At 46.6% G+C, this 70,851-nt stretch overlaps 2 protein-coding genes and 1 pseudogene across 4 annotated transcripts; 1 reads left to right on the top strand and 2 right to left on the bottom strand.

Annotated features, from left to right (window-relative positions):
• Positions 1 to 16,100: 16,100 nt before the first annotated feature.
• Positions 16,101 to 48,929, bottom strand: RBM28 (RNA binding motif protein 28). 2 transcript variants are annotated; one of them, XM_060020833.1, is made up of 20 exons: positions 48,732 to 48,929; positions 45,059 to 45,217; positions 44,664 to 44,758; positions 44,155 to 44,230; positions 43,632 to 43,724; positions 42,482 to 42,553; positions 41,665 to 41,848; positions 41,350 to 41,492; positions 37,733 to 37,802; positions 35,324 to 35,433; positions 32,619 to 32,692; positions 31,705 to 31,840; positions 30,658 to 30,722; positions 28,298 to 28,456; positions 26,273 to 26,422; positions 25,886 to 25,960; positions 22,456 to 22,715; positions 21,783 to 21,882; positions 19,112 to 19,263; positions 16,101 to 18,438 (listed from the first exon to the last, which is right to left on the bottom strand). In XM_060020833.1, exons 1-19 carry the CDS (start codon positions 48,847 to 48,849, stop codon positions 19,129 to 19,131), a joined length of 2,274 nt encoding a protein of 757 aa, XP_059876816.1. In that variant the 5' UTR covers positions 48,850 to 48,929; the 3' UTR covers positions 16,101 to 18,438; positions 19,112 to 19,128. The 2 variants fall into 2 exon arrangements, with proteins under 2 accessions (XP_059876816.1, XP_059876817.1); XM_060020834.1 differs by having other exon boundaries at positions 48,772 to 48,862.
• Positions 48,930 to 49,800: 871 nt separating this feature from the next.
• LOC132430749 (chromobox protein homolog 1 pseudogene) lies at positions 49,801 to 50,355 on the top strand (annotated as a pseudogene).
• A 5,842-nt stretch (positions 50,356 to 56,197) lies between these two features.
• On the bottom strand, positions 56,198 to 66,428 carry PRRT4 (proline rich transmembrane protein 4). Of its 2 annotated transcripts, XM_060019988.1 has the most exons (6): positions 66,150 to 66,428; positions 64,194 to 64,917; positions 64,004 to 64,108; positions 63,559 to 63,678; positions 58,334 to 58,560; positions 56,776 to 57,299 (listed from the first exon to the last, which is right to left on the bottom strand). In XM_060019988.1, the coding sequence occupies exons 2-6, from the start codon at positions 64,843 to 64,845 to the stop codon at positions 56,901 to 56,903; spliced, it is 1,503 nt and encodes a 500-aa protein (XP_059875971.1). In that variant the 5' UTR covers positions 64,846 to 64,917; positions 66,150 to 66,428; the 3' UTR covers positions 56,776 to 56,900. The 2 variants fall into 2 exon arrangements, with proteins under 2 accessions (XP_059875970.1, XP_059875971.1); XM_060019987.1 differs by having other exon boundaries at positions 56,198 to 58,560.
• Positions 66,429 to 70,851: the final 4,423 nt, after the last annotated feature.

Below are 70,851 nucleotides of genomic sequence, written 5' to 3' on the forward strand. Positions count from 1 at the left end.
GAAAGAATCCTTTACTACGCAACATTTTATTTTATTCCCACTTTCAACAGATTGGATGAGGTCCACCCACACTGGGGAGGGCAATCTGCTTTACTCAGTCTACTTGGATTCAAACGTTAATCTCATGCAGAAACACCACACTCACAGACACACCCAGAATAATAGATAAATAAATATCTGGGCACCCCGCGAGTGAGTCAAGCTGACACGTAAAATGAAGCATCAGTCATCCAGCGCCTCCTTCCAGATGAAGGCATTTGTTTCCCTGCTGACAGTGTTGGCTGCTCACAGCTGGGTGTCTCCGCAGAAACAGTCCTCTCCCAAATTCCACCCCCTTCAAAGCACAGCTCCCTCCCAAAGCACAGCTGGCCATGTGAGGGATTCCAGAGCCCAGCCCCTTACCTCTACTTGGGACAACTCTGAAGGGCCATCCCAGCTTTAGATCTCCTCATGGGATCAGCTGGTGACTCTGTTGTGACTACATCACAGTTCAACTCTCCTGCTGCCCAATCCTCTTCCCTCACTCCCTGACAGATGCTGCTCTCAAGTCCTCCCTAATAACCAGACACAGATCTCTGCCTCAGAGTGTTTCCCACCAACCTGACCTAGTCAGAGAAAGAGGAGGCCGAGCTCTGACTGGGGCAAGTAGCCATGCAGGCAGACTCTGAAATAAAATCAGAGCCTTCTGCAGGCAGTGGGATTTGTGACGCTGCAATCTGAGGGAGAAGTCGAGGCCCGGGGTGGAGTGGGTAGAATGAGAGGATCAGGAAACAGGTGAAAACAGAGTAAACATTGACCTAACCAATCCGCTAATGTTAATCACTTAGGCTGTCTCCAATGTTCACTGTTATAATTAAAAAGCATTGCAATACATGCCTTGATTCCTAAGTTCTTTTGTTCACAGTTCTGATCACTTTCTTAGGACAGATTTTGAACAATTATGAATGAAAGACTGTAAGTTTTTTGGAGGCTACCAGAACTTTCCAAGACCCCTATTCACACTGCATTTACACAGCATTCTCCTTCAGCCAAACCCCTAAGAGACCTGATTTAGGGAAGGTCATTGACTCAGCTGGAGAATTAATTATTCATCTGAATTGGTCTGTGCAAAAGGCTCCAGAGAGCCTACAAGAATAAATTGAAATGCTATTAGAACTCACAGGCGAATTTAATAAAGTGTCTGCATGCAAAATTCAATAGCTTCCTCATCAACTACCAATAGTCATGAAACAAATAGTCATAAAACAAATAGTCATAAAACATAGTCAAAAAACAATTAACAGTAACAAAAATACCCAGGATTGATTTTACCAACAAGTGTGGGAAACAGGAAAACTAGATCTTAAAAATGTACAAACTTTTCTAACACACATGAAATAATTAATTAGACGGAAAGGCATGGCATATTCCTAAGAAAAATGAATGTACTGTAGGGTTAAACTATAAAAAAAGTGAATGTACTGTAGGGTTAAACTATAGATTAAACACAGTTCAGTCAAAAGTCCAAAGGGGTTTGTCATTTTCTTGTTAAACATGCCACAGTTGTACTAAAGTTTACTCCGAAGAAATACATATGCAAGAGTAGCTAAGAAAAAACTTGAAGAGGAATGAAAAGGAATTTTGCTCCAAAATAATCAAATGCTATGCAGCCATGAAAAAGAATGGAATATTTCCAAGAGATGTCATAGGCCCTGTTTGTTAGCAAACATGTGGAGAATGGCGTCCCTGAGCTCGTCTTCTGCCAGCATCCTCATGAGCTCCTCTCGGGCCTCATTCACACGGTCTCTGTCATTGCTGTCAACCACGAAGATGAGAGCTTGTGTGTTCTGGAAGTAGCGGCGCCCCAGAGGCCGGATCTTGTCCTGGCCACCCACACAGTGAAGCTGATGTTCGTGTATCCCACAGTCTCCACGTGGAAGCCTGTAGTGGGAATGGTGGCCACGATTTCACCCAGCTTCAGTTCGTACAGGATGGTGGTCTTTCCCGCAGCATCTAGGCCCACCATGAGAATGCTCGTTTCTTTTTTGCTAAAAAGGCCCTTGAAGAGGTTTGCAAAGATATGCCCCACGCCGTAGACCCGTGGGAGCAACTCTGGCCAGAGAAACCCTGGTCGGCCGCAGCGCAGCTGCTGCTGCGAGGCAGGTGCTGGTTTCGCTCTGCGAGAAGTTTTAAAATGTTTCACTGCCATGCAAAGACCACGTGAGGATGAAAATGCGCTTCCTTTTCTTACGTAATGTGAAAAAGAGAAACCTTTCTTTACCCTAAAAACACTTGGTGTACCTGGCAAAAAGCGGGTTCAAATAAAAGTTCCATAAAAGGCCCCAGAGATAGAGCCCTGGGCCAGGTCGGAGCCCTGTCCTGGTCCTAGCTCAGCGGCCAAGGGATCCTAGGAGTATCATCCTGTTTCCATCAGCTGTGAGACTAGGGTGGGAACAATTGCCCCTCAATGATCTAAGCCAGGATTGTTATGAAGATCACCTGAGATGACAGGAAAGCCCTGCCCAGCCAGTCTTCATAAGAAAGGAGCAATGTCCAAACCCAGAGGCCCCCAAGGAGGCACCACGATCACAAGGCTGCAAAACTGGATTGAAAACCTGTCACAGCCAGACCACCTTCCCTCAGGTAAGCTTCATCCACTTCTCAAATGACCAGGCTGTCGCCACCCTGCCTGGGAAACGTCAGGAAGGGAAATGAGAAGGGGAGAGATGTTTTCCTTCATTCTGTCTCTCCCATCCTGAGAAAAGCTTCAAGCCAGGAGGGGATGGAGGAGCCCACCATCCCTCCCCCTACTCACCCCTATGGGTCTTGGCTCCCGTTTCCCATGGGGTGGACGGCCCCGGGAATCCCAGGCTGAAGTTGATTGGCAGCCCCTCAGCCCTGCCTTTGCCCACACGCCGCTATTTTGATCCAGAGGCCATGGCTGTGGCTCTGACTCTCTAGGCCACAACATCGCGGAGCTGGTGACAGGCAGGGCAAAGGAAGCCCACACTCCTTCAGGGAACTGTCTTTTTTTGTTTGTTTTTTTTTGCGGTACGCGGGCCTCTCACTGCTGTGGCCTCTCCCGCCGCGGAGCAACAGGCTCCGGACGCGCAGGCCCAGCGGCCATGGCTCACGGGCACAGCCGCTCCGCAGCATGTGGGATCCTCCCGGACTGGGGCACGAACCCGCGTCCCCTGCATCGGCAGGCGGACTCTCAACCACTGCGCCACCAGGGAAGCCCAGGGAACAGTCTTTTGTGCAAAGGGGGAAACAGGCCCTGAGGGGGGCAGGCCAGGTGGCAGCGGAGATCAGATGAGGACAGAGCACTGGCCCAGGTGTCAAAAGACCTGGGCTTGTATCCCAGCCTCATCCCATGCCATTTTCCTTGTCTGGACCTCAATTTGCCATGTCTCTGAAAGAGATCGTGGTCTCTGACCCGCGTAACACATAAGTGTAATGTCGCATCTTAAGAAACGGCACCGCGAAACAGAGGAAAGCTTCAAGTGAGCTTTATTAGGGAGCGCTCCCGGGCGAGGTTCACTGATCCGAGAGAAAGGGGCCAGAGAAGTCGCACCTGGGCGAGGATTGGGCAAGATTTTATAGGGGAAGAAGGGAAAGGGGTGTGGTGAATCTGGGAGGGCGCAGGGTATTCCTTATTTGGTGGTCTTTTCGGGTATCCTGGGGGACCGTTGGTCCCGCCCCTCGAAAGGCGGGAAGGCTGGGCCGGGTTCAAAGTCCCCAGGTCAGTTCCTGGAACTGGGTGGTCCGGAGAGTTTCGGTCTGATGCAACCTGTGAATCTGATTGTGTTCCCCTGCCTCGGGCCAGTTGGCCTTACATCCCGACATCTTTGGTGTAATGGGGTGGCGTTCTGATCTCTGGCTACTTCTTGCTGAATGGGGGCGTCGAAAGGGGAGTCGGGCGACCAGAGGTCCGAGGCTTAGGGGAGGCCAGTGGGGGGGTTCTGTCGGAAGCAAGGTGTAAGGGCCGAGGAGCATTTGGGTTGTGGCCACCCGAGAGACTTCCTCCATGCGCCTGCGAAGGAACCTAAGAAAACAGGGAGCAAGCATGAGCAAGATACAGATGATTGGTGTTAAGATGATTGGCCTAAGATTGGTGTTAGCCAGGTATAGAGGGTGGATCGCCACCAGTCGGGAATTGGGGAGGCAGACTGTTGGTGTTTGCGTTGGAGTTCTTCTCTTAAGCGATGGAGGGTTTTACGTTGTCTTCAACGAGTCCTGTTTCATTGATGTAATAGCCGCATTCCTCCTGTAGGAAGAGGCAGGTACCTCCTTTGTCGGCCGTCAGGAGATCCAGGGCTCGTCGATTTTGGACGGCAACTCGGGCTACTGAGGTGATCTGGCGCTGGAGAGAGGAGATGGAGCCCGCGGAGGCTTCAATGGCTAGCTGGAGTTTATGTTCTAAGTCGCGGGATGTTGAAACACTATGTGTTAGAGCTCCCCCGCGCCCCGCCGAGGCCTGCAGCGACCAGGGAGGAGGCGAGAGAGATGCCTGCGACCAGAGGAAGAAAGATGGCTCTTTTTCGTCGGGTAAAGGGCGGCATGATTAGCAAAGAAAATTCGGCTTGGCTATACAGTGTGAGTTGTGGGACGAGAGTAACAGGGATACATGGGAAGGGGGAGGAAGAATTGATCTCTTTTGTGAGGGAACCATTGCACCACAAAAACATGCCTGGTGGTGCTTCAACTGATGTGTTTACCGTGAGGGATGAGTTGCAAAGAAACCCAGTATCAGCTAGATTTGGGCGGCTGCCGTAACAGATGGTGAGAGTTTTTCAATCAAGGAGGCAGAAGGGAAGCCGGGTTCAGGCGAGGGGAGAGATCAAGAGAAATAGCTGGGTTTTCAATGAACAGCAGGTGGAACTCCTGGATGTGGGAGGGGCCCAGGAGGGAGAGAGACTTGTGGCCTAGGAGGTCGGCCAGCCGGTGGGAGGAAAACACGGTTAGTGGGTGGGCCAGAGTCAGTTTGAGTGTTTGTGTGGTCCGAAGGCACGGTTGCCATCCCCGAATGGTTGGCTCTAGCTGTTTGGAGAGGTAAGCCACGGGGCGGTAGGAAGGCCCTACAGGCCGGGCAAGGAGTCCAGTGGCTATTCCGGCTCGTTCATCCACAAAAAGGTGAAAAGGTCGGTTTGGGTTGGGCAGAGAAAGGGGAGAAGATATCAGAGCGTTAAGGAGGGTGGGAAAGGCCTGTCGGAACGGCGGAAGGAGAGGTGAGGGGTCCTTGAGGGGTTTCTTTAGCGGCTAGATATAAGGGTTTAGCGAGGAGAGCAAAGTTAGGGACCCAGTGCCGGAAAAATCCTATAAGGCCCAAAAAGGAGAGAATTTGTTCCGCTATTTCCGGAGGCTGGAGTTCACGGGTAATCCGGGTGCGGTCGGCTGTTAGACCTTTTGTGTTAGGGGTAAGGTGGAACCCCGGGTAGGTTACAGAAGATACAGATAACTGAGCCTTGGCTGGGGAGACCCGATAACCGCGAGAGCCAAGGTAATTGAGGAGATCTGCAGTATGTTGTCTTGAGAGGCTGAGAGATGGGCTACAAAGGAGGAGGTCATCTACATATTGAAGGAATGTGCTGGGGGTAAGGGAGCAGGAAGTGAGGTCCCGTGCCAGCGCCTGACCGAAGAGGCGAGGACTGTCGTGGAAGCCCTGGGGAAGAACTGTCCAGGTGAGCTGACTGGAAGTATGAGTATCCGGATCCGTCCAGGTAAAGGCAAAGAGGAAATAGGAGTCGGGATGTAGGGGGATAGTGAAAAAGGCATCTTTGAGATACAGAACCGTAAAGTGGGCTGTGGATGGGGGGATATGGGAGAGCAAGGTGTATGGGTTTGGTACTACTGGGTGGAGAGGAATTATGGCCTCATTGATTAGTCGGAGGTCCTGGACCAGGCGATAATCCCTAGAGGCCTTGCAGACAGGCAGGATGGGGGTGCTGCAGGGAGAGTCCGTGGGGATAAGGAGTCCCTGGTTTAGGAGTCTGGTGATGATCGGTTGTAGGCCCCTAAGGTGAGTCTCAGAGATAGGAAATTGGGGCCTTGATGGAAATCTGGAGGGGTCCTTTAGGCGGATGAGGACAGGGGAATGGTGTATTGCTATTATGGGCTTAGAAGTATCCCAGACTTGGGGATTGATTGGGTTCAGTGTGATTGGAAGAGGGGGATAGGAGGGGGAGGGTTCTAGAGACAGGCTGAGAAGAGGAAGCAGGAGTTGGGAGGAGGGGACCTTAGGGTCAAGTCTAACCAGCTGGAGGGAGGCCCCTAAGTGGAAAAGGACATCTCGGCCTAGCAAGGGAACTGGGCAGGGTGGTATGACTAAGAAGGAATGAGTAAAAGGGAGTCCTTCGATATGACATGGGAGTGGACCGGTCTGGAGTGGGAAGGATGATTTGCCATCAATACCCATGACCGAGATCTGGGAAGGAGAAACTGGCCCGGAATAGGTAGGCAGGACCGAATAGGTAGCCCCCGTGTCCACCAGAAATGAGATGGACTTACCTGCTACCCGTAGCGTTACCCTGGGCTCGGCGAGGGTGATGGGGGTCTTCGAGTCCAGGCGCCGTCAGTCATCAGCCAATCCCAGCAGCTCGAGTGGTAATGCCGTTGGGTCAGCCTGCCCCCCGCGTGGAGACGCTGAGGGAGGGCCAGCGTCTTCTCGTCTTATTGTGTTATCCCCGCCTCTTCACGGGGAGGTCAATTTCACTGATTAAAAGTAAGAGACAGTAAAACCCTCGTGTGGCCATTCATACAAGTCCTTATTTAGAGAACAAGTGATTATGCTACCTTTGCACGGTCAGGATACCGCGGCCGTTTAACGATTGTCACTGGGCAGATGGTGCCTCTAATACTGGTTATGCTAGAGGTGATGTTTTTGGTAAACAGGCGGGGTTTGTGTTTGCCGAGTTCCTTTTACTTTTTTTAAGCTTTCCTTGGTGCACACCTGTGTTGGGTTAACAGTATGTTTAATAAATAGTTTAGTGTTGGGTTATATTTATTGGCTGTTAACTATCAGTATATTATCAGTCACTGATATAAGCTTGTGCGAGGAGAAAATTTTTCTTGTTACTCATGTTAACAGTATTTCTTCTATAATTAAATAGATTAGTCCAATAGTCAGGCTAGGAGTTATTTTATTTATTGTTGAAATTAAAACTTATTTTTGTTGTTGAGCTTGAACGCTTTCTTAATTGGTGGCTGCTTTTAGGCCAACTATGGTTTAAGTTTTATATTACTCTCTAGTAAAGGTTGTATCCATTTCTAAAAAGCTGTACCTTTTTAGACTAACAATTAAACATACGTTGAAACTTGATATGGTTTTTAGTATTGTTTAATGTTGAACTGAAATTCCTTTCTTGGACAACCAGCTATCACCAGGCTCGTTAGGCTTTTCACCTCTACTTACAAGTCTTCTCACTATTTTGCCACATAGATGAGTTTGTTCTAGTTACTGCTTATAAGTATCTCGTCTGGTTTCGGGTAATTTAACTTAAGGTCTCTTTGCTAAATTATTACTAGTTAAGTCATTATGCAAAAGGTACAAGGGGTAAGCTTTGCTTTTTTCTACTTTTAATAATTCTTTCATCTTTCCCTTACGGTACTTTCTCTATAGCGCCATTGATATTTAAATTTCTATCTCCTATACTTTAAATGTATGGTAAATGTTTTATTTGATTAACTTATAGTAGTAGTGATGGGGAGGGGTATGGGCTAGATATAGTTCAAGATGTGCACAAGTTGTGAAATCTTCTAGGTGTAAACTAGATGCTTTATTTAAGCTACATCTTGTTTATCCAAGCACACCTTCCGGTATGCTTACCTTGTTACGACTTGTCTCCTCTTGTACGCTTGCTTAGCATGGGTTAGTGATCTGGGGCTTTTCTATGGTACTTGAGGAGGGTGACGGGCGGTGTGTGCATGCTTCATGGCCTTATTCAATTAAGCATTCTATTCTTAATTTACTGCTAAATCCTCCTTTAGTTTTTAGGTTTCATAAAAACTTTCGTGTGGGTTTAAGGGGTGTTCTTATTATAGAAAATGTAGCCCATTTCTTCCCAATCCATAGGTTACACCTTGACCTAACGTTTTTATGTGCAATAGTTGTGCTTACTTTCGTTCCTTTTTCAGGGTTTGCTGAAGATGGCGGTATATAGACTGAAGTAGCAAGGATTGGTGAGGTTGATCGTGGTTTATCGTTTACAGAACAGGCTCCTCTAGAGGGATATGAAGCACCGCCAAGTCCTTTGAGTTTTGGGCTGTTGCCGATAGTACTCTGGCGAATAGTCTTGTTTTAGGACTATTTAAGTTTACGACTAAGCATAGTGGGGTATCTAATCCCAGTTTGGGTCTTAGTTGTCGTGTACTCAGTTTATGGTAAAGTTACTTTCGTAGTTTAACTTAATTTTAATTATGGCTTTTTACAGCTTAATTAAGGTTTGGCTTTATTTTTGTATTGCTCCTTGACACTCTTTACGCCGGGTGTCTATTAATTTGGGTCAATCGTATGACCGCGGTGGCTGGCACGAAATTTACCAACCCTAGTTAGCATGGCTAGGTCAAACTTTCGTTCATAGCCTAATTCTTGTCACTGCTGTATCCCGTGGGGGTGTGGCTAAGCAAGGCGTTATGAGCTACTAGCGTAGTGTGCTTGATACCCGCTCCTTTTAGTCTTTAATGATTTGGAGGGCATTCTCACTGGGATGCGGATGCTTGCATGTGTAAGTCTGCTAAGAACTAATAGAAAGGCTAGGACCAAACCTTTGTGTTGATGGGGCAGTAATGCCCATCTAGACATTTTCAGTGTCTTGCTTTATAAAAATTTAAGCTACATTAACCCGTGGAGTAGAAAATTATTTGTATAATTTCATTATGGGGCTTGTGTCAGATTTAGTATTGATTTATTTAAAAAAGTGCGCGTAGATCTAGGGACGAAGCAGTGTAGGGGGGTGGTGAATATTAAAGCACACGATCAGTTTTGTGAGGGGTAAGGGGGGGTTAAACCCCTATGAGATAGAGTTTTTTGAGCCCGGGGGGAATAATAGAGTACTATGTCCTGTAACCATTAATTAAATAACACCTGTTGGTTGTGCTAGTCCAATCAAAAATACACACAGGTCCAGCTACAATTTATCTGACTGTGACAGGGCCTTTCTAAGGCCATAGCTGAGTCGATGCAGGCCCCCCCCCAAAAAATAAAAGATACCAAATGTATGAAACCTCAGTTATGTGTGAGCATGGGCTGATTAGTCATTAGTCCATCGAGATGTCTTATTTAAGGGGAACGAGTGGGCGATTTTAAGTTAAGATGGTCCTGAAGTAAGAACCAGATGTCTTATAAAGATCACCGTTAGCTACCCCCACGAAGTATGGGCCCGGTGCGAGAAGAGGGATCGCTGCTGAGCGGGTTGCTGGTTTCACGCGGCATGGTGATTAAGCTCGTGATCTAATGGAGCGGCCATAGGATATAATGGAAATAAAATTGTTAGGGCACATATAATATGTACGAGTATGCATATTATGTAATATGTAAAATTAATGAAATTTAATACGAGCTTTAACTTACCGTATGGAAAATAAATGAATGCACAATAATACATAGCATGTACATATGAATATTTACAAGGAGAGACTAAAATATTAATATGCATGTGTATATGTGTATGTGATATGTACAATAAAATGTTTTTAAAACAAATTACTTTTAATACTGACATAGTACTATAATGTTATGGTAACTCTACAATAAGCTTTTTCAAGGAATAGTTTATGTAGAATTCCAGCTTTGGGTGTTGGTGGTGAGGTTTAATGTCTCTTCCTTGAGTCTTAGGGAGGAATGGGGTTCTCCTTTTCCGGTTTACAAGACCGGGGTATTTTGTTATACTACAAAGACTCTTCATTTTAAGAGTTTATTTTCAATAAGGCTGATTGTTGGTATTAGCACTAAGATTAGGAGAAAGTATAGGATAGATGCTAATTGGCCTACGATGATGTATGGGTGTTCTACAGGTTGGCCTCCGATTCATGTTAAGGTTAGGAGGTCTGCGATTAGAGTTCAAAATAAGAGTTGGCTAAAGGGTCGGAATATTATGCTTCGTTGTTTGGATGTTTGAAGTATTGGAATAAAGATTAGGATGAGGATGGAAAGTAGTAGTGCTAGTCCTCCTCCTAGTTTATTGGGAATTGATCGTAAGATTGCATATGCGAATAGGAAATATCATTCTGGTTTGATGTGTGCAGGGGTGCTTAGTGGATTTGCTGGAGTATAGTTATCGGGGTCTCCTAGTAGGTCAGGTGTGAATAGAGTTAGTGCTAGCAGGGTTAGGATCAATAGTAAAGCGCCTAGGATATCTTTGATTGTGTAGTAGGGGTGGAATGGGATTATATCTATGTTGGATGGGATTCCTGTGGGGTTATTGGATCCTGTTTCGTGTAGGAATAGCAGGTGAACAGCTACTAATGCTGTGATGATGAATGGGAGGATAAAGTGGAAAGCGAAGAAACGTGTTAGTGTTGCTTTATCTACGGAAAACCCACCTCAGATTCATTCTACCAAGGTAGTGCCAATATAAGGGATTGCTGATAGGAGATTAGTGATAACGGTTGCGCCTCAGAATGATATTTGTCCTCAGGGTAGGACATAGCCTACGAATGCAGTGGCTATAACTATTAATAGTAGGAGTACGCCAATGTTTCATGTTTCTTGGAATATATGAGAGCCATAGTATAGGCCGCGTCCGATGTGGGCGTAAAGGCAGATGAAGAATATAGAGGCTCCATTTGCATGTAAATAGCGAATGAGTCAACCGTAGTTAACGTCTCGACAGATGTGTGCGACTGATGAAAAGGCAGTTGAGGTGTCTGGCGTGTAGTGTATTGCTAGGAATAAACCTGTTAGGATTTGTATGATTAGGCAGAGGCCTAGTAGGGGAGCCAAAGTTTCATCATGAGGAGATATTAGATGGAGTGGGAAGATCAATGAATGCGTCATTGAGAATTTTTATTAGTGGGTGTGTTTTTCGGATGTTGGTCATTAAGGTTCTTGTAGTTGAATTACAACAATGATTTTTCATGTCATTGGTCGTGGTTGGAGTCCATGTGAGAATAATGGCAATATATATTGTTTTTATTATGAGCACTATTTTTGTAATTAGTCTTGTGGGGGTTTCTTCAAAGCCTTCACCAATTTATGGTGGTTTAGGGTTGATTGTGGGTGGCGCTATGGGATGTGGAATTGTTTTTAGTTTTGGGGGTTCGTTTTTAGGTCTAATAGTATTTTTGATTTATTTAGGAGGAATGTTAGTTGTGTTTGGTTATACAACGGCTATAGCTACTGAGCAGTATCCTGAGGTTTGGGTTTCTAATAAAGTCGTACTAGGGGGATTTCTTTTAGGTTTGGTGGTAGAACTTTTAGTGGTGGTGTATGTTTTAGAGGGTGGAAAAGTGAATGTTGTGTTTGAGTTTAATGGGCTAGGGGATTGAGTCATTTATGATACAGGGGATTCTGGATTTTTTAGTGAGGAAGCTATAGGGATTGCTGCGTTGTATAGTTACGGCACTTGGTTGGTTGTTGTTACTGGATGGTCTTTGTTTATTGGTGTAGTGGTTATTACGGAGATTACTCGGGGTAATTAAATAGTAGCATACAAAGGGTTATAGTGATGAGGAAAGATAGGAAGTAGAGTTTGATAAGCCCTTTTTGGTTTGAAGTTAGTGTGGAGGCCTTTAGTTGAATGAGAGCTATAGTTTTTGGTAGAATGGTTTCTGTTCAGGCCAGGTCTAGCAAGGAGGTTGCGAATTTCTGGCTTATTGTTAGGACTAGGTGAGGGGGTAAGCGGTGTATAATTGTAGGGAAGTAACCTAGCAGGGTAGAGAATTTAGTAGAGTCTGATGGATAGGGATATTTTAGGTTTTTTGAGTAGGTGTTAATTTCGAATGCGAGAATAAAGCCTAGAGTTGTTACTATAAGGGCTGTTAGTTTTAGGTATAAAGGTATAGTTATTAGAGGGGTAGTTATTGGGGGTATGCTGTTGGAGAGGATGAATCCGGCGAAGATGCTTCCGATTAATAGGCGTGTCACGCTTCCAGTGGCCCGTTAGCCCGCAGCTGGGCCAGGGCTTAGAAGGAGGTCGGGGATTGGGACATTGGCGAGCCCAGTGGCCTTCTTTTCCGCATTTGAAGCAGGCCCCCGGCGGGGTTGCCTTTTGCGGACCCCGTGGATGCTGTGATCCATGGGAGATGGCCGGCCTTAGGGCAGCTACAAGAGCTTGGGTTTGGAGGGCCACCGTCTGGTGCATCCGAGCCTGTCGGCTGGATTCTGCCAAATCCTCACGACCATTATAGACTTTAAAGGCCATTTTTACCAGATCTCGAATAGGGGTTTGAGGGCCGTCTTCTGCCCGTTTTAATTTCTTTCGGATGTCCGGGGCTGATTGGGTGATAAAATGGGTGGCTAGGACCGCTGCCCCTGCCGGGGTGTCGGGATCCAGCCGGGTGTAGAGAGTTAAGGCCTCTGTAAGGCGATTGAGAAAGATAGCTGGATTTTCGTTAGGCTCTTGGGTTATCTCTTTTAGTTTTTCAAAATTGACCACCTTATGAGCGGCAGCCTGCATGCCAGCCAGGAGGCATTGGATCATGAGGTCGCGTTTACGACGGCCATCTTGGCCATCCTGAGAAGTCCAGCCTGGATCGGTGCCAGGTACGGCAGTCGCTCCGACAGGCATGGAGTTGTCGGTAAGGTGAACCTGATCTGCATGGTTTCGGGCAGCAGTTTGAATTCTTTCCCTTTCGTCAGGGGTTAAGGTAGAGGACAGAACCACAAAGATATCGTGTCTGGTTAGATCGTAAGCTTGAGATAGGTAGCGAAATTCTTTGATGTAGTGGGAGGAGTCGGCAGAAAAGGAGCCTAATCGCTTTTCTATTTGAGAGAGATCTTGGAGAGAAAAGGGAACATGAACTCTAACTAATCCTTCCGCTCCTGCTACCTCCCTCAGAGGGCACAGGAGATTTGAATCTTGGGAGTCGTGAGAGCGTGTATGTGCACTAATTGGCGAAGCAAGGGGCGTGGGAGGAGAAACCGTTGAGGGAGGCGGGGGAGCGGTTGGATGGGCCAGAGCGGGTTCGGGAGGAGGAGGGACCGCTTCAGGGTAGGGTGGAGGTTAGAGAGGAGTTCTGGAGGGGGGAGAGGCGAGAGATTCGGGAGGGTCGGTTAGTGGGGAGGAATCCAAGGGGATTGAGGTTTTGGATGGAGGAGATGTTTGGCAAGGAGGATTTGAGAGGTAGAACAATTGACGTAAAGGGAGGGGCGGGAGCGCAAATACCAAAAAACCTGCACCTAGGGGACCTCAGACCATTTGCCTGTCCTGCGGCAGTAATTATCTAGATCACGGAGGATGTTAAAATCGAAAACCCCTTCAGGAAAATAGCGAGGGCTGTAAAATTGGCTAGGAGACACCCCAGGGGCGTCTTAGGATCTGGTTTCGATTGTGAGGTTCCCATGACCCCCAGTCTGTCCCTGAGTGAATGGAGAGGGAGAGAGGCATCCCTGGTCTCAGTCTCCAATTCACGACAGGTCGGAGGGCGGTCAGGCGATTGGGACGTCTCCACAGTTGCCCGAGGCCCGGAGAGAGGACGGAGGAGTCCCTGACTGGGCCGCGATTAGGGACAGGGAGTCCGGTGGGCAGGGACTCTGGGGGTCGGAGGGAACAAGGGAGGGGGACTTACCCCGTTTTCTGCCGGATCGGGTGGATGAGTAGAGGTTCCCTGGTTGTCTCCTGGGGGAGGGGAGGAGCGGCCCGCGCCGTAACCCGCGGGGCTTGGTACCCCTCCCGGGTTTCGGCACCAAATGTAAGGTCGGATCTTAAGAAACGGCACCGCGAAACAGAGGAAAGCTTCAAGTGAGCTTATTAGGGAGCGCTCCCGGGCGAGGTTCACTGGTCCGAGAGAAAGGGGCCAGAGAAGTCGCACCCGGGCGAGGGTTGGGCAAGATTTTATAGAGGAAGAAGGGAAAGGGGTGTGGTGAATCTGGGAGGGCGCAGGGTATTCCTTATTTGGTGGTCTTTTCGGGTATCCTGGGGGACCGTTGGTCCCGCCCCTCGAAAGGCAGGAAGGCTGGGCCGGGTGCAAAGTCCCCAGGTCAGTTCCTGGAACTGGGTGGTCCGGAATGTCTCCAGGGCAGTTTCTGGAACTGGGTGGTCCGGAGAATTTCGGTCTGATGCAACCTGTGAATCTGATTGTGTTCCCCTGCCTCGGGCCAGTTGGCCTTACAGGCTGGGAAGAATTCACTGCAGCAGGTGACTGTCTGCTACACCCCTCATCTTCATCATCCTCAACAGCCAATCACTTAAGGACACCATCGGCCACACCCTGGGGCTGGGATTGCCATCACGGGGCTCCATCTACTTGCGGAAGTAAGATCTAAAGAAATGACAAGTAAGCCACAGTCGCATATGCTGTCAAGTGAGTAGACGTCAACCAGAAAGGGTCAGGGACCAAGGGAGGGACCACAATGCCCTGGGTTGGATGAGGTTCCCAGGGAGAAATGCTGGATGGCACGTGAGTGGAGGAGGACAGATTGGTGTGGACAAGGCACAGCAAAAAGAACACAAGTGGTGTGCTCAAGGGATTGTGACCAGCAGTTTATTATTCTTTTTCTATCACTTTGTATTTTGGGACCCTTTCACATACATCACCTCAGGAAATGACTCTGTTGTCCTTCACAAACGCAGCTCCCTGGACCAGATGGCCTTCTGTTCCAGTGAGTTCAGTGGAATTAAACGAACTCCTACTATGTGTAAATCATTGTTCAGTATTGCAGGGTACATAGAAAAGTGTAAAATATAGTCCCTGCCGTCAAGGACAGAAAGGATTTTCCTTCCATCAAACGGCCAGGGAAGGAGATTCCGGGGTGACTCTGCAGCAGTGAAGTATTCATCTGACAAAAGGCAGCAGGCTCTGGACAGCATGGACGAGCCTAAGGAAAACTGGATTTGCCATCTATCAAGATGCTCCATTTGGGGGTTGTCCAAAAGGTATTCTGGTGACTCTGCAGTTTCCTTCTCAGAATTGGTTACCAGGCTCAATCAGTCTGTGCCCTTCACATTCTTCCCACTATATTACTTCATAAGCACAGAAGCCTGTCTGCAGCCAAACACCAGCTCAGAATCAAAAGCTAAAGTAACTGCAGATGTACCTATAACTCATCCATGTCTAGACCACTGAGTAACACCCCAATCAATGAGCAGTCTCAGACTCCGCAATTAATCCTGGAAAGGACGAGACATCGGGACAAGAAAGAAAGAACCGAAATAAGACAATGCATGCATGCAACTTCTAAATCAGTCAACCTTGGGCAAAGGGAGGTCTGGAAATTTTCACTCTGCCTGAGAGAAACAAAGCAACCTCATCCTGGCCCTTTAAGCGCCAGTTAGGACTGAGTGAGAGAAAGCACAGTTGAGCAACATCTGAGACAAACTGAACTACAAACTTATCTTGGGCATCCTCAGTCTGATGATGTGGCTACTACCATGATGTAGCAGTCCATGGAGAAGTTTCAGGAACTTTCCAAGTTGAGTGGGCAGAGTTGCCACTTATATGACAGAATTGGCAGATGCCTGTCAGTCACTTCTCAAAAAGTGAGTGGGAGGAATATTAAGCAAAGAACTAGCTACGTGGATCAGCCAGAGGGCCTATGACTGATGATTCTGGGTGACCAGCACTCACAGAGGCATATTTGACCTCCTGCTTCCTCAGATGACTGAAGATTAAATACATGGTGAGAAGGGGATCTCTGGAACCTTGAGGTTCTGCACTCTGAATTTTTAGCTGGAAAACCTCTTTTCAAGGCAAAAACATAGCAAAGGACATTTGGAAGTATTTCGAAGAACGAATTCACATGCACTAACTTTGTAACAGGAAGCTGCAGATGTCACTTCAAGACAGCTGAAGCAGAATCCTCGCTGCAGGCGAAGTCTAGAGCAAGGGACTGTACACCCTGGATCAAAGCAGTCTTCAAAACTACCAAGTCTCCCATCTACCCCCCTCCACACACCTCCCCCCCCCCCCCGCACCAAAAAAGCAAAGAAACAGCCAGCACACAATCTTAAGACTCTTTATTTAAAATAAGTATCTCTGGGCTTCCCTGGTGGCGCAGTGGTTGAGAGTCCGCCTGCCGATGCAGGGGACACGGGTTCGTGCCCCGGTCCAGGAAGATCCCTCATGCTGCGTGAGCGGCTGGGCCCATGAGCCATGGCTGCTGAGCCTGCGCGTCCGGAGCCTGTGCTCCGCAACGGCAGAGGCCACAACAGTGAGAGGTCCGCGTACCGCAAAAAAAAAAAAAAAAAAAAAAAAAGTATCTCTGAGTCAGGCTGCTGTATAACCAAGCAGGAAAATCTACTGAAACTTGACAGTTTTGATCAATGGCCTTCAGTCTTGGATGTTAATGAAATGTTTGTTATTGTTGTTGCTTTTTAACCAAGCAGTCTGTAACTCCACTTTCACGTCTAATTCAGAAAACTCCATTTCATGAAACATCAGGCTCTGAAGTGAAGAAATGAGCATGATTCTCCTTGCATGAATACTCGCGAGGCAAGCGTTAAGAAGCTGCCCAGATAACCCATGGTGAGGTGTCCCAGCAGAGGACACCGTACAAGCAATCTGGTTGTTGAGTAAGTGGATGATTCATCTTATTACTTTTTTAAAGAACTGTGCAGTGTGTGTACTTTTAAACTGTATTGTAAATCATACATTAATTTGTTCCACATAGGAACGCCTACACTGAGAATCATTACACTTTTTCAGGTCAACATTCTTTAAACATTATTTTAGCTTGTTTTATGTTATTAACTAGTTAATTATTATTATTGCAAATGACCTTATATTCTCTTTCTTAAAGGTATGAAGTGAGTGGATACTGGCCAAATAATTTATACACATAGGTATTTGGCTATGTTTGTATCAATTAATATAAAAACCATAAAATATACCCATTTTAAAATCGTATCTTGTAAACCTTTAGAAATAAATGTTACATAAAAAATAATTTACTCCTGTGCCTACCTTCTTTATAGGTAAGCAGACCAAATTTACATTTTCTTTGTCCTTTTTCTTTAAAAGTATATATTTATTTATTACATTGCCTGCAGAATTACATTTTCTCTTGTCTCTTTTCACTGACAAAACTGATAGGGGTTCTGGCACACTATCCAGCTCAGAAATATTCTTGAGTAATCAAGTGAAGACAATATTGAATACGAATTCACCAAAACTGCCTCTGTGATTTAGTTCAATGCAAATCCTTTATGTATGCAGATTATATAATCCAATTTGCTATTTTTCTTTTGCATCTTTAAGCTTTCTAAATAGTTTCAAAAGTAAACTATCAGACATAATTTTTTGCAAAATTATATTCACGAATAACCATATGCTGAAAGTTATATATTAAGGAGCGACTTTTTAAATGAAAATGATACTAGTATGTGGATTTTTAAATATGCATAAAAAACGGAGTTTTAATGGGCAGAAATTAGCGTAAATAGTAATGGGATGAACAATAATTTTGAGGTTTAAGTTTTGTTTTCCTTGGGATTCTTATCATATAGTTGTATCTTAAATACAGATTTAAGAAATTTAGAAAACATGACATCATTATATGATAAAGTATACGGAGAAATGCAAAATTGTCATTGTAAACGTTCAGCAATATTTTTTTTTAATTTAGTGATTCAAACATCATTTAATAAAATAAAATAAAGGTTAAAAAAAAGAACAGAACTGTGCAGTAATGTTTCAAGCAGCTGAATGATGTTTTAAACACACTGGGCTGCTACACCTGCCAGAAGAAAAAGCTGGAGCTAAGAAAATCTGGCAAAGCTATCTATCTGAAATGAACCCAATTTTTATCTATCCTAAATGTTCAGATTATTTTTAAATGTTAATTTATAGATATTTGTACACTACAGGAAAAAGTGTCTGGTGAGCAGACAGCTGGCCAAGGGAAAGCAGATCAGAGGCCAGGCAGGCTGTGGATCTTCTATTTACACCTTTAATAAAGTGTCTGACTCCCCCACAGAATACAGGCCATCCTAGGGCTGATGGGTTGCCGAGCTGCTGCCGGAACACTTCGAACTCCCCAAGTCGCACTGTCTCAAGGTAACTCTGGAGATACAGCCTCTGTCCTTTAGTTCTCTCCAAAAGGTTTCAGTATTTTCATGGTCTCTCTTTTACCCATCTTTAAACCAATTAAGGGCATTTCTGAGCATTCATTGGTTTCCCAAGATACTGCAATGAAATAGCCATATCCCTAGGTCAGCAATGGTTCTGAAGAAAGCATCACTTATTATGGCACCAGACTGGACTGGGGAATTAAGAGCTTTGTGCTGTATTTCCAACTCTTTCTCTGGCCATGCTCACTGCTCTCTCCACCACCGACCACCTCTCTTGAGTCCTCAGGAGGAGGTGCTGGAAGACAGGAAATGCAGGTTAGCACCACCCAGGCTAGTGTCTGTGGGCCACTGCCAACTGATTTCTAGTTAACTACCAACAGTTACCCACTCATTTGGCAAACAATTATCAGGTGTTGCTCCTGGCCAGGCCCCACGCCCTCAATTACTTTCCAAGTTTCTCCCACCCTCAAAGACTAGGTTGGAAATCATGTTTCTCTGCTCTTTCTTAATCGATTCCTGCAGTATGTAGGACTACATACCTGAATTAGAGTTAGGAATATCAAAAATGTTTATAAATAATAAAGGATTCCCATATATTAGAAAGGAGAGTCTGTTATTCAAAAAGCCACAAAATATCTCATTTAGAGAAGACACTTAACAAAATATACATCTTAAAAATTCAGCAGTCAAGAATGCTTTTTATAATTGTTTCCATTTGAGCAACAGAGAATTAACATGGATAAGAATTATAAACACAACTTCACACAAAATATGCAAGAAGCATCACGTTTTTCTGAGATTCCTCTTTGTGGTTATCTAACCACACACGAGGGAGGGACCAAAGTTCAGATGTGCCCCAGTCGCAGTGCCCCAAAGTGGCAGTGCACTCAAGGAGTTTCCTTCCCTCAGTAAATGACATGGGGGAGGCGGGGAGGCTTTACCAAGAAGCACACAATCCAGCTTCTTACCCAGTCTGCTACCATCATCAACTGTCAAACCATTTGCTCCTCTTTGCAAGAGGAGCTCCTTTAGAAGGTCCCAATAACTTCTGCTTATATTGTTCGACCAGCTGGTTGAAGCGAATTTCTGTCTTATTTCCCTTAGCTTTCTTCCTAGGTACCTACAAATGAAAGGCAAGGAAACGTAAGATAATCAGTTTCAAGCATTAAGTATCACCTTACCCTTAGGCCAGCCAAGGGAGAAAGTAGGTTCAGAGATCTTGTCCACCACAAGAGGGACTTCCAGGCAATGACCTCACAAGAATCATCCATTGGTAAGAAATCAGATCAGGAGTGCCTAAGAGAAGGGCCCCACTAAAGTACCATGTTTCAAAGGCCTCTCCCCCTTCAATTCCCAAATGTTCACACGAATCTCCTCCAAGATGAGTCACAGCCCCAAGTCTGGATGGTCTTGCTTGTTGCCCTTTCCCTCACCAAGAATTACAGGGTTTCAAAGAGAGCTCTATAAGATAGTCTGATGGGTCAGAGGCTTTCCAGAGACACAGATTTCTTGAGTAGGATGAGAAGCTAATGCTCTTGTACCCTTTAAAGAAAGGAACTAGGCAAGGAAAAAAAGAAAATTTGATTTCAAATGATCAAGAATGTAGGACCACCACTTTCTATTAAGAACTAGGGCTCCAGGCTTCCCTGGTGGTGCAGTGGTTGAGAGTCCGCCTGCCGATGCAGGGGACACGGGTTCGTGCCCCGGTCCGGGAGGATCCCACATGCCGTGGAGCGGCTGGGCCCGTGGGCCATGGCCACTAAGCCTGCGTGTCCGGAGCCTGTGCTCCGCAGCGGGAGAGGCCACAACAGTGAGAGGCCCGCATAGCGCAAAAAAAAAAAAAAAAAAAAGAACTAGGGCTCCTTGGAAGCTAATGCCAGGGTTGACGAAGAAATAGATAAGTTGGGACATCCAGTTGTACTAGGAAGTAAGGACACTATCAAAGACAGGATCATGTCAGAAGGACTCAGGCAGGAGTCAACCTGAAGGGGCTTCTGCTGGCCTCAGATGGGACAAGAATAATGACTGCATCTGACTGAAACACATCAAGTACATAAAAACTCAGGAATTCACAATACTAAAAAAAATTGTACTTGTCATCTGAGGAGGTTGGTAGGGCAACAACTCATTACTCTGGAATCTGATAAAAGGAAAAGAACAAAATCAAGCATTTACCCTGCCTTTCCTACACAAATGATATTTCATGGGAACCAAACAGTTGACAAGGGAAGATTCTTTTTTTCTAGAATTCTTCTTAAAAAACACAAAAGCGTTGACAAAATTAGAAAATTACCATTCTGCAACTCGTATTGAAATACGGATCTAGATAGCAATCATCAGTGGGTGCTAAGACCCTTAGGTGGGAAGCTGATGGGGGACTTTACAAATGGAGGGATAAGGTAGACAATTCCTAAACTTACTGATGAATCACAGCATCACTAAAAAATGGGGCAACCAGACACTATGCACCTTACAGTGCAATGCAACAGAAAGCACACAGCACCACCTATGAAATACTCTCGCCAAGAAAACTGAACTTGAATCTAATCTAGCCTCTAGATCTAACAACCAGTTTGTAGGCAACATGGGGTGTTAGAGGAACAAGTTAAATGACAGCACAAGGAAGAAAGCAACTAAATTCAAAATGTTATACATTCTAAGGCTAAGGACCTGGCTTATCCAACAAATTAACGGCATGGAGAAAAGCAGGGTGGATGTAAGGAAGACTGGATATTATAGGGGGAAAAAAAAGATTTAAGAGATTTAAAAATGAAGTATAAGGAATTCCCTGGCGGTCCAGTGGTTAGGACTCTGCGCTTTCACTGCCGTGGCCCAGGTTCAATACCTGGTCAGGGAACTAAGATCCCACAAGCTGCAGGGCATGGCCAAAAAAAAATTACGAGTATAACATGGAACCTGATTCATACTAACCAACTTAAAAAATGTATTTTTGAGGTAACTGGGAACGTTTTAATATGGATTACATATTAGCTATTAAGAGCTTCTTATTAATATCATTAGATGTGATGATGGCATAATATGTGTTTGGGTATATGTGTGTTTAAGGCCTGATCAGCTCGAGATGAATTCTGAGATATTTTTCTGAGCAATATACCTCATTTCCACATGAGGCACATTTACAAGTGAAGTAGAATTCACTTTAATATATTCACAGGGTGGGGTGGGGTGGGGGGGTAGGTAAAACAAGATAATTGTTGAAGCAGAGTAACCAATACATGGGGTTCGTTTTATTATTCTCCCCACTTTTAGGACCGTGTACCTCCACATCCTCTAAAAAGCTGCAATCTTGTACCTAAGTGCAATCTAGAAGCCCTTTCCTTTTTTTTTTGCAGTACATGGCCCTCTCACTGTTGTGGCCTCTCCCGTTGCGGAGCACAGGCTCCGGATGCGCAGGCTCAGCGGCCATGGCTCACGGGCCCAGCCGCTCTGCGGCATGTGGGATCTTCCTGGACCGGGGCACGAGCCCGTGTCCCCTGCATCGGCAGGCGGACTCTCAACCACTGCGCCACCAGGGAAGTCCTGAAGCCCCTTCCCTTTGCACAACTAATCACGGCACAAGCGGCTGCCGACCCCAGCAGAGCTGTGCCGTGCCAAAGCCTCGTGGCCTCCAGAACTTACCTGCTTGGAAGATAATTTCTGCTTCTCTTGCTTCCAGTGGTTTATCTGGGGGGTTGGCTTCTTGGGAGGGAGAGGCTTCATTTTGCCTTTGTCCCGTAACCTGAAACAATACGGTCAAGTGTCACCCTGAGTTCCTCCTCTAATTGGGACCCCTGAGATTTTTCTCAGTCCAAAAGATAAAATGCCTTTTCTTACTCTGGCTCTTTCTAAGCCCATGAGAAATCATGCTAAAAAGGGATACTGCAACAGAATGTCCTATGGCTCAACATCTGTATACTTCTCTTTTTGTTTTAGCTTAAAACCTCAAGGAAATCTCAAAAACCTTCATATACTTAACAAAAATTGTGTCAAGATCGACTTCTGTTGACAGCACTAATCTGTTGTCCCAAACAGAAACCTCAGGTAGACGGGCCTCAGCTGACAGAGAAGAGACCGCCATCAGGACAGGAGGAAGCTCTTCAGAAGAGAAAAATCATGAAAGCCCGCACTGGAAGGCTCCTCCGAGGCCCCCTCTGCCAGTCCTGTTCCGGCCTCCATTTGGTCCAAGAGTGACTCTGCTGGTGTAGAGATACTTCACGCGGGACTGGAGCACACTAAGCATCCCTTTCATCCAAACAAAGAGGAAAAAGGGCGAAGCAAGACAAACCCCCTGAGCCGCCATCCTGCCTCTCACCTAATTTTGGGGCCTCGGTGTGAGGGGAGCACCAGGACCTTTCTTCGCTTCTTCCCATCAGACAGCTCCACGTGCTCCACTTCGGCCTTGGTCTGGAACCCTGTCCACGAGACAGATCCTGCCTTCTCCTTCTGCTCCACGGGTGCCTTGCTTTGTTGAGGCATGTGGCTCTGAGCTGTTTTCTGTTGCTGTTTTTTCCCAAGCTCTGGTGGTTCTTGCTGGGGCTGCTCACCAGTTGCCGACATGGATTTCACTTTTTGCTGTATAAGACAAGGGAATGGCATTTAGTTACTGGGTGAGGTTTATTTGCTGGAAATATTCAGAAGAGGAATGAGCTGGTGAGAGAAGGGGAATTCTTCCCCCAAATAGTTCGAGACTATAGGAAAGTGAATGCAAGTAGTTCACAGGCCCTGAAATAGTAACAGATGGTTACTGGGTGGGGGACACAAAACAACCATTTCCCTTTCCACATGCAGAAATAGGGGAAAAGTACAGGTATGTCCAAAACGCAAAAGCCAGTAGAAAATAGGCCAGTAGCATGGGACAATTACCAAAGGTGTAACAAATGTATAATGGGAATGAGAAGAAAGAAGAGAAATATTTGAAGTAATAAGAGCTAAGGATTTCCAAACTTAAGGACAGACACTAAACCACAGATCCAGGCCAAAAACCAAACAGGATATTAAAAAAAAAAGAAAAAAGTACACCTAGGCATATCATATCAAACAGCAGAAAATCAAAGAGAAAACCTTGAAAGAAGCCAGAGGTAGGGAAAATACATTACCTACAGAGGAACAAAGTTAAGATTACAATGGATTAAAAAAAAAAAAGATTACATTGGATTTCCCTTCAGAAACCATATAAGCAAGAAGAGAATAGAAGGAAATATTTAAAGTTTGGGGGAAAAAAATCACCAACTTAGAATGCTTTACCCGTGTAATTATCCTTCAAAAGTGAAGGAAAAACAGAAACTTTCTCAGACAAACAAAAATTAAAGAAATCTGGGAATTCCCTGGCAGTCCACGGTTAGGACTCAGTGCTCTCACTGCCAGGGGGCCCGGGTTCGAGCCCTCACTGGGGAACTAGGATCCCACAATACGCACAGTGAGGCCAAAAAAAAAAAAAACTTTAAAGAAATTTATCACTGGTAGACATGCCTTGCAAGAAATACTACATGAATGTATTAAGGGAAAAGAAATGACACGTCAGAAACTTGAATCCATATAGAGAAAGGAAAAACATTAGAGAAAAGATAACTGAAATGAAGATAAGGAAAAGATGCCATGAGAAGGAAGACAAAGTATGTTACAGATTGATTTTGCACTGAAGTGGGGGAAGAAAAAGAAGATTCATGTGAAATTAATGTAGTAATAACAATGTTATTTTGTCCTTTTCACCTCAGAAATCTAGACAGGCACACTGACACAACAAAGATCTATTATATGCCTCTTATGTGCCAGTCTCTAAGTGGTAAGGGTACAGATGGACAGAATGAAGTGTCTACCTTTTAGCACTCACAGTCCAGTGGAGAAAAGAGACATTCACAAAGTAAAAAACTAAAAAAAAGTTTAAGGAACTTCATGAAGTACAAGTAATAGTCTTATCTCTTGAGAGAGGTGGGGAAATGCTACTTGTGGAATATGAGTATGGAAACTGAGTAGAAGTATCCTTGAGTCAGGGGAGAGGAACACTTTTACACAGAGAGATCAGTATGTACATTAAGTGTAGGCAACAAATAAGGCCACCTGAATTTTTTTTAAGCCAGTAGCTACAGAATCATCTCTGACTTAGGCAGTAAATAATTCTATAACTACAATAATAAAGCTGCCTTGAATAATAACCAGAACTCAGGTTTTTCCAACCCAGGGCCATTGAATTAACCACTGATACTGCTCCTCTAAAAGTCATGCTCAGGGCTTCCCTGGCGGAGCAGTGGTTAAGAATCCACCTGCCAATGCAGGGGACACGGGTTCGAGCCCTGGTCTGGGAAGATCCCACATGCTGCGGACGAACTAAGCCTGTGCGCCACAATTACTGAGCCTGCACTCTAGAGCCCGCGAGCCACAACCACTGAGACCACATGCCACAACTACTGAAGCCCGCGCACCTAGAGCCTGTGCTCCACAACATAAGAAGCCACCACGATGAGAAGACCGCGCACTGCAAGAAAGAGTAGCCCCTGCCCGGCGCAACTAGAGAAAGCCCGTGTGCAGCAACGAAGACCCAACGCAGCAAAAATAAATAAATAAAAGTCATGCTCGTGATATACACCATAAAGACATCAAAGCTTGCAAATGTTTGGTATATACGCAAGTTAAGGTATAATATCAACGAGATCTGTAAGAGTTATGGTGTCAAGAATAACCTGGCCTTCTATGTCCTGCGGCAGGATGGGTAAGAGAGTGAGCAATGACTGTGTGCTGACTGTGTAGTATGCGAGACAACTTACACGCACTACCTCATTTAATCCTCATCAACCATGTAACATAGATGATGTTAATCCTATTTTTACAAACTAGAAACTGAAGCTGAGAGAGGTAATAACTTGCCAAGGAACTCAGAAAGGGGCAGAGCCTGAGTTTGAACATGAATATTCTTGTTCCCAAAGTCCCTGTTCTTTCCTCTATACTACACTAGATTAAAAACAGTACTAAAACTATCAGGCATCACACTTCTGGAGCCATCTAAGAAGAAAACAGAATTATGGAAGAAAGAGCTGAAATCTACAGGTAATGTAAAACTTAACCTTGGCTATTAATTTTGACACGTACCATCACCAAACACTGCAGTACAAGCACTGCTGATTGGTAATAACATCAGTCTGATTCTCCTCTCTCCTTCCTCCCCGTTCTGTGGAGCTAACACAAGCCAGGCCAGCAGAGGAGAGATGACCTGCAGAGTTCTAGGAAACTAAGAGTAAAGGGTAACAAAGAACCTAATGAGGAAGAGACCTACTTTAAGGGAGCAGAACCACAAACTGCACAAAACAGTTTAAATATGGCCCTAAAAAAAATATTGTTTTAACTGAACTGTATACTTAAAAATAGTAAAGTTTATGTGTATACTACTACAATTTAAAAAACAAAGACAGGGGCTTCCCTGGTGGCGCAGTTGGTTGAGAATCTGCCTGCCAATGAAGGGGACACGGGTTCGAGCCCTGGTCTGGGAAGATCCCACATGCCGCAGAGCAACTAGGCCTGTGAGCCACAACTACTGAGCCTGCGCGTCTGGAGCCTGTGCTCCGCAACAAGAGAGGCCGCAACAGTGAGAGGCCCGCGCACCGCGATGAAGAGTGGCCCCCACTCGCCACAACTAGAGAAAGCCCCAGCACAGAAACGAAGACCCAACACAGCCAAAAATAAATAAATAAAAATTAAAAACAAACAAACAAAAAAAAAACAAAGACAGAAAAAACATTTCAGTTCTGTACCAGGCTGCGCTGGATCCTCAGTTCCTTTATTTTAAGTTTCCTTCGATCTTCCAAAGAGAACTCCACTATTGGTCTCTGTGGCAGAAGGGGACAGAAAGTCATTCATTAGATTTCTTAATCTCTGCGTGCAATGAGCTGAGATATCGTCCCACCACTACCCTCTTTCTTGCAAGTCAGAGGATGCTACTCACTTCACTCTACTTAAATGCAAGGGGCCAGTTCTGCAAGCAGTCTATCCAGTTTAGTGTTCCTTCTAATCATCTTATCACCTGAATCACTGATCACTCCTCCAACGCCTTGCCACTCTTACCCACCATACAAACGTCAGAGGGTTTTCCGCAAATGGCCCTCAGAGGAACATGTTCCCCCCCAAAGGATGAGGCTCACCTTCTGAGGCCCAAAGATTTCTGGATTGTTGTTGATGTGGCGTAGGGCTGCCAGGGCATGCTCGTGCTCCTGGAACTCTGCAAAGGCATAGCCCAAGGACTGACCGTTAATTTTCCCATGAGCTCCTTTAAGGCCTCGCATTACCCGACACTACGAGTAGAACAAGAAAAAGAATCAGTAATTAGAGGATAAAGATCCTTAACAGCTTCAACAAGAAACCAGGTTATTGGAACAGTTTTCATATATATCACCATCACAAGAGTTTTACTGGAATAGCACTTACGAATGTCTGTTTTATTAGAATACACCTACAGAGAGCACAAAATGAGTTAAACAGATATTCTCTTGCTTTCTAAGAGCTTACAGACATCAACACAGACCTACAAATAAGCATGTAAATAAAATAAACTTCCCAAGGAAAAATTATAATAGCTAACTGTTGACATGACAATACACACAAGCTGAGAGGTACGTGGTACTTGAGGTTGTATAAGTTAGCACTGAGGCTAAAAAGCCATCTGTGGATCTCCTCACTGAAGAAACCACTCAGAAAGGAAATTACTGAAGAAGGGAAGGATAAGGGCCTGATGGCTTTAGATAAGAAAGACAATTCAGGTATGGGGAAGATCCTGCCCAACATATAGCCTCAGAAATACAGGAAGGAGCTTCAGCTGTCTTGGCTCAGAGCTCAGATCCTCTCTGGCACGATTTTTCCCTAAATCCTTAAGCTGTAATAGGCATCCTGGGGCACCGAGGGACAGTAGGATATTTGGGGAAAACTGACAGTTTACGTGCTTTTACTGCTGGAAGCTGTAGTTATCATGTAACAGAGAAGTCTAGGCATTGGGTACACATGGATGCTGCATTTGGTGTATGTCCGGTATCTACTCTGTGCCTAGAACTGTGCCACGTACTGTAGGATAATCAAGAAAAGCATAAAATGAGGCTCCTATCCTCAAGAGGCTTACTATCTTACTGAGACACGATATTTACACATACGAAAGAATTAAAAATTCAATATAATGCAAATATTGTAAAACACACATACATTTCTCTAAATGATGGCAGGTGTTAAATGTGCAGACTCTTACTAAGCATTGTGGATGTTAATGAGAAATTACACAACTCACCCTTATGCCAGTAATAGTTGAACAGTTACCAAGTTTTACCAAGAGTGGTGTCGGCTACGTGCTGACATGTTCACATCCTCTCCTGGAATTCCCTGAATACCAATACCTTACATTTTGAAGAGGATTTCCAGGAGTAGGAAAATAGTTTACGGTGATGAATCAGAGCAAAGCAGATTCATAATATTGGCTAGGTTACTTATTCAATAAACACTAATCAAGAGATGGCTATGTGCCAGGTATTATGCCAAGAACTGGGAACAATGAGATAACGCCCGCTCTCTAAGGGCTCAGCCTGGTGGGGAGGAATGACTGGCAGACCATCACAGGACATGTAGTAGTCAGTACTATGACACAGGTACACAGGGGTGTTGTGGGAGCAGAGGAGAGGTCTCTATGCACACAGAGCCTAACCAAGTCTTGGTGTGAATTCAGAGTCTGTCTAACACAACTGCTGAAGACCCGGGTGGCTCTCTATGCTCACCACAGGGCACTGAGGACTCTTACTACAGGGTAAGAGCCTACATGGTAGTGAAATGCCCTTCTAAAGAGCAAAGCACACTGATTATTTTCTCAGCAAGAAAATTAACCTTACAGCACCTGGTATAATGCTGAGAACACAGCAGGTATTCGATAAATGCTTGCTAAATTAATTCATGAGGGCAGAGACTTCCTCACATTCTACTGCAATTTGGTCAGATGTGAAAGGTAGTTCTTAGAAGAGGTAAAAAAAAAAATTTCAACCCCATAAAACCACAAAAATCACCAAACTCAGCCTTGTCTGCTGACTGTGTCCAAAAGAAAATCTGTCAGTCTGCCAGCACCACAGCCTGAACGAAATACTCGATCTGACCCAGGATGAGTACCTGAGTTCTGAGTGGGCAGGGCCAACTCTCACCTCCTTGATGTGCACCCCCTTCTCCCCTCTAGTGGCATTCAGCAGCAGCTTTCTGAGCTGTTTGTCATCCACGGCCTTTGGGAGATTGTGCAGGCACAGCCTGGTCCGGGAGACAAAGATATTCTGGTCCTTGAGTTTCTGATGCTTCAGCAGCTCAAACTGAAAGAACAATAAATTGTTAACAATACAATCCACCCTTTAAAAATACAGGCTCATAATTCTCCAACAGGAAAGAATGATGATGCCTATCCAATAACCACACATCTAGAAAAAAGGAGGGAAACCACCCACCCTGCAGCCTTATGATACTCAGCACAGGGAAAGAAAGGGTCAAGGAAGCAAGATGATGGTGGAGAGGTGATAAGATCATGGGCTCTCGAGTCAGACTGAATTAGAAATCCATCTCTAACTGGAGAAGCTACATAAAATTGTTTAAGCCTCAATAATTTCACCTACAGAGTAGAACTGTAAATCAAAATATAAGACCAATCTTTCAGTACTGATGTGAGGCTGCAATGAGGTAATACACATAAAATCCCAAGCTCAAACCCGGCCCAGAGCAAATAAAAAATAATACTGTAGTTAACATCTATGCCAAGCCCTTATCTACCCATCAACTCAAACTAATTACTTAGTCCTTCCAAAAGGAAATGGAATTTATTTAAGAATTCTGTTTTTTTTTGTTTTTTTTTTAATGTTGTATCTATTTTATTTATTTATTTTTGGCTGCATTGGGTTTTTGTTGCTGTGCGCAGGCTTTTCTCTAGTTGTGGCGAGTGGAGGCTACTCTTCGTTGCGGTGCGCGGGCTTCTCATTGAGGTGGCTTCTCTTGTTGCGGAGCACGGGCTCTAGGCACGCGGGCTCAGTAGTTGTGGCTCACAGGCTGTAGAGCACAGGCTCAGTAGTTGTGGTGCATGGGCTTAGTTGCTCCATGGCATGTGGGATCTTCCCAGACAAGGGCTTGAACCCGTGTCCTCTGCATTGGCAGGCAGATTCTTAGCCACTGCACCACCAGGGAAGCCCTATTTAAGAATTCTTGATAGAATATTGTCTCGTCTCAACTCTGCCACCTTGAGGCAAAGAAACGTCTCAACTCTGCCACCTTGAGGCAAAGAAACGTCTCAACTCTGCCACCTTGAGGCAAAGAAACGTCAATGGCCATAGAAACAAACTGCGTCTAGAGCCTCAACTATGCTACACAAAGCACTGGTCCCAGGGCAACCTGTCTCTAAAGTGAAAGGATGACATTCTTCTCCTGATTTGTTTGTTAAAATTAGCTCAGTAGAAGAAAGTTTGAAATTAAATTTTTTCTTTTATCAAGTCTCATTCCTGCTGCTTCTTGTTTGGTAAAGGTACTAACAAATCACAAAATAAACAAATACCCTGGAAATGAATATTAAAAGGGCTATTTGAAGGGGTTATCATGCTTAAATTGAACAGTCTAATTTTTCTCCTAGGAAAAACTGTGCCTGCTGTGACTTACAATGTGTATAATCTAGTGAGCTTTTTGCTAGAAAAATTCACTCTAAGGGAGAATTAAATGTGTCACTATCACATTGTGATCAGAAAAGGGCATACAATGCCCCCCAAATAACCATGATTTTCAGATGTTCACTACCAAAAAAAGTTGAGAACACTAGTCTAGAAACTGTACAGAGAAAAGACACGCTGCCTCTTGCTGTCACTATATTCTCATCTCTGTCCGTCATCTTCTGCACCTTCAGGTTCCATAGTTAATTGTTAATGATCATGCATCTTTACCATTCTAGGCTGCCTTAGCTTTTTGAAAGTAAGCTATACGGGCAAAAGTAAAAATTACCGGAACAAATATTACCGAGCAGCAAAGGAACTCAATAGCATCAGTTATCAGTGGAAATCCCATAACATAGAGTCTTCCTACTGGAGACACCACCCTCCCCCCATCAAAACAGACATCTTAACTCTCCCTTCCAAGACCCATATCTACACCTCCTTCCCTACTAACTCTAGCCACCCTGACCTTCCTTTCTTATGTTATTCTGCATTTATACTGACACCTAATTATATACAGCCCGAGCCTCTAGGGATCTACTCCATGATCCAGAAGCAAACTATGTGGCAAACGTTTACTGCTGAGCATTAGGAAAATAAAGAATAAGACCCAGTTCCTATAATGGCATATAATGCTGACATGATATTATGTATAATGCTGGCTTAGTTGCTGTTTCACCTGTGTGCTTGTTTTCTAACAACAGTGTAAGCAGCACCTGTGACCGATACTTGCTTGGCTCTTTGATGAGCATCTCTAGCATTCAATTATTATTATTTATGGATTTTATTAAGTCATGCAGAACATGAAGACTGGTGCCTAATCTACTCACTCGTTCTCTTTTGGCCATATCAGCAGCACTCACACCCTCTGCAGCCTTCGTCCCAGCACGAATCACTGCAGAAAGAGGGAAAAAGGCCAAGACATCAGCAAGGGAATTTTCACTGAGCAATAAGAGGAATGTGATTTGAATGATGCAAGCTCTCTGTACAGGGCCCAGAGGACTATGCTGGCCAGGACATAGTGGCATCTGGGTAGGTCCAGAAATAGGCTACAGGGCTAAGTTCTTGTCTATGAGCTGCTCTCAAGGACTAAAACTCTGAACATTTTGTGATTTTGTTCCTCTCCTTCCTTTCCCTCAAAGAGTTTCATGTACATGCCCAAAGTCAGATGGAAAGGCCTAGAGGAAATTCTGGAAATAAGTACATTTTAGGCATCTAGAATGCAAAAATGCTCTACCTATAACCTGTCCTTGGAATTTCAATGCGCATGTATTTGGGAGCCATTACTAAGCAGTGAGATAAGCCAACCTAGAAAACAGCTACATCGTAACACAGGGCCTAGTCTCAAAGGCTAATGGTCTCCCATTTGCTAGTCCAGGCTGTGCAGCTGTGCAGCAGGTGGCAATATTGTGTGACCTAGAGGAAAGGATTCTCTTTTGTCTTAATTAAAGCTAATTCCTGATTATCTTTCTCACATTAAGGGAAAGGTACTCAGTGCATATTGAAAACCCATGAGTAATCCAAAAGAGTAATTTTCGTCATAATTTTCAACTTCTTCAGAAAACCTATCAGGAATGATGACAAAAGGCAAAGGTAATTTGAGTTTTTCCTCCCTCTTTGCCCTGCTAATCCTCTGACGAAAAGGTCTAAAGGCAAGCAGGCAGAAAGGAGAACGGGACTCGTTAATCCATGAACTGGGTGAAGCCTTCCTAACAGAAAGCCATATCTACTAAAGTGGATTAACAATATATCACTGTTAAAGAGGACATAGGGTTTTTAATTTGAAACATGCCCCAAACATACTATTGCCAGGTCACTGTCACAGCAAGGGGCCAGCTACTCAGAAGCCTGGTTCCCATCTCCCTGCCACCACTCACAGCCTTCTCGGGCCAGATAGAGGTTCCGGGTCCCAGTCGGCTTCTTCACCTTCTTTGTCCGGAGCTTTGCAGCCTCATCACGGGTCACTGCCAAGTCAACCTTAAGCTGCCGGCCATCCAGTTTAAGCCCACCACTCTGTAACAGATTGCAACCTCTCTTAAAATTCATGACGAGTAGAAACTAAGCACCTGACAAGGAACACCAAGGAAAGGGAAAACAGCAAACCCCAATTATACTGTGGAACCCAACCCCCAGGATGTTTTAGCCCAGCTGGTTGCAAGTAGATCACTGAGCCTAACAGTATCTAGCACAGCTGTGCAAAGGCCACATGTTCGTTTGTTTTAAGGGAGCTGATTAGTCCCAAAGTAGGCCCAAATTGAGGAAAATGATCTGTAAACTGGCAAATTTTTAGTGTTCTAAAGAAAGCTAATGAAATGGTAGTATTAACTCTACTCAGGAGAATTTAAGAGACAATGGCAATACAGAGTAACTTATCTCAAAACAATTTATACTTGGTTATAGAAATCACAGAAAAATTCTCAATCACCCACACTTTCTCTCTCAAACATTTACTCCACTTCACAGATGGCCTTAATCCCTTCTTGTCCCAGTGTTTCATGTCATCAGCCTAGGATAGAGACTGACATACAGAGAGTGAACCGTAAATAGATTATTATACCTGTAAAGTAAGAATGATTGTACTTACCTTATACACACCTACAGGGCTGATGTGAGGATTAAGTGATGCATGTAAAGCTCAGTGCCTAACACACACTACGTGCTCAACAAGTGTTCGCTTTATTATTATTATACCACTGACGATAATAATAATAAGGCTTTGTGCTAACAACAGATGTTGCCCCTGGGAGCCACTACTGCCTAAGTTACAGAGTAAAGGAAATGTCTTCCTTACCTCGGTCTCTGGAGAAGCAGCTTCAAGGCATTTCTGAGCCGCTTCTTGAGTCATGAACTGGGCAAATGCACAACCTGCACAGAGAGAAAAAACTAAGTAGATCCCAAACACCCATGGCCCACCAGGAACCCAAAGACAACAATACAAATGGTGGCAGCCTGACACAAAGTGGGGGGGTAGCAGCATCCTTTCGTTTAGTACTATGAGACTTAACTAAGAAGCACTGTGTCAGGCACTGGAGGTTCAAAGACAGGTAAGATAGCACACTTGCTCACAATGAACTTTTATTATTACTTCCTTCATCTTTTCTAAGGCTTCTTAGAAACTAGTCTCACCATTCCACTCCTTAATAAGAAATATCCACAAGAAATCTAGAGAAATTCCAGCCTAACATTTAATTCAGTATCACTCTCTGTGTGCCTATCAGAGGACTAAAAGAATGAGGCAGCAACAACTTAACCCTGAAATTAAATTACAGATCTCACTGTCATCACAGTCACTGGGAGGCATTATATAAGGACAGATCTAGCTCTTAGAGTAAAAGTCCCTGGCCTCTAGCCCATGAATACAGTTGTGAACCAGAAAGCCGTGAGCTCAACTCTTTTTTGTCTTGTTTTGTTTTCATGAATTCAACTCGACTCATGCTGTAGAATTTCCACACCTTTCACTGGTTAGAGGCAGGGCCAATCAACCCATCCTAATTTTCTGCTCTTGATAAAAAGCAGCTTATGTAAGAAAAAAAAGTTCACCTTACAGTAAACATACATACACAAAATTTAAGTTCCATAATATTTTGTTAGTATTCCTTTAAACTTTAATTATTCCCTCATATATGAAAATAATGCCATATTTCCTGGAGCTACTGGAGCACTGATCTTTTGCCCCTCTAAGAATGAATGGCAGCAGACTAACTGAAAGGACACCTGTGGCAGGCCAACCCAAGGGTCGCCATCTAGTGAGGTCTTCCCTGCTTCCTCCAGGCAGAGCCAAGTGCCCCCCACCAACCCCCGCCGGTCCTCCACTCTCATCTCTATTACAGCACTGGTCAGGTGGCATCTTCCCCAAAAGACCTGAAGGTCTCTGGAAGAGGGGCCATGTTTCTTGGCTATTTCTACATTTGTAGCACCTACCATAATGTTCAGCATTAGTAGATACTCAATAGGAAGAAACAAGTAATATAGAAAGAAATATGGGGGGGAAAATGTTTCTAACAGGCAGATTAGCCTGTTTGTCCAATATGAAGAAAATAGGATGAGTTCTTCTCTCTGAATGGGTAAGAATTTTACCATTGGAATTTCCAGGGTAACTACTGGGTTAAATCCTACCACCTTCCTAAAAGTCTTCAGACAATACTTAGCCCTTCCAGGCAGTGAAATAGCATGCTGACAGGGATGAGGTATAGGAGGAGGTTGTGTGAGGAGGCAGAAAAAGTGCCAGAAAATTTTAATATGAGCTCAGGAAAGACAATGCATTATGAAAAAAAAATAATGGAAACTATGCCTATTAAGACCATTAACTCTCAGCTAACATTAACAGACCAAGAAAGAGACTGAGCAAGTCAACTACAGACTCCGTTCTGAAAATGTCAACCCAATACACTACTGCACCCAGAAAGAGACAAAAGAGATCATCAAAGTCAAGCAATATCCTACAGTACTTGTAACATTTTATGCAATACTAGTTGCCCATTTTCAGAAAAATATACTAGAAATGGAGAAGGTCCAAGAAGCACAATTGAATATCAGAGCTGAACGCACGTTAACTGATTAGTTGAACCCACTTGTTTTACAGATAAGAAACTGAAGCCCACAGTGGTTAAATGATTGCCAAAAATCACCCAGCCGGTCTATGGTTTAGCTGGGATTAGATCCCTCATCTCCAGGAAGCAGTTCAGTTTTCTTTCCATTATACTACCTCATTTACATCTTTCATAGCTGAGTAAAAACCAAAAATGATCAAGTTTCATCAAACTGGAAAATAAGAAGGTTCAGAATGGAGGCAATTAATCCATAGGTAGGCTCCAGAGAGCCCCAAAACACTCAGAAATGGCATTTTTCTGAGGACAGGGTTCAGAGTTTTTGCTAGATCTCAAAGGAATCAAGAACCAGAATGAATTAAGAATTCACTGCTTTAGTAGAACGACTGCAGTTGATAAAATCAAAGATTATGAACGGGTTGAAAAGGTGCTTATCTAACAACAGTATATTAGAATGAGGAGCGGTCAATCTTTAAGCTCAAAAGAAATAGCTTTAGGGGGGGAAAAAAAAAAAACTAAGGCAGCACTCCTGCTACATAGTTTTCCTTCTGACTGTTGCCACTGCAACAAAGTTTCTGTCAGCTTCCATCTCTAACAAAAGCAACTGAAAAATATCCCAGCAATTTCAAGCAATGTGGAATGATTAATACCCATGAGATGCTATCACATCTGAAATTCAAAGAACAACAAATGAAATTCATTACCCTAAAGTAAATAAGCAAGAGCTTAAAAAGCTGAGACAAAATTATGGCCGGCAGCACCATTACAGATGCTGAGCTTGACAACATGGAAGACAACCTCAGAATGTCCTTGGTGCTTCTATGGATCACAGAAACCTGGATAATCGTGGACCCCCCAGGGTGGCACACACTATGCTCTCATGTAGCCTAGTCAGTGCCCATGGCAGTGGTCTCAACCCTTTTGGGCCTGACCAGCTGACAGCAAATACCTTTAGAATGCTCTGTGTCTGGATGCAAGACAATGCGGACATATTTAAGATCTCCAAACTGCTGGAGGAGCTCTCCAAGGTCTTCTTCCTCTGAGTCAAAGGACAGGTTTCTATGGAGGACAATCAGGTCACAAGAAAGGTCAATTACAAAAGTGAGATCCTACATTCCAGTACAAGGTGAGTGAGTTAGACATCAACTGGAGTGGTTCTCTTGCTCATAACCACCCTTCCCAGGGACAGCACCAGGGGGTGGCTCCCACTAGCCAGGCCTCCAGTGTATGACTCTGCCTATAGGCTGTAACCGACTGACCTTCCTATTAATCAAATTCTCCTTCCCAGGAATATAAAACGTGAACAGACATATACAAAGACCAGAAGTTTTGGATACAGATTCACTTCAAAACAGCAGTGTCCCACTTGAGGGAAGCTTATGGGGAGCTGAAAATGTTCTGTATCTTGATCAGAGTGATGGTTACACGGATATACATATAGCCATGTATAAAGGTATATGTATATAGATGGTTATATACATGAAAAATGTCACTGATTGTACACTTACATTAAACACACTTTACAGAATACACGTTATACCTTAACGAGGGATAGAAAAAAGGATGGGCGTCTTCAGAGAAAAGACCACATAGCCTTCTGCAGCCAGGGTCCCAGAACCACCCAGATTTTCATCCCCTTCTTGAGGTCTGCTCTTTGACAACTTTTATTCCGTGAGCCACCCTAATGTTCATCCAACATACCAGCCTTTTCACTTAAACTGGCGAAACTTAGTTTCCCTTACTACAACCAAAAGACTCACAGACAGCTAATGAAAAGTCAAATGTCTCTCAATGTCTCCTCTGTACTCCTATGAAATCCAGGCTTCAGTTAAAATTTTACAGAAGTCAGAAAATCCTTCAAAATAATAACTCAAAACCAAACATGGTAAAGTTTACTAGCTAAGTGCAAAAAAAAAAAACCTACTATTTCTCTCGATGGGATTAGAAAATGTTGGAAGGAGATTTTGTTCTACTAAATTTCAACACAGTGTAAAGATTCCTCTTTTCCCAGCTATGCACAGCCTTTCAGGGGTAAGAAAAACAGTCCTAAATAAATATCTACAATTTTACTTCTCTTATGCTAGTTAACAACCCCATAAATAGCTCTATCTTATGGAATAACCAAGATAAAAGAGATGTTCTGGAATAAGACATATCCTAGCTACATTATTTCTTCTAATTTGCCTCATCGTGGACATAGTTTTCTCTCTTCCATCCTTTACTTTCCTAAGTTCTTTTTTAATTAAAAGATGTATAAGGAATGGTATCCTTGGTATTGAGGTCACAGGCTTCTAAGTGTGACATTCCTTCTTTCCTGTTACACAGAATCCTCTACAAATACAAAATTATATGGAAATTACAAATAACACATTAAAAAAAACATGGAAAGACATGCTATAAAGAAAGAAAATGGGACATATATACACTAATATGTATAAAATGGATAACTAATAAGAACCTGCTATATAAAAAAATTAAATTCAAAAATTAAAAAAAAAGAAAGAAAGAAAGAAAATGGGCTACAGCACAGCATGTATAGGCTAAAATCATCTTTGTAAATATTTATGATGTTATGAACATGTGTGTGGGTGCTCCCCAAGCAGTGATTAAGGTTAACTTTTTGCTTATTCATTTCCTATATTTCCCACAATAAACATAAATTACTTGTATAATGAAAACAATCTTAAAAGACTATACAAGAGAATAAAATAGACATCTTTAAAATAAGACCCAAATGGCCCTAGCACAATGGTACTTAAGAAAGGATGAGAAGGCATGCTTGAGGTATGCCGAAGATATCCCAACCTCCTGAAAACACCAACCTACTGCAGTCAGTAGGACTAAAGCAGCAATGGCAACATTATACAACACCTATCTCCCTCCCTCAGTTTTCCAGGAAACAGATGGGATGCCTCACTATACTCTGGACATGACTGTAGAGGATAAGTTAAGCATGAAGAGAGAATTCGTTTGGGGTAAGTGGTATCACCCCTCCCCAGCACTCACCCTAAAACAAAGGCCAGAAGCAAGATGGTTCTAATAGTTGAAAAACTGATTTGTTCCAAATGATCCCACCCCAATTACAAAGAATGAAATCTAAATGAGGACAAGATATAAAAACCCCTGCTATTTATCTTCTGTGTATAGTTCTGATTCTCCTACACATTTCTCATTGTGTGCTATGTTCCTAGGCAGATGTGCTAATGGTCTTCGATACATCTAACTTTTTGGCCTAGCTAACAGAATTAGTGCAAAAAGAAGACAAACAAAGAAAGGAAAGAAGGGAGGGAGGAAGAAGGGAAGAAAAGAAACCTATGAAGGCAACACAAACAGCAGTTCTCAAGATAGAAAGTCATACCTGATAAAGACAGTTTTCCCTTCATTTACATCAGAGGGTAATTTCCTCTTCTTTTTCTTCTTTTTCGAGACTTGTATATCCAAAGTAAAAAGAAAAACAACAAACTGAAAAAGACTAGTACAAGCCTTACAACAAAGGCTTTTAAATATATAAAGATCTTACATAAATTAAGAACTCCAATTAAAAATGAACAAAGGATATGCAACTAAAATATATGAAGATGCTCAAATGCACTCATAATTAAAGAAAAACACAGCACAAGAAATGAGATACTATTTATCACCAACAGATTGGCAAACAACAAAAAAGACAGATGAAATCCATTGTGGTAAGGGTGTGGGGAAAAAGAGAGATTCCCATATACTGTTGTGACAGTGTAAGCTTTCTGGAAATACAAAATGTAAACATTTGAGGAGAAAAAAATATATATCTACATTCGCATACACAAATATACATTATATTCTACGTAAGTGCATATACATTCATGTTTTTGCTTATAAAAGCATTAACTATCCTTAGATACACAAGAAACACTGGTTGTCTCTGGGGAGGGGCCCTAAGTGGCTGCGGATTTGGGTTTAAGGGAGACTCATTGATTTTAAGAATAGACATAGGGGCTTCCCTGGTGGCGCAGTGGTTGAGAGTCCGCCTGCTGATGCAGGGGACACGGGTTCGTGCCCCGGTCCGGGAAGATCCCACATGCTGCGGAGCAGCTGGGCCCGTGAGCCATGGCCACTGAGCCTGCGCGTCCGGAGCCTGTGCTCCGCAACAGGAGAGGCCACAACAGCGAGAGGCCCGCGTATCGCAAAAAAAAAAAAAAAAGAATAGACATATATGCTTATATATACACGGAAAATTTCTGGAAGGACACAAAAGAAATAACAGAGATTACTTTGGGGGACTATTGGGAGGAATGGTGAGGAACTTTTGAAGATCTTACATAAATTAAGATCTTACATAAATTTCTATATCATACCCTTCTGCACTATTTATATTTTTTGTACTGTATTCTTAATTAATTTTCTGTCATTATTATCCATCAGTCTTATAATTTTTTCAAGTGAAAGAATGGTAAGAGATAGCTGAATCTGGTTGTAGAATGCAAGGTCTCTCAGTTCCTTCAGAATAAAAGCTTCTTTGCTTCTAAGGTGTCTTACTATTCTCTCCTCACAGAAAAGGCTTATTTCCTCAGATTTCTCATATGGTCAAATCAACATGCCAGACTTACAGAAAAGGGAGAAGGGAGACCTGATAAGTGAATAAAAACCTCCACCCAGACAAACTAAAGGACCACTTACTGACTACTCCTCATTCTGTAATGACCTGCCTCCCTCAATAAACTAGTTGAGTTTAAACCCAACCTTCTTGATAAAAGTAGCAATATGGTTTGGTTACAGTTTTACAAAATGCCCCAGGAGGTCCTTTATCCCCATTTCAGTTCAAAATTGTTGTTTATACTCCACCACTGCCACAGAACAGTAACAATGATAATACTAGTAGTACAAGGCATTTAGTCACACAAATAATTTAATCTTCACAAAAACCTTATGTGGTTATTATCTCCATTTTATAGATGAAGAAACTGAGGTATAAAGAGGTTAAGTAACTTGCCCCAAAGTCATACCTTAAGAAAGGAGCAGAGACAGGATTTGAAACCCTCTGCCAAACAAGCTATTATTGTGATCTCTAGGAAATGTGGCGTTTTATTTTCTTTTAACTCCTGTTCACCCAGTGTCTAGCACTGCAGGCACTCTGAATATTTGTTGTCTGAATAAACGAAGGTGTAGTAATAGTAAAAAAAAAAAAGTACATTTTTCTCTCATGACAGGTTTAAATATCACTGTCACACGAAGCATCTATTGCAACCTTTCCAAAGAGCAAACACATGGGCATTTACATACACCATGGGAAGGGTGTGCACAGAAGTGTTCATCCATCAGGTCCAAATTGGTTCATCTACATTTTTAAAAAACTCTGATGAAAGTGCAGAAGTGTTTTTGTTGGTCTTTGCTTGTTTTCTTGCCAATCCTTTGTGACTGAAAGTAGTGGAACCAGATCAAAAGCTCCTAGAGAACAAGGATTTATTTTTTCTGTTCAGCCCAAAGTTTAACATTAGTAGGTGTTCAATAAATGTTTCTTTTTAAGTGAATGATGAGGAAAGGAGACTTGATTTGCTCAACTGAATGGAGTAGTGGAATGCTCAGACTGCCTCCGCCTCCCTCCCAGTGACCACTAAAGGCAGAAGATTTTATCAGCAGCCAAGTTACATCTAACTTAATGAGACTCACACATTTTTTAGAAGATTGTTGGTGGAGGGGGTGGGGGGAGGGGGGCACATACAAATAAGATTAGTAGCAACAAAGGCAACTAATACTGTTGGGAAGGTACTCTCCGCAATGTCAGGAGATGGGGACCTCTAACATCCAATCACAGATGAAGTAATATGGAAACTAGAGGCAAGGACTTCACCAGAACCAGACGATTAAAAATGAAAAAGCCAGGACCCACATGATTTGACTCCTAAGCCCATGATAAAAGGCAGAAAAGACTGCTTAAAAGAACTGAGCTTTTCCAGATAAGAAATTCTGAGTTCAGTAGTTTGTTACTATCGTAATGGATTATTTTATTGTTATTGTCAGTCTTCATCCTGGAAGGTGCCAGTGATTCAAGTACCTCTGATTCTGAGTAGAATATACTAAGCTGATGTTCTAGGGTTTGCTAACACTGCAGACACGCTTAAAATAATACCTCTAATCAATGAGGGGAAAAAAACACCATCTTTGGGCTTTCAAATCTACTCCGTATTATCTGTTGTTTACAGACAACAGCATGGATGGAAAAATACAAGTGTTTCCCTTCCTGAGTTTGTTACATTTAATAAAATGTAATTTTAGTACAAAAGTAAATAAATTAAATTAAATTAATTAAATAGAACCCATTTTGGTGGTAGGATGCAATATCCTGTTTATCCAGTTATTCATTCAATTTGGGTAATTGAGAGAGACAGAGGCAGTGCCTCAGCATTAAGCTAGGTTTTAAATTCCCAAAGAATCTTAATCCTCAAACACTATTCCAAACTCATTAAAAAAAAAACAAAAAACCTTTATAAGAAAGGAATATAGGGGCTTCCCTGGTGGAGTAGTGGTTAAGAATTCGCCTGCCAATGCAGGGGTCCCGGGTTCGAGCCCTGACCCGGGAAGATCCCACCTGCCGCGAAGCAACTAAGCCCGTGCGCCACAACTACTGAGCCTGAGCTCTAGAGCCCGCGAGCCACAACTCCTGAGCCCACGTGCCACAACTACTGAAGCCTGTGCGCCTAGAGCCCGTGCTCCACAACAAGAGAAGCCACCGCAATGAGAAGCTTGCGCACCGCAACGAAGAGTAGCCCCCGCTCACGGTAACTAGAGAAAACCCACCTGCAGCAACGAAGACCCAACGCAGCCAAAAATAAATAAATAAATAAATAAATTTATTAAAGAAAAAAAAAGGAATATAAAGGTTTCATTTTCAGCATTTAAACATAAATTTGACAGGACACCTTAGGGTCCTATTTAAAAAGAGGACTGAGCTGAACTGATGCACATTTCTCGGTGACTTATTTTAAATTTAAGGCAAACCTTCCTCCTCTTGCTCTTCAGTGTTGGTATCACTCTGACCCAGGTCCTCTCCACCATCGATCCTGTCTCTTTCCTCCAGGTCGCTGTTGTCATCAGAATGCTCCTCTTCACTGCTTTCTGCAGGTGCTGCCCTCTTGACTGCTCTGCAATGGCACAGATCAGAACTAAGGTTCTGGGATGAGAGAGGGGCCTGCCTCTCCAACTTCACTGCACATGTCAATTCTGCAATGACGGGGGCAGGGAAAGATATCATTTTCCTCTCACGGACAACCCTGAATCTTCCTCTGTTGTCTCAGAACACACTGAGTCACTTACCTCTTCTGAATTTGCACAGGCTTGGTCAGCTTCGACTCTCTATTCTCCTCGTCCTCCTCCTCTTCTTCATCATCTTCCTCATCATCATAACCACCATCATTCTCCTCCTCCTCCATATCCTCTTCTTCCCTGCCATTCTCTTGACCTAATTCCTGACATTTAGGTTCAGGCCTCTTCTTCTCACCTACATACATAGTTGGTAAAGAAAGTTAGGAATTCATTTAGTATCCAAAACAAGGTTATTTAAACAAGAGTAACTAATACCCCAAATTCCCGGTTCCTTTGGTTTTACAGAAGCTCATATATTTTTCTTACTGTACATAATAGGAAAAAGTATGGGAAAAAAAAAAGCAAAAAAACAAACAACAAAAACCCCTCATCACTGAGATTCCCTCGGAGGCTGTCCCATTCATCAGAAGCCTTAAGGTTAACTTGGCTCAGCAACTGAGCCTCTGCAAACAGCCTATCATTGTGCACCATGGCCAGCACAATGCATGCTCTGGAGCCCAGCCATGAAATTTAATCTCTGTGAGTTCTGTTCTCTGAGCTCCTGGTGGCTTAAAAGCCAATTGTTTTCTAAATAAAAATCAAGTTTTAAGTTTCCCTATTTTTAATGTTCCATCACTCCCTATTATGAAAGCTGGGAAAGTACAGCAAGTAGTAGGGACAATGAACTTGGGCCCCACTCTTCACATCCACATCAAGGAGTGGGCTTATATTCAAAAGATCCTGTTTTGGGACCAGATCACCAGATGGTACAATACAGACTGACAAACAGGACATAAAACCCCTCCTACCCAACACCACTGCATCTTACCTGCGACAGAGGCAGACTGTGTATTTTTATATTTATCCTTTGCCACAGCCCAATCCACAGCCACTGTCCGCCCTGTCAGACAGAAAAGTAGCATCAGAAAGGCCTTCTCTTTAACATTCCTATTTCCTATAAATGACTTCCTATTCGTCAAAGACAGTAATGGAATCAAAGGAGATGAAGAAACTGCGGATTCAGAGACTGTTGGTCCTAAAATAAAACTCCTGGTAGGTGTCTATTCTTTTAACCCTTAACCTTTTTATCAATGAACAGAAGTTTTGCCTTTCTACACAGCCACTACACCTAGAACAAGACAGAGTAAGAATCATAACAGTGTTTCCAGTTAAACCAAGTTTCCAGTTATACTAACAAGAGGGAAAATAGACATTCTGGAGTAACTGCGTGTCACTCAGAAGTTAGGAAGTCTCCAAGCCAATCCCTCCTTTAGGCACTGTACCTGGTAAATCAATACCTAGAGTAACGTCAAGGTCAGTTTAAAAGCCCACAGGTGGACTTCCCTGGTGGCGCAGTGGTTAAGAATCCACCTGCTAATGCAGGGGACACAGGTTCGATCCCTGGTCCGGGAATATCCCACATGCCATGGAGCAACTAAGCCCGTGCACCACAAGCACTGAGCCTATGCTCTAGAGCCCGTGAGCCACAACTACTGAGCCTGTGTGCCACAACTACTGAAGCTTGTGCACCTAGAGCCCATGCACCACAACAAAGAGTAGCCCCCGCTCGCCGCAAGGAAAACCCAATGCAGCCAAATAAATAAATAATAAATAAATTTATAATTAAAAAAAAAAAGCCCACAGATGCTGAATAAGTGATCATAACCAAGAGGGAGGAACCTGCTAATCCCACATCCTCTAGACAGCAACCTGCCTCTATCAGTCAGGGACAGTTTTTCATTAGGGATTTAAAAGGACACTCATCACCAAAAAAAGAAAAGAGAAGGACAGCATGGGTCCTTTCAAGTTTAACCCTAAGATCAGGTACTAGGAATATTTCACCAAAACAAGCTTCAATATTAGCAATGAGACTCTCAATGAGGCAAACACCTTTTGAAAATGTAGAAAGTGGGTTACTGTGCTAATTTGCCTAAACACCAGAAATATCTGAGTCAATGGTATGGGCATAGAAAACTCACCTTTTATCTCTTTCATGTTCATGCTTTTGAGAGCCTTTCCTGCTTCTAGGAGGTTTTTGAACTGAACAAAAGCAAAACCACGCATCTTTCCATCTGTGTGCAAACACAACAAAGAAGTTAGAGGTAGCAGGTAGGGAACCAACAGACACTAAGAAGGATGTTACAGCAACCTGGACTGGCAAGAAGACCCAAATCCTATCAACCGGTCAGCCCCTTGCCCAAAGCACAAGCCTATATCCTGCTGAGGTTACCCTGACACAGGCTTGGGGAGAGCAATGCATTTTCTCAAACTGTAACTTGTCTTCTAAAAGTAGTTCTGATCTAACTAGCAATACCATAAGGGGACTAAACACTGTTATTTGTCAAGCACTGTGCCTGATACTTTACACATATCATATCATCTGGGGCTCACAGAGTGTGACCCGAACCTTGTGTTTCTGCTTAGTTCAAAGGTGATACAGAAAAAGACCATTATGTAAAATAACCTTAATCTAATCCACACAAAATAAAGGTTTGCCAGTACCTGGTTTCCTAGGGATGTTTACTTCCAGGACAGCTCCAAACTGAGCAAATACTGTCTTCAAGTCATCTTCTGAACACTGAAGCCAAAAGTGAAGAAAGAAAAAGAGATATTATCACGGCAAATGAACACAAAACATCAACTATTCAATTAGTTCACTAGGAAGAGCTTGAATATTTGCACTCCTTTTTAAATTTTGAGACTAGGACACCAAACATTTCAAAATAGACGACATCTTGCTTTGTACCTATACAGGCAAAAAGGACAGATATCAGAGAGCTTTTCCTTCCCTCCCTTTCTCAGCAGTAGTTTCCCCAAGGCATCTTCACAGTCTCTGTCCTTAATAAGTTTTTGTTTATACAGGCCCATTTTCTGAATTCAACAAGGCTAAAGTTCGTTCCCAGAAGGAATTAAGCCCAATTATACCATCCTGGTGAGAAGTTTGACCAATGAGCATGCCTTGGCTCCAACAGCTTTCAGAACACTCACTGTTAGTTTTCTCTGTCTCTTACCTTAAAGCTCAGGTTCCGAATAATTAATCTGGCTTTCTTATCTGCCACTTTGGCTTTTTTAGGCTGCAGCTCCTTCTTTGGGGACTTTGAATTTTCTAAAAAATAAATGGCAATGAAGTAAATCTGTGATCTCCTCGGCCCAGAACATCACAGGAAAGAAGCTACTAGCAACAGATGGCATTTAACACAGGGTTAAGTATGGCAATGCCCAGGGACACCAGGTTTTCCAGACTCAGAAGTAAACAAAAGACTAAAACTAGTAACAAAATACACTGGATGATTTTGGACATCAAGAGGAAATTCAGGAAGCTTTTAGGCCTAGACACTACTCCCAGAGCCAATCCACTGCCCCCTCAATCCTGGGGGAAAACTCCCTTCAGCTACTAGAAACTCACCAGTTTTCCCCTTTTCCTTGGACTTATTTCTCAGTTTTTTCTTGGCAACAGTCACGGTGATCTTGCAGCCTTCGAAGGTGGTAATCTCCTTGAGGGCCCTCTGAACATCTTCCAGCATAGAAAAAGTGACATAGCCGAAGCCTCGACATGCCTTACTCCCTGGAACAGTATGGGGATGGGGGGAGGGGGGATTAACAGTAAGCCTAGATCCCTAAACCGGTAAATTCTCACAGCCCTAAACTAGCAAATATACAGCCAGGCCAGCCAGTCTGCCAAAATTCTCAAAAGAGAAAGAGACAAGGTTAGCATGAGTGGCCCCTGTCCCCTCTTTGTTCAGAAATTGTTAGGCTTCCTCTTCTAATGTGGTGTCTTTGCTGTTAGCTCTCTCTCTTCCTTCTTTCCTGATAATTTCAAGAATATGGAGGACCCATGATATGCATTACACCCCCGAAGAAGAACTCAACGTCAAACAGAACAAAACATCACCAGAGAAGGTAGGAAAGGTAAGTATGGTAGTTTCAAAAATTACAAAGAAATAATTCAGCCACCGCTCCACAGAACAGATCAGCAGTGAACGCCAGGGGCCCTGAAAAAAGAACCTCAAACAATAAACATTGCTTCAGAAGCCTGCAGACACTATTACAATTATTACCAAGCCCTAGAAATCAATATCAAATTAAACCCTTCTAAAGCAGCTGTAAACCTCTTATCTCATTTTGTCAGAACACACCAAGAAGGGAAAAGCCAATATCATCATCGCTTTTTTCCAAACGAATCATTTAAGACAAACAGTTGCAATTATCAACTGTAACCCACCTTTGCCCTTTTTGGTATTTTTTTTTCAGTTTAATATTTTTGTGTAGTAAAATTTTAAGTAATTTACTGCATCAAAAAAGAAAAGGACAGACCAAGTAGTCTGCTTACTACCCAAAGAAGAAACAGAGTTCACACGCTCTCCTTTTACAACTACACCCCAATCTGCTTCTGGGTACAAGCCCTCTAACACAGGACGCTGATCCACGTAAACTGGTTAAAGCTGACATTTGGCACTAGGAAAGCATACTATGATCTGGTGATCTCTTTTTCTCTTGAAACTCCTTCTCACAAAAGCCTGCCCACTCACCTTTCAGAAAACAAGAACAAGAAAAATCAGGGCCCTTCCTGATCAGTACAACCAAAAACGAAGCAGCTGAAAGGTGAAGGAGTTCCGTGACAAAACAGAAGCGTGTTGCTCACAAACACACCATGCGTTGTTTATGTCTGCACAAAGCACTCTCACACATTTACTTGAATCTTTACGACAATCCTGTGAAATTATTCCCATCTTAAAGAGGTTAAGTGGCATGTCCAGGTCACCACTACTGGTAAGACCTCACCTCACACCCCCTCCCTCCTATCCCACTAAGTACAGCATTCAGTACATCTGGCTGCCTGGACAGAAAAGCACGTTTTTTCTTAAAAAGGGAATAGCAGCTTCTGTTAAAGATGTAGACTACATACACAAGCTACAGGTAAGGTTACATGTAGCCTATATTCTGAGGACCCAAAAGGAGAATTCCCATTCAAAGGCCTGTTCCTCCCCGGAACACAACCAACCACCGCTGAGCAGCGTTTCTCAATTGTTTTGATAACCCACAGTAACAAACGTAACTTATAGTGGATCCAGGATGCAGTTTTTTACAAAACTGAAAAAAAAAGTTTTATGAAAACTTCTCCTTTACCATGTATAGATATACTCCTATTTCATTAAAAAAAAATCTCTAATCATGACCCACTCAAGACCCACTAATGGACGATGATCTGCAGTTTAAGAAACACTGCTATACAGCACTCATTCTCATTCTCTCATTCGCCCATATCTATACTTAAAATGACAAAGAACCAGGCAGCTGCCATGTCGACAATCCTAATTCTAATTTGTTACTAACAAAATAGAAGATAAGGACAGAGCGATTATTAGCACACTATTAGCCTGCCTACTCATCACATACTTGGACACCATGGGGGGAAAGAGAGGTACACAGGATGTTACTTCCCTCCAGTTGCTCTCCTGAAAGACAAGGAGGTAGCCACCTACAGAGACACACTGATGACTTGGAAGGAAGCTAAATTTATGTTCTGGGCAACATCAGGTGCCCCTTGACACAGTCCAGGTAAGAGTAAGAAATGCTTCTACAATTAAAACACTTACAATTCTTCCTCAGTCTAATACATGCTAACCCTCCTTCATAGCGATGCCATAATCATCAGACAGAATGCAAAGCGTATGGCAGTATTCCACAAGTCAGTAAACATCTCCTGCGGCTCAAGCCAAAACCCTTGGAGTCAGACTTGACTCCTTGACACTCTTTTTTTTCTCATACCCCACATCTGATCCATCAGCAAATTCTTTCAGCTCTACTCTCAAAAATATCCATATTGCAATCACTTTTTACCACCTTCACAGCTACAACAGCTGGTCCAACACCATGACCTCTCTCTCACCTGGATTACCACAAGAGCCTAATAACTGGTCTCCCCGCTTCTGCCCTATTCTTAGCAGCCTATTCTCAACACGGCAGCCTGAGAGAATCTTCCAAAATGCAAGCCATATCATATCTACTGCTCCCTGCTCAAAACCAGTGGCTTCATATCTCAGAGTAAAAGCCAAAGTCCTTGCAACCGCCTGTAAGGTCCTACATGATCTGGTAGCACCAGATCGCATCTGCTAATTCTCTTCCCTTCACTCACTGCATTCCAGTCACCCTGGTTTCGTCACTATTCCTCCAATATACTACACACACTCCTCTTCAGTATCCTTTAGCTTCCTCTGCCTAGGCTGCTCCTCCCACTGAGAAACACATGTTCACTCTCTCACATCAGAAAGGCTTTCCCTGGCTACCTCTCACCCCTCTACAGCTTCCCCACCACCACACACACACACATCTACAGAGACTCCCTATCCTTTTTCTCTGCCTTATTTTTCTCCTCAACATTTATCACCATTATCACTACATATTTTGCTTATGTGCTTATTGGCTGTCTTCCCCATCTGGAACACAAGAGCAAGGTTTTTGGTTTGGTTCTGTGCACTGCTGTATCCCCAGGACCTACAATAGTTGCCTGGCACAAAATACACATTCAATTAATATTTACGGAATAAATAACTGGGTGAATGAATAACACACTGGTTAAGAGCTCCCGGTCTGGTGATCAAATTCTGAATCCACTACTTACTAGCTGTATGAACTTAAGCTGAAATTACTAAATTTTCCTAAGCCCTAGATTCCTCGTCTGTAAAATGGAGTTAACTCTCCACCCAACAAGACCGATGGGGAAATTAAATGAGATAACACGTAGAACTCAAGCACCGCACGTGGCAATCAGTTGATTCTCAATAAGCCTTACTGGTGTTCTATTAAAAGTTAGTTATTTACTACCAAATAAGATCTTATATATGAGCGCGCATAATAAACGGAAAGCGCTACATAAACTTAAGGGACTGATTTGACTTTCAGAAACGGCCCGTTTGGATTCACCTAAAGCAGAATCCGTTTAGAAAAGAAATTCAACTTCTAAGTCCTTTCACTATGGGGCAGGTAAAGGATTATACGGGTCGCTTAAATTTGGGTGTCCTCGCCCCCATCCGGCTCCCAGGAACCCCAACTTTGTCCTCGACCGCCCCTCCCCCTACCTTTCTCAGTCACCACGAAGCACTGCTTCACCGGCCCCACCTGGCTGAACAGCTCCTCCAGCTGCTCGCTGCGGGCCGAGGGCGGGAGGCGGCCCACAAACAGGGTCAGCCCGGCCATAAGGCCGAGAAACAGAAGCGCGCGGCTTCGCGCACGCGAGTCAAGTGACAGGTTTTAGTCAGAGGACCACGCCAAGTTGCCGGGAGACTCCGGAAGTGCTCTTCACTCAAAAGAGTCCGGAGGAAAACGTGGTAGAAGGGGGAAAAACATCCCGGAAGGAAAAAATCGTGACGCCAGGGGGCGGAGCTTCTTGAGCGGGGTTCCACCCCTACTCCAAGTACCGCCCCCGCCGCTGTAAAGAAATTTGGCTTCGCTATTTCGTACACTGCTTACAATCTAACCTCCTGGAGATCGATACCAAACTCAGCAGGGCAGGCCGGAGAAGTTGGTTTTACTCTGGCCCTAACCCAGGATCTAACATATAATGGATGTTTAATAAATATTTTCTGAAGTGCCACCACAGACTCCCAGATTACGTGCATAAAACACAGCCAGAATACACATCAACACAAGTACGTCACGTACATCATTCGGACAATTCTCATGTTCTCAGAGAATATGAGATATCTGTCACACTATAACAGATAACTACAACTCTGCCTTTAACACTTCGCAGACAAATTATAGCTACTAAAGTACAAATAGGCACATATCATACACATTCTTTCAAAAAAATATTTACTGAGCTCCTACTATGTGCCAGGCACTAAGGATAAAATTGGTGAGCTAAAAAAAGATGGGACCCCTACCCTCATGGGGTATACAGTCTCGTGGGGGTAGACAGACATTAATCAAAAAAAAAAAAAAAGAAAGGAGGGCCGTTGGCCGGGGCCTGCAGTACGCGCTTCAGTGAGGGGCTCAACCACAGTCAACCGTCTTGTTGCTTTACTGGTCGCCACTCCCACGACCGGCCCGACAAGACGCGCCTGGAGCGCAGAACAGATTTCCCTTGGGCTCGTGGGCGCTGCTCTGAGCAGCGTCACCCTTTATACCAGAAAGCTGGCGGGCACTATGGGGAAAAAACAAAACAAGAAGAAAGTGGAGGAGGTGCTAGAAGAAGAGGAAGAAGAATATGTGGTGGGAAAAGTTCTCGACCATCGAGAGGGAAAGGGCAAAGTGGAGTACCTCCTAAAGTGGAAGGGGTTCTCAGATGAGGACGACACATGGGAGCCAGAAGAAAACCTGGATCGCCCCGACCTCATTGCCGAGTTCCTGCATCACAGAAAACAGCACACGAGACAGATAAATCAGAGGGAGGCAAGCGCAAAGCTGATTCTGATTCGGAAGATAAGGGGGAGGAGAGCGAACCAAAGAAGAAAAGAAGAGTCAGAAAAGGCATGAGGCTTTGCCCAGGGTTTGGAACCGCAGTGGATTATTGGAGCTACAGACTCCAGTGGAGAACTCATGTTTCTGATGAAATGGAAAAACTCTGAGGAGGTTGACCTGGTCCCTGCCAAGGAAGCCAATGTCAAGTGCCCACAGGTTGTCATATCCTTCTATGAGGGAAGGCTGATGTGGCATTCCTACCCCTCGGAGGATGATGACAAAAAAGATGACAAGAATTAACTCTCTTGAGTACCAGCCCCTGTCACATCTGACTGTGGGTTTCAAGTGGGGAAAGGAGTTCTACTTGTCTTGACACCATAGAGGTGGCTTGAGAAGATGCCCTTTGAAGAGCCAGTATAGTTTCTGTGCCCTACAGCAGCCCAAGTGCTTTAAAGTCACTCCATGTTGGTTTGCACACCCATCCCAGTGGAGGGGAAGGAGGGTCAGTGTTTCAAGGCAACCCATTCTGAACTTTGCTGAGAAAAGCAAAGGGCCTTCTATGAAGGACAAAACTTGCAGAATGGGATGTGGGAGAGCAAAAGATACTGTAGATCTTCAAAAGAGCATCTCCACAACCCACAGCCTTCTTCCCAATAGTGTTAACTCTGCATTTTTACAGCATAGCATATATGTAGTTTTTGGCTATTACTGGTGTATTATTTGGGGTGGGAGGGATGGGGTGGGAAAGAAGGGAGATGGGTTAGGATAATTTTTGTTAAAATTTGGAACCTGATGGGGGAAATGGTGAAACAAAGGAAAGAGCAACTAATAATGATTTGGTTCTGTGTCCAGAATATTTCATCCTTTCAAAAAATGTCATTGGCAACCTAAATGAGGACTGCGAGAGACTGTTTAAAAGCTGTGAATGCTAATCATTAGAGAAATGCAAATCAAAACTACAATGACATATCACCTCACACCAGTCAGAATGGCCATCATCAAAAAATCTACAAACAATAAATGCTGGAGAGGGTGTGGAGAAAAGGGAACCCTCTTGCACTGTTGGTGGGAATGTAAACTGATACAGCTACTATGGAGAACAGTATGGAGGTTCCTTGAAAAACTAAAAATGGGACTACCATACGACCCAGCAATCCCACTACTGGGCATATACCCTGAGAAAACCATAATTCAAAAAGAGTGATGTACCACAATGTTCATTGCAGCTCTATTTACAATAGCCAGGACATGGAAGCAACCTAAGTGTCCGTCAACAGATGAATGGATAAAGAAGATGTGGCACATATATACAATGGAATATTATTCAGCCATAAAAAGAAATGAAATTGAGTTATTTGTAGTGAGGTGGATGGACCTAGAGTCTGTCATACAGAGTTAAGTAAGCCAGAAAGAGAAAAACAAATACCGTATGCTAACACATATATATGGAATCTAAAAAAAAAAAAAAAGGTTCTGAAGAACCTAGGGGCAGGACAGGAATAAAGACACAGACATAGAGAATGCACTTGAGGATACGGGGAAGGGGAAGGGTGAGCTGAGACGAAGTGAGAGAGTAGCATTGACATATATACACTACCAAATGTAAAATAGATAGCTAGTGGGAAGCAGCCGCAGAGCACAAGGAGGTCAGCTCGGTGCTTTGTGACCACCTAGAGGGGTGGGATAGGGAGAGTGGGAGGGAAACGCAAGAGGGAGGAGATAGGGGGATATATGTATATGTATAGCTGACTCACTTTGTTATAAAGCAGCAATTAACAGATCATTGTAAAGCAATTATACTCCAATAAGGATGTTAAAAAAAATAGAAAAAGAAAGCTGTGAATACCTGAAACTTAGAAGCCAAGATGTTCCCTGCCTGAGCTTAATGCTATTCCCAACAAAGGACTAAGCCTGTTAAGAAGTTACCAAAGCTGCCATTTGAGGGATGGAAACTGGTTGAGGAGGAAAAGTCTTATGGGAGTGTATACACAGACAGATCATTCTGTCTTTGAGGTGCTAATTCTTGAAATTGACAAGAAGACCCTTTTTTTCCAATTATGAAGTTATAAATATCAGCTTCTCCATCCAAGTCACTGGCTGAAGTATCTGGGGAAGGGCAGAGGGTGGTATAGGAGGTGGGAGAGGAGGCAAAGACAAGGTCTGGTGCTCTTAGGTGGAAAACTCTTGGAGCCTCTGTTTTTTGAACTTTGAAACCATTGGTGGCAGGGTTCAGTCACTGACAGCACAAATTCACTGAATCACTTCAAGAATTGAATGATTTCAGAAGCCCTGGTCTCAGGAGAAGATTAAATTTTCATACTCGGGCAGTGGTTCACTTTAAAACAAAACAAATTTTTTTAATCCTAAGAATTAACTAAAACCCAAAATGCTGTCTTGAATCATGAGATCCATCAGTTCTTGACATCGTCTAGACCTGCATCTAGAACTCCCTTGTAAAATCTTTTTAGGCAGGGGTTAGGTTTCTGTGAAAACTTTTGTTTAAATGTTAACTTCATACCAACATTGTCAGTTCTTGTCTTAATAAAACTATATAGATTTATTTTAAAAATTACAAATAAATCATAGCCTGCACCATGCAAGATCATGTGAGAACACACCCAGAACAAACATGACATCCAGCTTGCACACACAGACCTAGTACCCAGGTCCTCCCAGAGACAGGAGATCTTTCCTCAGGTCAGCTTATCAGACAGAGCCAAGGCTGAGGAATCTCACTGGCCAGGAGATCTGGGCGCTCCTGGATCCTGGAACACAGACAGTGTTTGCCATCCCATTGGGCCCAGGAACTGACCTGTGTGCAGGACTGCAGCACCCTGAAGAACATTTGTACAGAACAGAAGTGCCCAATGCCTTTTTTAATAATTACTTTTAAATGGCATAACCTGAACACAGGGTAGGTAGACAATTCAAAAAGTACAAAGGGTACAATGAAAAGTGTTTCCCTTTCTCCTCAAACCCCATCTACTTTCAGCACATTTTGGTTGGATGGATGTCTGGTTGATAGTGACAGGGGGAAAGGGAGAACGTTTAACATCAGATTTATGAAACCCTAGCTTTTAAGCATTTATTCTACGCTTAAAAGAAAATGGCACAGTTAGTTTTAAACACACAACTCAGCAGAGGAAGTATGGAAATAAAAAACAGATTTTTAAGGCCATGGGTTAATTCCATCCAGGAGAAAGAGAGACAAATAGACAAAGGAAATGGGATGGATCATTTGAATACAGTTGGTTTGGAATTCTACATTCCTCTCTTTTTCTTCTCCTCCTCTCTTGCCCCCTCATCACCTTAGAAATCAAAATTTCATACCGAAAGTCTAAATTGGAAGCTTCAGGGCCCTAGCTATATGGAGGCTTGTCCAGTCCTGGCTGCAGTGTGCACTGGGGAAAGAATCCTGAGAAGGCTGCTCCGACATCCCTTTGGGACACACCCTACAATGCTCAGTTGGAAATACTTTGGACCAAAACCTTCCCTATAGAACAAAAGGAAACTGTGTCCCTGTGCCCATCAGAGGGCAGCAGCCACCCACAGTACGGAGGAGCTCTTTGCCCCTAGGGGAGTGTAGCGATGCAGCTGACCCTTTGTACTCTTCCCTACTTTCAGACCTGGCTCCCCATCTCAGTCTCCCAGCCTCAGCCTCAGCCCCATCCCCTCCCATCCATTTGTAACAGGGAAGCCATGTGGTTCTTCAATCAGGAACATTTGCTCATCCATCTAACCAGGACACATGCAGCGTTCTTTATTAAACAGCAGGAGTTGTGGTACCCTGCACCACATCGGCAACGTGGCTTCCAGGGGAAATAAACTGCTGGCCTCTTCTCATCCATCACTTGCAGGAGCCTGGAAAGGAAGTAAGAGAGGCGTGGGCTGTGCTCAGCCAGCCTCTCCCAAGCCCCATCCCCCTGGCTCCATTCCCGCTTTCAAGCCAAACCTTCTTATAATACCGCATACTTCTTGTTCTTAGCACTTCTCGCAAATGTAATTAATTACTTGTGACTGTAATTATTTATCTGATTAACTTTTTAATGTCTGCCTTCCCCCAAAGACCTTCAACTTCATAAGTTCAGGGCTGTTGTCCACCTAGTTCACCTGTCTACCCCCATCACCTAGCACATTGTAAGCATCCAATAAAATGCTTTAAAGAGATTGAATGAATGAAGGTGAGTTTGTTTCTCAATCTCCTACAGTACTAAGAATTGGAACTGAGGGCGTATATATTACACCCTGGTCTACCCGGGCTCTTCTGGGAAACTGCTTTGGGTAAGGAAGGGCTGAGGCATGAGACAAAAGGGGAGGGTTGTCTCACGAAAGTCTCAGCCTCTTGATCAAGTCAAAGGGCTTAGGCGATTCTTGCTGAGGAAAATCAAAGAAGTGCTGGAGCTGGTGAGTAACAAGCTGTATTCCCCTGCCCGCTCCCCATCTCACCAGCCCCATTCAGAGCTTCCAAACAGAAAAGGAGTGTGTGTGTGTGTGTGTGTGTGTGTGTGTGTGTGTGTATGCGCGCCAGTGCCTGCTTCTGTGAGAGAGAGGCGGACAGACAAACATACAGAGAGACTGACTGGGGGTACGTGGGGCTTGGACTGCTTTGCTAAGAGCTGTGTGCCTGAACCCAAGGACCCTTGATGGGGACAGTGAGTGAGTGAGAGGAGCTGGCAAGGTTTAGGACGAGGAAGAGATGGCAGAGAGGACTTGAGTGTGAGCAGAGGCAGATGGAAGGGTAAGTGGGCAAGAAAGGAAACAATTTCTCGGAGCAGCTCTGGTGCTGGGGCCGCTACAGCCACTACGACACCAGTGAGAAATGCCTGTAATTAGGAGGATGGCAGTTCTCTGGGCCTCAGCCCAGAGTGACGATGCTGCAAGAATTTCTGAGCCAAGCTGAGCCAGGTGATGGAGGAGACACAGTCAGAACCACTCCAGTCCCACTCCTCAGCTGTGCCTGCCCCAGGCTCCTCTCATTTTCTCCCCTATGATGACCCTCACTTGCCCCAAGCATCATTGGCTTCCCTCCTCCTTCTGAGATTCCAGGCTCTGGGTGCTCCTTTCAGCCAAGACAGAGCTTCATGGGTGAGGAGAGCAGTGCTATAATTCTCCCACTAGCGCATTGGACCTGGTCTGGTGAGGCCCCTCCCCTCCAGGCCTCCCTGCTTCCCTCTTGCCTCCCTTGCTTCCCTTCTCAAATCCGCACACGCTGATGGGCAGAGTTGGAAGAAAAACCACTCCTATTCCTGTTTTTCCACTTCAAGCCTAGTAGGTGTGCCCCTGTAGGCTTCCCTGTGATGTGCAGGACATCTGCCAAAACACTGCCAGAATTCAGTTTTCAAATCTACGACTCTGTTTTAGTGCCACTCTGAACTTACCGCGTTTTAGCCAAATGACAAATGCACACTACAGCCAAATGCTCTGGACAAGGGAGGGATTACAGAGTGCCTGGTGGCCGGATGTATTCATGGGTCTCTGCACTGTGAGTTCTGCTTTGGTGGGTAGGATGGGGCTGGGGTTTGGGGAAGACAGGCTTTCTCCAGGGAGGATCTGCACCTGTGGGAGATGAATGTTCTCCAGGGGAAGGGGGCTGTTAGTCCAAACTTGAAGAGATCCTGCTGGTAGGTGGAGCAAGTCGTTTCCTCTGTGAATTCCTCTGGGTACGTGGCAGGGAGATTGCTGCGAAACCCAGCTCAAAGTGATCAAGCCCTTGAGATGTGTATCAACATTTCCATGAAGGACTTTGACACTAGCTAGTCCCTAACCACTTGTCCATCAGGACCTGAAGCCAGTTTCTTAGGAATGCAGACATTTCCACCAACGACTGTAGAGTTTCCAACCTCATTTCTCAGGGCAGTGATCCAACTCTGAAAAGCCACTTCCCAGGGAGTCAGAAGGGTCTTCAAGGGGCCACTCCCAGGACCCTCACTCAGCCCAGATGGGCCATGGACCCGTCCATGGGGAAAGGTCATGCGGAGGACAAGACCCCTTGCAGTCAGGAGTGAAGGTCACTGGGGTCTGGGAGGGACCCACCCGGGGAGGGACCCACCCCACCCAAACACTGCTTCTCTTCCAGCTCTGGCAGAACCATTGCTGCTATTGCCTCATCTAAGCTTTTCCAAGAAGGTGAGACCTTTCTCCTCTGAAAATATTTTATTGATAAATTAACTCTGAAAGCGCTTACCTCCCACCCTACTGCTGTAGAGTCTCCTAGATGGGCCGTGGACCCTTCTATGGGGAAGGATCGTGTGGAGCACAGGGAGTCTCACGCAGGGGTGGGATTTCCGGGCGTGGCAGAGGTGGGTGTGGGGACTGAGGCCAGCCCTGAGGTCGGCTGAGGACAGCCCCTCTCACTCAGCACCAGAGTGGGAAGTGGTGGTCTGGAGTGGAGCACCTTGGAGCTTTATTGCTGGTGAATGCCAAGGAAAAGTGGGACCCCTGCCAGCCTAGAATTGCAGCTGAGGGCATCAGTGCCCAGGGCTCCAGAGAAGGTGGCACTAGTTCCCAATCAACAGAACCTGGCTGCTGACTCACCCATCCAGGAGTCCCTGGATGGGAAAGGAAGCGGGGAGAGGTATCTGAGCCAGGCGGGATTGGGGAAGGGTTACAGTGTGCAGGTCTCGGGCAAAACAGGCGCCAGAAGGGGGCGTATTGTCGGGGCGGCGAGGCGCCCACATCTTCACAGGTCTATGGTGTCGCTGCCCATGCTCAGCTCGTCAATCTGTCGGCAGGCGTCCAGGAATTGCTCCTGCAGCAAGGCCTCTTCGGCCTGCAGCTCAGGAGGCGGCTCTGGGGAGTCGCGGGAGGGTGGGGACAGGGCCTGGTAGGATCCTGAGGCCGGGAGGTTAGGGCTGCTTCCTGAGGGCCGCGGGGGACTGAGGACGCAGACCAGCGGACAGCGAGGGGGCCTGTCCGGGCTGGAGCACAGTAGCATGGACGAGCTGTCCCGCGACAGTCCGCACAGCGAGCCGGATGAGGCGCTGCTGCCCGCGGGCCAGGCCCCGGAAGAGGGGAGCTCGGGGGGCGCGGGGGAACCAGGGGCCTCCCCAGACCTCCCAATGGGCCCGGCCCCGGTCTGCGCCCCCAGCGAAGCGGTGCGGTAGAGGCCGAGCCCCTGCAGGGCTTCCCCGAAGGCCGGGCCCTGGAAGAGGCCGGGCTTCAGCAGGGCTTCGCTGCAGAGGGCCTCCTCGATGCTGCGCCGCAGGTTGATGGGGGAGGGCGGGCGGAAGTCCACGGTGTAATCGCTGCAGGGGGAGGAAGCCGGGGAAGGGGCCGGGTTGGCGGCCGCGCCTTCGAAGCCAAGGCAGCCTCCTCCCTGGAGAAGGAGGTCGGGACCCGGCCCTGCCAGGGCGCATAGCTGCAGCAGCTCCGCGTCGCCACGCGCGATAGCGCTCCCCAGGGGCTTCTTGTCGGGGGGCCCGGCGACCCAGCCTCCGGGCAGCAGAGGGGCGGCGTGGCCGGGGGACAAGCGGAAGAGCTTGGCCCAGCAGCGCGGCGGCACGCGGGGGCTGCAGAGCGCCGGGTAGAGGCCCAGCAACGCCAACGGAAGCGCGACGCCCACCTCGCCCAGGCGCAGGCCGAGCTGGAAGGCCCACCAGGGCCAGGGCCCCTCCAGGCCAGGTTGGCCGCCGTAGCCCAGCGCGTGCAGCACCTCGTAGCCCTGCAGGGCTCCGCTCAGCAGCCCGAAGGTGCCCGCCACTGGGGCCGTGCGCGCCGCGCGCCGCCAGGACTCGAGCGGGCCGAAGGGGCTGCGCGCCTGCGGGAAAGGAGTGGCGCCCTTGAAGCCGGACACTCCCAGGGGCGCTCCGGCCCGCCGACGACGACCCCCCAAGCAGGACAGCGCCAGCAGGAGCCCGGAAAGGAGGGCGGCGAGGAAGGCGTGCAGCCCGCGGGAGGCGAGCCGCAGGGCCCGCAGCGGGCGATGGGCGGCGCTCCCAAGGGCGGCGGCGGCAGCCAGCCCCAGCCCCAGGAGCAGCAGCGCGGCCAGGGCGGCTGGACAGCGCGGCGGGCGCGGCCGGGCCAGAAGCAGGCAGGCCAGGCCCAGGCCGGCGGCCAGGCAGGGCAGCGGGAGGTCCTGCAGCAGCAGCCAGGCCAGCGCCGGCAACCGGTCGCGGTGCCCGTAGGCGTCGTAGAAGAGCGGGAAGGCCCGGGTGGTCCCGGCGGAGAGCAGGAGCAGGTCCAGCAGCGCCAGGCAGGGGGCGCCGGGCGGACAGCGCCAGGGCAAGAGGGCCAGAGCCAGCAGCGCCAGCAGGGCCACGAGGCCGAAGAGCGCGCCTACCCCGTACACATGGGCCTCCCAGGCCAAACCCCAGCGAGCCTTGGCCTCTGTCCAGTCGGCCTCCAGGGTCAGGAAGAAGAGGGGCAGTGGGGCCGCAGGAGGCTGCGCTTCGCGTTCAGGCAGTTCTTTGATACTGCAGGACCCTGGCCCACATTCTGGCTGCACCGAAAGGTTCCCAAGGCTGGCGGGAGAGGGGTCATCCAGGCCAGAGGTGGAGGTGGTGGAGTCTGTGGGCAAAGAACGTTTGAGTGAGGCATTCCGTGCAGTCCTCCCCTTGCCCACCCTACAGCCAGTAGCCTGTATGCCAATCAGAGAGTCCTCATAGCTTCCAGGAGGGACTTGTCTTAAATTTGAGACTCAGTGACCTCGCAGCCCCTCACCCTCCCCTCCCACATCAAACTCCTCCGGCTGCAGTTTCAGCCCTCATGCCCTCCCCCCACCCCATCTACCCCCAACTCCCTGCTTTGTTCATTACCCTGTGATTCCACTGAAAAGGGTTTTTCTTAAGAAGTCACAGAATTTTACAAGTGGAAGGAGCTGTAGAAGCCCCCTCTAGTTCAATCCTCCAGCCAGGAAGGAGGCTGCGTGAGAACAAGGATCGCTTTGCTCACATCTGAATACCCATGCCTAAAACAGTGCCTGGCACAGAGTGGGCACTGAGCAGATATTCGCTGAAGAAATGAATCCTCTTCTTTGCCAGATGAAGATATTGAGGCTCTGCTGAGAGGCCAAGTAACTTGTCCAAGGTTACACATTGGCAGAGCTGCAGCTAGAATCCAGATCTGAGCACCAGTTTGAGCCCCTCTCCTTGATTTCAGAGGCGCTTCGTAATACTAGTTTGCTTATCTCTTGTTCTGCACCCCTGACTCCCAACTCCCACCTTGGTGCTAGAAGAAGCTTGCCCTGCCTTTTTTCAGCTGCTCCCCTTTCTCCCTGTCTCGTCAGGAAAAGCCACCCCGCACTGCCCCCCCCACACACACACAGCAGGGGGAGTGATATGACTTTCCCATCCCCAGCACCCTGAGAAAACACAGCCTTCCCTATTCACTGGCCTTCCTGCCTGCTACACCTCCAACCTCGGCCTACCCATGGCTATGGTCCCCATCCTAACTCAACTACAAAGCATTGGTCTGAGGCTCTTACAATGCCCCTTTGGTTCTCACCCCCTTTTACAGAAGGTGACATTGAGATGGACTCCCCTGGGTCTCAAGACTACCCTTGAACTCTGAGGAAGGAACATTTGGGGGGGATCATAGCTTAGCGAGTGAGGCCCTCAGGTGCTCTGGGGTTTGCTAACTTAGGCTCCCAGCCCCATCCTGTGCTCTAACATCTTCCCCACATCCCTTGAGGAAAGGAAAGTCAAGTAAGAGAGTGTGAGGACTAAGATCCCTAATTCTACTCTCCTGGAGCTAGAGAGGGGTGAAAAAGAGTTAGACCCAAGGATTTTCCATGGCCAGGCAGCAAGGGAAGATGCTTCACGCTGGACCTCCCTCCCCCACCTAGCAGGCTTAGCAGAACTGCAGCTGCAGGGAAGGATGGAGGGAGAAAGATGGTGGAGAAGGATGGGAGGAGCCATATGGCGATGGGGAAATGCACGGGAGACAGATGTAGAATGAGGCGGGGAGGATCTCCTGACAAGCAGACTCTTGCCCCAACTGCCTGGCCATACCCAGCCATGCCTCAGCAAGACAAAACAGGAAGACTCGAGGCGCACCCCCATCCCTACCCCAGGCAGTGCCAGCTTGTGCTGGGGACATGGAAAACAGAGCAATCCTAAGAACAAGGAAAACGAGTGAGCGGGCCAGAAAGCAGCCCTGGAAAGAGGGGAGGGGAAGGTAGAATTGGGCAACTGGGAGGGCAGAGAGGGAGCTGCCAAAAAATTACATATATACAGCTGGGTGCCTACTGCCAATGGCAGCATGTTCCCTGGTTCCTGTCCCATCATATGCCTCAAGTCTAAAATGGGGAAGAGCACCTACTGCACAGGGCTGTTATGAGGATACATGGCCAGTGTGTGCAAAGCTCTTTGGAGAGACTGGTGCATCATAAGCATTTGATATACAACTGTTGTTGGTCTGATCATTATGGGCTACTGTTTATCACCCGTCAGTCATCGGTGTGTGTCTGTGTGAGTGTGACCATTTCTGGCCTCAAACTAAGTCTCGATTTAACTAACAAAAGGCTGTCTTCCCTTAGAAAGTCAACAATTAGTCAAATGAGTGAACATCAACGCATTGTCTCTCTGTGAACCCTGTTTAAAGAACACCATTTGGATGGACTGACCATCCCCAAACACCTACTGAAGACACAGCCGTGAGTTAAATGAGGAATCATTCAGCTGGGAACTGACGGCTTGCTGATTCGGTGGGGGGACAGGGTCAGTCTAACACCAGTGGGATCAAATAAACAAACATTCTCCCTCACCCCTCATTTATTGGTCCCCTCAGATACCCTTGCCCAAACCACTTCTGCAAAGTGGACGAGTCTCCTTGGTCTTTCCGGTCTTGGTGGGCTCTGCAGAGAGGCAAGGAGACCCCAGCCAGGAGCCCACAGCCTGCGCCAACCTGTTGCCCCTCATGCCTCCTCCTCGCTCACTGTACAGACAAGTGCAGCTCTCAGAGAGCTGCCCCACCTCACCCTCTTCCAGCTCCACTTCTCACTCGATGGCCACAGAAGACCCCATCTTTCACCTCTGGCCCAAAGCATTATGGCAACTAGAGCAACTTGCAACATTCCTAAGAAGCCAGAAAAAGAAGGAAAACCAGGAAATAGAGTACAGGCCCAGCTCAAGTGTCAGAGGAGAGAGCTCTGACCTAGGAGCACTGCTCCCAGGGGGCAGGGCAGGCCAGGTATGGGTGGGGACAGGTGAAGAAGGCCCAGCCTCTGTCTTTGACGGGTCCGCTTGACCTCATCCTCTGTCTCCCCATTTGAGGCTTCCACAGAAGGGGCCCTCGGTTTCCCCCAGAAGGTAGTGACTTCCTAGGATCCCTCTCCTGCGCAGGCCTCCCTTACAAGGTGGTCCCACTCTGGCCCTGTGACTCCTCTTGATCTCAGGGGCAAGAGAGGAGATGCGATGTCAATGTGAGTAACTGGTGCAGCCAGAGCAGACTGGGGAGGAGTTGCGAAGAGGGCCCGGCTCAATTTATGGAAAAGTCCACTAGCGCCCCGATCAAAGGGCTGGGGAATCACTCTCTACTCTGGATGCCTGAAGCTGCAGCCCGATCAGTGGCCTGGCCCCATCCCTCCCCCCAGCCCCACCTCCAGGATCACAGAGGATTGGTACTCCTTGTAAGGGTGACATTCGAAATATTTAACCACTGTTTCAGGGAATCAGAACAGCTGCCAGCCAGGTGGTCAGGGAGGGGAGTGGCGCTCAGGAGGCTAAGGAGAGTGGGTAGTTATCAACTGGTATGGAAGTCTTTTACTATGTTAACGACCTGCACAACTGTTCAGCCCTTACTGGCTGAATGCAAGCTCTGTCCGAGGTGAAGCAGACCTAATGCAAGAGAAGAGAAGCCCTAGGCCCAAAGGTTAACTGTACCGAGGTTAGAAAGTTCCCAGAGAAGACACAGAGAGACTCCCTTTATCCCCTAACTGCTTGCCACTACTCCCCGCAGAAGGTGCTGGCAGGAACAAGGCTCTTTGGCCTTCTCTCCAGGAGGCCTGCAGCCCTCCGGGGTTTATCCAAGAGGAACAGCCAGGAAGAGGCTGGGTTCCTGCAGCTGTAGAGAGGAGGGGGAAGGAGGGCGGGGCCCCCAGCCGCTGGGCTGCCTCTGATATTGTCCAGACTCATTAAACCTGCCTGGCCAGCGCTGTCACCAAGGCTGGCAGACCGCCACCCAGCATCCTTCCCCTGAGGCCACAGAGCCTGCCCCCAACTCCACAGCAGATCCTGCCACTGCTGCACACTGGGCTTGATGGGGAGGAGATGGCAGGCTCCCCACCCACACGCCCAGGAGTGCTGAGTCCGCTCGGGAGGAAACGACAGGCAGGTGCTGCGTTAAGTCTGGAGCTGGAAGAAGCTCGGGCGGGGACCAGCGATTTCCACTGCTGCACCAGTTCCTAGTGTGGAGTGGCTGAGAGGATTCCCAGCCACAGTTAACCCTTTGCATGTCCCCCTTGGCCTCACCTACCAGAACCTCTCCCCAGGCAGCATGCCCTCTGCCTTTTGTGGTATGTGTTGTCCCACCACATTTAGGGGCCACGGTTGCCGTGTCTGAGAGGTAGATCTGGAATGTACTTGGGATACACCGGGGAAAGAAGCAAGGTTAACAGACACTATTTAATGAGCTAATACTTTGTGCCCGTTACATTATGTGGAAGCTTTACAATAACAAAATAGGCACTATTATTAAACTCCACATATAGGAGAAAATTTAGGCTCAGAGAAATTAAATAGCCTGTCCAAGGTCACCAGCCAGTTAGGAAGGGGATTGGGATTCAAGTCTCAAAGCCAAGTCTCAGGATTCCAGAGCCCCTGGTCTTTCCTCTGCACCACCAGCTTGTCTATGTGCGTGTTCTGAAAGGCTCCCTTGAACAAGGATGGCATCTGTCTGTGTAAGGTCTTCTCTTTAACGTCTTCCCAATGAGGGGCCCAACTCTGCCTATATCTGACAGCATGTCACGTCAGATCAGACGGCAAAGGAGAGAGCCCCAAGGTCGGAGTGGGAGGGTAGGGAGGCAGGCCAGGCAGACTGGAGTAGAGGGTGGGGTTAGTGCTGAGGCTGTGGAAATCATGAAGGAGTTCCTGTGTCCGTTTGCCCCTGATACATTTGTCTACATCCTGCTCTGCCTGCGATTGTAAAACTCCCAGAGGACCATTACTTAACTCTGTGTGGGACCATCCTCAGCAACACTTGTTCTCAGACCATTAATATATATCTCCACAGTGGTGATGAAGAGAATGGTGATGACAGTGAAATACAAGGATCCCAGACTGCCGATGAGTGGCTAGCATGTAGTAAGTGCTCAATAAATAATTGTCAGGCTTCCCTGGTGGCACAGTGGTTGAGAGTCCGCCTGCCGATGCAGAGGACACAGGTTCGTGCCCCGGTCCAGGAGGATCCCACATGCCACGGAGCGGCTGCGCCCGTGAGCCATGGCTGCTGGGCCTGAACGTCCGGAGCCTGTGCTCCGTGACGGGAGGGACCACAGCAGTGAGAGGCCCGCGTACCGCAAAAAAAAAAAAAAAAAAATTGTCAAGTTTCAATGAATTGGATACTTACCTAGTGATGCTGTTGCAATCAAGGCAGAGCTTAGGGAAGCAGCTGGGTCCAGTGGCCTTGGACTTGGGAGCTTTGTCTCCTGGGGGGATGGGGGCGGGGACAGAGTGGTGCCAAAGAGCCCTGCAAAGGGAGCACATAGGGCTAGACTGCCGTCCTACCAGCCAGCGTTGGCCTCTGGAGCTTTGGAGAAAATCCTGTCCTTTCTCAGAGCCTGACCTATGGGAGCCACTGTCCCAGGGATTGTAGCCACATGTGTACCAGAAGCTAAGCTACAAGGACCAAACCAGACTTAGCATGGCAAAGAGGGCATTTCGCCATAGAGCAGTGGCTGGTATCCCAGGCCCTGGGAGAAGGAATGCGAGCTGCCCTTGAGTCAAGGGAAAAAGGAGGTGCTGGCATTTAGGGGTGTTCCATAAATGCTTGTTGCAGTAAAGTAGACACTCACCTGGAGAACCCGAAATTCCAGAGGCAGAGCTTGGGGATGGAACTGGGTCCGGGGGGCTCAGGCCTGATAAGTTCCGGAGTGGGGACACAGTAGTGCCAAAGAACCCTGCAAAAGGAGCCCAGGCTGAAGCTTCCTCCTACCTGCCAGATTGCCCAGCAGGGGCGCTCCTTGGGTTGGGGTGGGTACTCACCAAAGGGTCCCAGGCGCCCAGCAATCTCTGCCAGGCTGGCCCGCAGGCTGGGCAGCAGGGGCAGTGTTCGATGTCCAAGCGTTGGGGCTACGCCTGCTCTCAGCGCCATGTCAAACTTCAGCTCCAGCTCACTCTGGTGGCGTCTGGGAGCACTGGATGGAGGTGCCGTAGCTGTCAGAGCAGTATCCCAGGTCATGGTGCCCATCCTGGGCTGGTAGGGAGCAGTGGGCCGGTCAGTGGGCCCAGCGAGGAGGGATGTGGACTCCAGAGGCCAGGAGGAGGCCCAGGGAGTAGAGCTGCCTTCAGCAGAGCCCCGCTCTGGGGGGGAGTTCCCGAGAGAGCCCACCAGGAGTTCCCAAAGGGGGCCAGTCCTCAGCCCACCGGCCACCTCTTCCTCTGGCTCCCGGCTCGGCCCAGGAGAAAGTGCCCGGGTCTCCGTGACAGAGCTCCCCCAAGCAGCAGCAGGTCTCCGAAGGTGGAATTTGAAGTTAAGCCCCAGGTTGAGAGACAGCACGGAGGCCTCACTCTGAGGTGGCGGGGCCAAAGTGGTGACATGGGCACCTGGGACAGAGGAGGCAGCCTGGACGCCCACAGGGACAGCAAGCAGGACCCAGTAGAACAGCCCCAGCCCCAGACAGCCATACCCCGCCATGGCCCCTCCCGGCCTCAGGCGGCCTGGGTAGGCAGGGGGCTCAGGTCTTCAGCACCTCTGAGCACGAAGGTCCTGGAGAGAGGAGAGTTGCTATGAGCTCTGGCTGCCTGGGATCTGATGCCCCAGAGAGACTTCTGATCCCAGAGAAGCAGGTGGTGGGGATAGGACACAAAGGCTTCTGCCCAAGGAGAGTTGCCAGCTTCTTCCTGAACATTCAGGCCCCAGCACGAATCTCTTCCCTGCAGTTTCCCTTCTCTCCCAGCCAAGGTTCCTTCTCCCTAAGCCCCTGCCTCCCCCACCTGCTCAGTCTGGGGACGGGTCTGACTGCATCCAGCTGCCCTCATCCTTGACTGACAGCAGAGCGAGTGAGTGGACGTGGCTCCCAGACTCAGATCCCTTCTGAGTCTTCTCTTCTCTCTTTCCTCCCTCAAATATCTGTTGAGGCCTACTATGTGCTGAGCACCCTTCTGGTAATACAACTGTGAACAAGCTAGCCCTCACAGGTGAGCCTCAGCACATTCCCACCCCAGCTCCGGCCCCCTCTACGATGTGTGTCCGCTCGCTCAGACCCTGGGAGCACTGGTCCCCGGAGGGATGCAGCACAGGGTGAGTGAGCTGGCAGAGATGGAGAAGGCAGCTCTGGCCAGGGAAGCAGGGTGCCCTGGTCTGGCAGAAGCTCTGTCCCTTCAGCCTTTTCCCTCTTTCCTGCGGCTTGGCCGGCTCCCTATCCCTTAACCCTAGAAGTACTGGGGGGAGGGTCAGCTTGGCCATCTCTGGCTTCCGGCGGGGGGGGGGGGGGAAGATGGCTAGGCAGGCAAACTGGACAAGGGGCTGCTGCAGTAGACTCCTAACTCCCCGGCCCCCAGGCGCCTACATCTGGTAGGGGAAGGGGAGGGTGAGCCAGGGACGGAGGTGCACCCAGCACCCTTACATCACACACACGGCCACACCTAGCACCCATGACACACTCACCTACTCACCCTTCACACACCCCTGCACGTAAGTGCGCACACACGCGCGCACACACACACACACTTGGTCCTGCCGAGCCCCCTCCCTCCTACACGGGTTCAGACCCAAGCTCAGTGAGCTCGCAGCCTGCTCTGTGTCACAGGCACACACACACACACCTACCTCACAGACACACACAGTATATACCGACACAGAGGCATACACACCCCTACACACACATTCGCACGCTCCTTACAGACACACAGCACACACCGTCATCCCCCGACATGCACATTCCTACACACCCACCCACCCGCCCCTACAGGCAGGCGCGCGCGCGCACGCGCACACACCTCCCTCTCCCGCTGCCCTGACGGCAGACGTGCTCCTCTTGCTCTCTCCCGCAGGCGGGTCTCCTCCGACAAGTACCCCGAGAAGGGGCGGTCGCGGCGGCCCAGGCGCCCCGCTGGGCGATGCCCCACCGACTCTGGTCGGTTCTCTCTGCGCCCGACGCCCCCTTGGCTCGTCCCGGCCACCGCGGCTTCGCCGACGCGCTGCCCCGGGTCTGGCGCGGCCCGTCCCCGGCCCGCAGCGCTGGCCCCAGGCAGGCGGCCCGGCCCGGCTCAGGCTCCGCGCTCCCTCCCACTGCGCCGCCTCCAGGCTGCGAGCCTCGCTCCCCGGCAGAGCCGCGCGCCGGGCTCCGCGGCAGCCGCGTTCTGACCGCCCGCCTTCCCCGCCTCCTGCGCTCCCGCCCCTCGCGCCCGCCCTCTCCCCTCCTCCTCCCCCGGACCGCGGCCCGCGGTCCGCCCCCAACCTGACCGGCAGGCAGGCGGGCGCGCACCGCAGCGCTGAGCCGCCGCCGCCTCTGTGCCCGCGTCCCCACGCGCGCTCATTCACCCGGCGCTGCCGCCCAGCCGCGGCAGGCGCGGGCACCGCGTTCTCAGCCCGGCGCCGCAGCCGCACTCTCCCAGGGCGGCCCATCACACACATCCACTCGTACGCCGTCCCCAGGAAACACCGCGGGCCAGAGCACCACGCGCGCGCTCGTGTGCACACACGCGCGCGCGCGCGCGCGTACACACGGCAGCCTGCCCAGGATGGCACCCCCGACAAGAAGAACCACTATGTTTATTAAGCCGTGAGTGGAAGGTGTAATAAGCACGTCTGCACCCCTTATTTCATTAGTCCTCAGCACAACCCTGTGGGTGTCCCCATTTCACAGACAGGTAAATTAAGGCCCGGGGTGGGTGGGGAAACTCACGAACTTGCCCAAGATTACAAAGCTGGGCAACCTGAACCCAGTCCCTCTGCAGTTTTCTCCATCACCTGGTGGCTTTCAACATTTGGAAGTGCCTCCAACACTTCACAGGTGAACCACCAAGTGTCAATCCGTGTGTAACATTTCTTTTTGCTAAAACTGATCTCTCAAAAATACTGAAGAGTTTCAGAAATGTCTCTCACCTTGTGAGAGGTGGCTTACAACTTGTTTCCAATAAGGGGTAAGAGGAGAACAATGAAGTCAAAGAGTGTGCGGTCCAGGAATATAAGAGCACGCAGGCCAGTGTTGAAGATAACTAAAGAGCAGGGCTGTCACTGTGGATATTTCATGGACCCTATCATGCTGTCACAGTGACTGATTTAAGTAGTACTGGCTCGTTTGTGCTGACTTGAATCTCTAAATCCCTCCCAAGGGCTTCCCTGATGGCACAGTGGTTAAGAATCCGCCTGCCAATGCAGGGGACACGGGTTCGAGCCCGGGAAGATCTCACATGCTGCGGAGCAACTAAGCCCGTGAGCCACAACTACTGAGCCTGCGCTCTGGAGCCTGCGAGCCACAACTACTGAGCCCACGTGCCACAACTACTGAAGCCCACGCGCCTAGAGCCCGTGCTCCGCAACAAGGGAAGCCACCACAATGAGAAGCCTGCACACCGCAAGGAAGAGTAGTCCCTGGTCATGGCAACTAGAGAAAGCCTGTGCACAGCAACAAAGACCCAATGCAGCCAAAAATAAATAACTAAATTTCTAATAAATAAATCCCTCCCAAAATGTTAGTATTTGAAAGTATCAGGCGAACATAAAACACAGGCGGTTCCTTGCACCATACAAAGCTGTCCCCAAAATCCCAGACATTCTACTGTGTGCCGAGCACCATGCTGGATGCTTAGGTGTCTCCTCACTTAGTCCTCATCATAGGCCACACAGAGAGAAAAATGAGTGTCACCAGGTAACAGCCTTGGATGTTACCCTGATCCCCCTACCTTGCTGTTCTGCAAGGTTGGGGAGAGGGTGCTTAAAGAGTTACCCAGGGGCTTCCCTGGCGGCGCAGTGGCTAAGAATCCACCTGCCAATGCAGGGGACACGAGTTCGAGCCCTGGTCGGGGAAGATTCCACATGCGCGGAGCAACTCAGCCTGAGCGCCACAACTACTGAGCCTATGCTCCAGAGCCCGCGTTAAAAAAAAAAAAAGTTACCTAGGGCAGATCTGTCTCAAGAATGGCTAGCACAGCACTTGGCCCAGGCACATGCTCAATGAATATTAGCAGAGTGAAGAACGAATGAATGAATGATTCTAGGGCCCAAATGGGCGATGGGTTGCATTTCAGAAAGGCATCCAGAACTCACTTTCTTATCACAGAATTCCCCCAATTGATGTAAGATAAACTCAGGCCACTAACTGAGCCCCTCTCCAGGAAACATCAACGATGAAGTCTGGGATTTATTCTGGGTCTCTAAACAAAATATTGCCAGGGGCTTTCCCTGGATGCACCCTCAGGGATCACTATAGGGCCCCTCCTCTAGTAGGAAATCGCCCTAGTCATTTAGGGGCTGCCTGGAGGCTGCATACTGGGATCCAGCCTCTGGGTTTCTCTCATATACTTAATAAAAGATATCCCACTAAATAAAAGTTATCCCACTAGAGACGCTTTCCTTGAATCCTCCTCATAGAAAGGCTCATTTCCTGCTAATCATGTTCAGTTAAAGACTTCTAAATGAAAAGACAGACAGAAATAAACATGCCCCAGTACATTAAAATAACAATCCTCCATGACCAATAACAATCCTCCCAGTAATTATATATGTATGTATATATATCTTTTGTTTGTTTGTTTGTTTTGTTTTTTTACGGTATGCAGGCCTCTCACTGTTGTGGCCTCTCCCATTGCAGAGCACAGGCTCCGGACGCGCAGGCTCAGCGGCCATGGCTCACGGGCCCAGCCGCTCCGTGGCATGTGGGATCTTCCCGGACTGGGGCACGAACCTGTGTCCCCTGCATCGGCAGGCGGACTCTCAACCACTGCGCCACCAGGGAAGCCCTAATTATATTTTTTAAAAGGGAAGTTAGGGTTCTGGGTTAAGATGGTAATTGAATGTGTACATCTAATTTCACTCCCTCCTAAAACCCCACTAAAACTTCCATAAAGAGATTTTTAAATCAAGAGATAAACCTACAAGGATAGACAGAACAGGGAAAAAGACAACAGTCACAAAATTTTTGAAGCAGAATGCCAGACCAGCCATCTGGTTATTTACTGACTTACCAGCCCCAAGGAAAAAGACATCTCACCTGGCAGTGGCGAAAATTGAGAGCCAACTTGATCTACATGGCAAGGTTCTCAGAGGCACAGAAATTGGGAGTCCAAGGTACCTCTGGATTCCCAGGGGTGAAAGGTGGAAGAGGTTGTTAAGATAAGGACCAGGATGAGAAGTTAGATCCCTCCATCTCTCCCCCAGCTCCAAGCCCCTGGGCAACAGTCCCTCCCCTATGCCAGCCAGAGTCTGGGGGATTTTCCTCTGAAGAATGTAAGATACAAGGTGTCTGGGTTGGAGCACAGTTGTGCATGGAGATACCATACTGAAAAATACTGAAAACAAAGGGATTAAGTGACCATGCCATATGGAATGCGGAATCCTGAATGCTGAGCTTTCTGACACCATCAGGGTCCCCAAGTGCTGGAAGCAGGACCTAGGCAGGAAACTGGAAGACACTACTCTGGAGTATTTCACCAGTGCACGAGGAAAGACCTAAAGATACTGACATAAGAAACAGCCCAGCCAGCTCACCCTACGGTGGCAAACCCAACCTCTGAGCTCAGAGTTTCTGACTAGCCTCCCTCCCACCTACACGACCTTAATCACGGCCAAGTGTTACCAGACATCCAGGAAATTTTCTAATGCAGAAGACAGCCACAAAACAATCAGAATAAAAGTAACTTGGAGGAAACAGGTTACACAGGGAGAAGAAAGTGTCAAAAAGACCACAGTTACTATCCTTAGAGAGATAAAAGATACTGCATCCATGAAACAGGAACAAGATGCTCTACAAAGGAACATCCAAAGATGTTTGTAGCAAAAGCAACAATTATGTCTAAAATCATGACAGCAGAAACAAAAACATTCAACACAGAGATAGGCAGATAAAGTTGATACAATCTCCCTGGAAAGTAAAGCAAATATACAAAGAGATAGAAAATATAGGCGGGGAGGGGCTTCCCTGGTGGCGCAGTGGTTATTCACCTGCCAATGCAGGCGACACGGGTTCAAAGCCCTGGTCCGTGAAGATCCCACATGCCCGCGAAGATCCCACATGCCACAGAGCAACTAAGCCCGAGCACCACAACTACTGAGCCTGGGCTCTAGAGCCTGCGAGCCACAACTACTGAGCCTGTGTGCTGCAACTACTGAAGCCCGCGAGCCCATGCTCCACGACAAGAGAAGTCACCGCAGTGAGAAGCCCGCGCATTGCAACGAAGAGTAGCCCCTGCTCGCCGCAACCAGAGAAAGCCTGTGCGCAGCAACGAAGACCCAACGCAGCCTTAAATAAATAAATAAATGTATTAAAAAAAAGAGTAAAGGAGAGGCCAAAATATCATTATATTGTGAAACATTTGGAAAGCCATTAGAAAAAAAATGTGATTAGGTTAAAGCTAAATATCCCCATCAATAGTTTTTCTATACAAGAATGGGGAGAAATATCCCATTCGATATAGGCAAAAGGCATTAAAGAATGAAATAAACTTATTAAAAATGAAAGGAACCTATGTGAAGCAAACT

The sequence above is a fragment of the Delphinus delphis genome, chromosome 9, assembly GCF_949987515.2.
Source record: "Delphinus delphis chromosome 9, mDelDel1.2, whole genome shotgun sequence".
Lineage (NCBI taxonomy): Eukaryota > Metazoa > Chordata > Mammalia > Artiodactyla > Delphinidae > Delphinus > Delphinus delphis.

Coding starts and splice junctions, on each gene's coding strand:
- PRRT4 (XM_060019987.1), bottom strand. CDS start 64,845: ATGGCGGGGTATGGCTGTCTGGGGCTGGGGCTGTTCTACTGGGTCCTG. Junction 64,109..64,193: donor TGGGCGCCTGGGACCCTTTG/GTGAGTACCCAC, acceptor CTCCTTTTGCAG/GGTTCTTTGGCACTACTGTG. Junction 63,679..64,003: donor TGGAATTTCGGGTTCTCCAG/GTGAGTGTCTAC, acceptor CTCCCTTTGCAG/GGCTCTTTGGCACCACTCTG.
- RBM28 (XM_060020833.1), bottom strand. CDS start 48,849: ATGGCCGGGCTGACCCTGTTTGTGGGCCGCCTCCCGCCCTCGGCCCGC. Junction 26,423..28,297: donor AGGGGGTGCACATCAAGGAG/GTGAGAGTTGGC, acceptor TTCTACTCGTAG/TGTCGGGTAATGCGAGGCCT. Junction 25,961..26,272: donor AAATCTTTGGGCCTCAGAAG/GTGAGCCTCATC, acceptor CTTCTGCCACAG/AGACCAATAGTGGAGTTCTC.